The following is a 72089-nucleotide window of genomic DNA, read 5'->3' on the forward strand; positions in this document are numbered from 1 at the left end:
AAATATGCTAGGGTTGCTGAGATTCCATTCACATAACGTTTATTACAGCATGTTGTTATAATTGTTCTATTTTATTATTAGTTATTGTTGATCTCTTACTGCGCTTAATTTATAAATTAAACTTTATCATAGGGATGTAAAAAAACATATTATATATAGGGTTCGGTATATCGGCGGGTTTCTTGGAACGTATCCCCCCCCAGCGGATAAGGGAGGATCCTCTATTTATTGCAGGCTATTTTGTTCCCATTTGTTCATTACCTAAATGTGCAAAAGAAAATACGTCTGTTACAAATTCGATCGCTATTCGTTTTATGAACGTTCTTGAATGCTTGAGCCATTTTTAAAAAGAAAAAAAAACGGAAATTTTTAACACAATGGAGACGCAGAGATGAAATGTAAACTGATGTCTAAGAAAATTCCATTTTCTCTCTCTCCTATGGGAAAACTCCCAGTTCTTGTGAAATAACATTTCTTCTTTAAGCGAGTTTGGGAAATGTAATAAATCTTTCTCCGGATATCGAGCAGATGCTTTCATTACATTCGTGGTACACGAACATTAATAATGACATTAAAAGAAATCTTTCTTAGAAAACTTATTTAGGAGTTATTTCGAGTTTTTTATTATTAATCATTTCAAACACAACACAAACTTCGCATCACAGGATTTTTAAACGAGAAAAGGCTGAATTCAGCAAAAGCGAAAAGGTTTCGGAATTTTTCCCTGTCATGATGCGGGCCTTCATATAACTAAACAGCACTCGATGAGAATAAAGGAAATTCCACTTCATAAATTGTTCAATTTAGAGTAACGTCTGATGTGTTTATACTTGAATAGTTCTTGAAAATAAGTTGAAGCCTATTAAAGGAAAGAATAATAAATCTTCGTTCTTATTTGTAGCCAAAAGAAAACAGCTCACGGCTTTAAAAGTTCTGATATTCATGAGAAAATCCACTTTTGAACATGGCTTGGACTTACTTTGGTACTTTAATAAATAAAAAGCACAAACTTTTCTCGAGAACAAGCATATCCACCTTTTATGCTTTCGACTGAAGTTTTACCGACTGGGTTTGATGGGCAAACTGTTGCTTACTTGGATAAAATAGCGATGGATGTTTATTTATCCTTCCTTTCACGATGTGGAATGATGAAGCCTTTTAAGCAGGCTTTAAGTAATTGTAATTTATGCACGAATCGAGATTTTCCTTAAAGGAAATGGATATTATTTGAATCCCTGGGATAATCGGAAAGTTCTGCGATGAGGGCCAACGATCCCAAGTAGATGTTAAGCTCCCCTCCACAAGTTTTAATGCACACAGTTCTTCGCTTTCTATAAAACAATAATTTCAAGATTTCTGAGTTTCACACAGGTCAAAAACAGAAGGCAATTACTTCTTAGTAGCTGTGTAACTTAGGACGAAAATTAAACGCAATTAATATTTTGCACTTCCCTCTACAACATTATTTACAAAAAAAAAATTCTTGGGCACGCTGTTCGGGAATAGGTAGGTATAGTACGGGGAATAAATGCAGATAACAGTGGAAATGCTGTCTTGCTACCGAATATTAAATTAATATGGAATTTGAAAGTCCTTGCTTTTATTATTTTATGTAAGATTTTTCTTAAATTATGAAGCCGATGCTGATCTGAAATTGGTATGACTGATTGCGATGTACGCAATGTTTGACACCTCTGTTCAACTTTTCTCCAAGTCCTCCCGAGAACAAGGCTTTTCAAGTACGATTGAAAACAGACTGCCAGAAAAGTGATCGTTTTTCAACCTGCTCTCTTTCATCAAATGAAAAAAAATCTCAATATAAGTCAGGAACAGCAAGAAGAGTTCAGAAAAGTGTTATTAGATAGAGTACCCCTAGGGTTCAAATATAGCTTCCTTTCTTATAGATAGCCAAATGGTAGATCGAAGGAAATTCTCTTTTGGAGGATTCAGCTGTGCAAACCTGAATACAAAACAGATGTCCTATCAGAAATAACTTTCTTGATTCCAGTGTGGAGTGAATACATTAAAGAATTAAATGCGTATTGAATTAATTATATAATAATGATTCACATAATATATTACATGCATTAATGTGCCTATTAATATTTATTCGCAATATGTATTGATACATGAATGGATCTTTGACACTATTCTACTTGCATGAATTCTTTTAACCTTTTTTTTATAAATTTATTCGAAGAATAAGATTTTCGTTGACAGTCGCACCCCTTCATACCGAACGTGAATGAAATTAGGTTTATTGTAAAGATGATTTAATGCTGTGATCATCTCTGAAAATCCATCCTGCTTTTATTTATTTTTGCTTCCGTATCCCAGAAGTTTAGTAAAACGAGAAAACGAAACGCAGTCCTCTTCTATAGATAACCACATCCAAGTCAATACGGATGAAATATTGTATATCATTCCCTATGCTCTTTGTATCCATGGCAACTTTTACGCGTATACACGTGAAGACCGGTTCAGTGTGGTTTACAAGAAACCGTCAACTCTGTTACGCAAAAATGAAGCACGCAACTGATATCAATATTCATGTCTGTAACAGAATCAATTTCATCGACTGACCCCACAAAATTAAAGCCGAATATTCGGTTAAAAGCAGCGTCACACGAGCTGTTGTTTTCGAAGAGTTTAAAATGCTTTTAAAGTGGAACTCATTAACCACAGCGAAATACTGCATTCGTATTACAAGATATTTCCTTAATACATTTGACTGCAATTCCTACGATAAGATTTTTCATTTTCCTTTGAAAAAATTGCCTTAGAAAGTCAATCGCCTACGATAATTAAGCAAAGTAAATAAACAAAAATTAACATTGTGAATCTCAGGGCGTTTTTGTGAGATTGGACCAATCATATGAACAATAAAAAAATGAAACATTCGTAGAAATAAAAGCTAACATTAGCCTTTCTTTCTTTCTAATATATCAGGGGAATGAAACTTTCTTTAATCAGATCTTTTTTTTTTTTAATCGAAACCACTACGGATTCATAAATATTAATTATTATGACTTCAGATTTGAGTTCCATTCCAGGTAGAATGAAATTATTTCTTCGTTGGGCGCTAGTGTTTCTTTTGTCAAATTCAAACGAACCTTTCATTCGGTTCCCTTTGTTCGCTTCCAATTTCTTCTTTAAAACTTACTTCGAGAACTCGAATTTTTTCTCTTGAAGATTAACACATCGGAATGAAGAATGACTTCGCTCTTGAATTTTTTTTTCATCCTGCTTAGAATAATATTTGATATTGTTCATTTTTGGCGTGGTAAAAAGTGGCTAATTTTTCGTGTTTCTTTATGCAAATAAAGAAAAATAAAGAATTGGAGTGCGGGGATCCGAGTACAATATTGAAGAGAACTCTGCAAATGATAATATTGTCGGGTGATGAAGAATAATAAACGCCAGAAATCAAGTCGTTGAAGAAATAACAAACCACACGGAGTTTAATTAAAGCAGTTCACATTCTCTTAATAAATAAACTTTTTAAATCAGTGTTAAGGATGTATAATGATGTATAATAGGTTCTGCATTTAAATGTCAAGCAGAATACTGCACGCTATAATTATATTAAATTATTAATTAGTATTATGTAAATTTCTTAATGGTGTATCCTACAATTTTAAATTTAAAGCGAAAGTTTTAAATAAAAACATACTTTTTTCTTTCTAATTAAGAAAAATTATGTTCCCTTATAATTTCTAAAGAAATCATGAATCGTTCTACCAATTCATTATGAAAACGGCGAAGGAAAGATATCAGTTGAAATTTGATCATACACTGAAATGATTTACTAAAACTGTTTACTAAAAGAAGTTTAGAAATTACAAGACGAGTCAGCAGAACTGTTGATAAATTATGCGGACTAGTCTTGTAAATTTATAAACGTCAATTAAATATCTCGTTGATAACTGCACAATTGTTCCTCGAGCGTTTAGTTTTCGTCCGCAAAACTTTTATGAAAATGTCGCACTTCATCACCTGGAAGTTTGGAGCTACGAAAAGTAAACAGCACTTCTTAGTTGATAGTGACCATAATTTTAACTCCGACAAAAATTGGTCGAAGATCACTCACTGAGAGAAAGTTCCGTTTTTAGAAGTGTGCGTAGCAAATTTCCGAGTTGGAAGATAGGAGGGGGGGGGGGGATAATTTCTGAAATTCCAGGACTGAGAAGGGAAAACCGTTTAACAACATATAAGATGAATCCCCATATACGAGCAAATACTGAGTGGGAGTTGCGAAATAAATGGTCTGTAAAATACTGAGATTATTCGCGTAATTCACCCAAAAAAATCGTTTCCGTTCCATGCATCGATGTCCACATATTTTTCAAGAATGGATTCATTAATTCATCGATGAACATTGCCTGGAGAAAGAGTGCTGCTGTGTCGCGGAAAACATAAGATTTAACGAAACTCTTGCAGTATCGATGGAATTACTTTCCCTTCATTCGGAATCACAGCTGGAATGAAAGCATTTATCTGATTCCGGTGATGTCGTCAGCAGCTCTTCTACGTGGCAATAAAGCAGTTTGATACATCTCATGGTATAGTAAAGAAGTAAGTTTCTCATTGGAAAATAATTCCAGCCGAAGCACTCCTTCATTTGAACGCATGTAGCCTCTCTTTCGACTTTCTGGATGACATTCGATGAAGAGAGTGTTAAATTACAGAAAACTGTATAATAAGATATCCGACTTTGTTTTCCCTGCTGCAACTCGACGAATTTTTGTAACCGTTTTCTTCCAGATAATTTGTAAAGAAGCCTATATTATCAAATCTTATATTTCTCTTTTTTTAAGAGAATCGTTACTATTTCAATCCATGTAGTAACAAAAATAAAAAACAGCGTTTTCGGTTTTTTTTGTTTTGAATGTATGTTTTTCTAAAATTTCACCCTTTTTTTTTTAGTCTTCTTTCGTAGTTTTGTGTGTGTTCATTTATTTGTGCATTTTGATAAGTAAAAAGAATCGTGCTTTGTTTCCAGAAAATTCGATATTTCTGAGTAGTAAGTTACTATTACGTAACACCTCCAGGGAGTCCAAAGACTCATCGAGGGAGGGCACCTACTCTACAACTCTGTCTCCACCAACTTCAACGAACCGCAACTATCATCATCTACACCAATGCCACCTACCGCCCATCATCACCACCACCAATATTTTTCACAAACAAATATCCACGCTCATGGCGGATTCGAGTCCGCAGCCTTTCGGCTGGAGAGCGGATACGCTAACCGGGCCAACCAGGCCGGTCAAGTTAATACATAATGTATGGAATTTTATTTCCCTGAAAACATTCCCACGTAACTACTTTACTTATGTTTCGGAACATAGAAATAAAATTAACTACGTATTTTTAACGCATTCAAGTTTTAGACATCTAGTTTGTTTTCTGAATGGAGATTCTGAATAAAATATTTCACTTATTTTTCAAACTCAGAATCTAAAATTTACGAGAGACATCAATGAATGTTTTCATCCAGTGATCTTCAGTTAATGTATCCTGGTGCCGTTTGGTCATTTGAAAGTAAACACGACAATTTTTACTTTTCAAATTTGACAGCATACGAAAATCCGAGTTTCACTTCGTAAAAAAATTACAGGTAGGGTTGTTTTTACAACTACGAATACCTTATTGCGTTTATTACAAATAGAATCAGTGTGTATCTGAAATAGTTTTCACTACTCGTGTGAATTTTGTCCTCTCATTACCGTTTTTACTTTTCAAGAACACCTCGAAGTTTTAAGTAACATTAAAAGAAATGACGGATACCTTTGCAGTTTAGATAATTATATATTCTTGTTTTAACATTTACATAATAGTCTTATTTCCTGAGTAAAGTGTTTTAAACATTCAATCATTCGTAGAATTATTCACGGTAACAAGAAAGAAGTTCACTGCATGCAGATTATTATGTAAATGTTAAAACAAGAATATATAATTATCTGAACTGCAAAGATATCCGTCATTTCTTTTAATGTTCACTTATTTATTGCTCTGTGATAAGAAAGGATTATAAGTGTTTTAAGAATCAGAAAGACGTGAATAGAAAGTTGATATTTCATCCTCAAAAGTCTTAACAAAACAATTTTTCCTTTAAGGTGATCATGTTTTTGATGGAGAGGACGGAGGTGTGCTGTCCAGATGTCTCATTATCCATTTTGTGGTTACTGCTTGTTTTCACAGTATCACCTGTATTCAGGAAAAGAGTACAGGTGATACTACTGTGTTTTACACTTCTCCCTAAGTAGTTTTTTGCAGGTTTCAACCGCGCAGTCTCATACAAAATAAATGACACATCTTTGCAGTTTAATAAAATCAGTCAGTCTTATTTTCTGACCCGAGTTTGTTATATATCGAATTATATTAATTATGCACGCAAAAAGAAGTTTATTTTATGCAGATTATTTTGTAAAAGATATCCTAGATTGAATATTTAAGAAACCGCAATTAGAAAACAATACTCACTGGTGATTACTGATTTCCTAATCTTCAAGAATGTGTTGGGAAAGTAAAAATGGTGACGGGATGAATAAACGGCACAAGAAATGAAACTATTTCAGTCACACACTGAATCCAGTTGTGTGAAACAAAATAAGGCATTTGTAATTTGCAAAACAACCCTGCTTGTAAAATAAAATAATAAATTTTCTATTAATTTTACCCTTACTGACAGGTTATTATTGATTGTTTGAAGATGCCTGAAATACGGTAAAGGATATTAAATGGAGATGTAACAAAGAAATTAAACTATGCCTCAAAACCTTTTTTAAAGAAGAAACACGATTTAGAAAACGAGGAAAATGCGTTTACTGAAGCAAATAGTTACGCGACTCTTATGCAAAAACACATGCCTGTAATTAAACCACAAAACAGCGTCGCAGTTTAGGGATTCCCTTTGATGAGAATGGCTGAAACATGTAAAAAACTACTTAGGGAGAAGCGTGCCTTCGTTTTTGAATACAAGCGATACTTGAAAAAAAAGTAGTAAACACAGAATGGATAATTAAAGATGAGGAGAGCACATCTCTCTCCTGTCCATCAAAAACATGCTCATACTCAGACTGTAAAGCATTTTGATTTATTTCTCTTTCTTGAAGTAAACACCACTAGAAACTAGAAAAATGGATCCTAAACACGGGACGGATCGGAGGGATTTCATTAATCTATTGGGATTCAAAGTGGTAATTTGCTTTGTTGTTCACATTCAAGAAACAGAAAAGAGGACTTGCAGGTTGGCGTTATTTTCCAATTGATTTAACTTAAAATAAGCTGGAATTCAAGAACTTTGGTTAAAATTAAATTTAAGCAAATGACGTCGGCATGTGTATTTCATTGATGTAACCGTCATTTTTCATTTACCCCCTTCTTTACCAGATACATTTATCGAAAAATCAATTTGAGTGTCTTTACTGGCAAAAAACATTGCCAAGTTTCTCATAGCGAAACTTGACAAGTTTCGCTATGAGAGGACTTATCCAGTGCATCAGAATAAGATGAAAAAAATACGTAAAACGCTCACGAGCCATTTGCTACTAACTAATCCACTCTCAAAGATGACCGTTTTATTGTGCGGTATTCACTTTCCGAATAAATTGCCAGTTTAAGCTTGGTTAGCTTTATCAGTTCAGCTTCTACTGTTTATAACTACTCCCGATTTTACCTTTCAAAGATAACCAGGATTTGTAGAATACCAATGCGGATTGTCTTCGTACTGTTAAAAACACAGGAATTTCAATACCAGATGAAGCTGTGCATGTTAAAAAAAGCGCGTTTATTTATAAAGGCTAAAGCCAACGAAACTTAGCGCTATCTATAAACAATAACGCGAAACAGATCTAACTATGTATATACAAACACACAACTAAAATATCTATATAAGAAATAAGAAAAAAATGAAGAAAAACGCGTGTGTGAACAGTGGCAAAGAAGGAAGGCATATTTACAAAATACGCAAGTGTTTTACAGTACATTCATGTTTAGTCACGACATACTCGTTTTTTATTACTTTTTTGTGCGTTGTATTAAAATGAATCTTATCACTAAGCCTTCAGAAATCATAGAAGACCCCTGTGCATGATCTATATCCTAACACCATTCCGTTTTACTTATACGGATCATCTACTTAAAGAACTCTGTTTGCATAAGGTAGTTGATCTCCACGTGACCAATCTAACAGCACAAGACGGCAGCAGTTTCTTCAATGCATTCGGCAAACTGCTGAGATGGAATCTGATTCACGAGCACGCCATCCACATGCATATAGTGGATTCATTCCGCAGTTTTATGGCCTTCATTCAATCCACTTCTGTTTCCATTAAGCTAATAGATTAATCCGGATTACCACTGTCTTTAAACATTGCGTAACTAACTTAAACGTGGTTACGCAATGCAGTTCAAATTACCTAATCCAACGCTAGTTGGAAGAAAAGTGTGCTCTGGCTGAAAATAGCATCGCAACTTTTTCTTGTATTGCTGATGAATAAACAGGATTTGTGCGAAATGCGGTTGTCACGTGCTCAAAGAAACACGAAATATATTAAAATTAAAAAAAATCTCACTCATTTGGAAAAGACCTTCCTTTTCGCAAATGGCCCTTTGGCAATGGAAAACCTGCAACAAAAATATTTGCATACATCAGTCGCGTGTACTGACAAGCAATTCCATTTCACATAGTCAAATTATTGCCTTTTACTCCGTATTAGGAGACTAATAACGCCCATTACAGTTACGGCTAGGTTTAAATAGTCGGGTCAAGGAGGAGAGTGCATTTCAACACAAAATTAGTGTAACACTTCGAAAACTTATTACAAATTCAAATATAGAAGCCCCTGTCTTTTTTTTAACCAGTCCAAGTCGCCGACTTTTGGGGAGTCTTGTTTTCTTTCAAGCTTCAGTTACTGCCACAAACTGGATAACGCTCTATGGTTTAATCGTACTATTTTTGTTAGCAATGCGCTTTCCTTCGTGATAAGAACACAGGATCAACACGAGCAAGTAGTTTCAATTAGTGCGAGCTCAGGACGACAATTGCGTCATTCCGTGTTGAGTGGGACGGTTGACACCGAGCAGACCTCAGCAACAATCTCCTCTAATTAACTAGATTGAGAATGTGTGTTCGCTGATATCCTAACGGTGTTGCCAACAGATTAGTTGATTGGTGCTAATTGCCGATTTAATTTACATTGTGTTTGTTCAATGAGAAACGGCATTCACACTCCACTAAACGTGTTTATGTTTGCTTTCGGCCGCCGGGTGAAGAACACCTGGAAAGCGGGTGGTTGTTACATCCTAAGCTTTAACCACAGAATAATTAGTGGGACTTGCTGAATAAGGTTTGCCTCTTCAGACTTCCAGGAAGGAATAGTTCGGAGTTCATATAATAAACATGTGGTGCAACACTCCTTTTTCAGCAAATTCTTTTATCCTAGCCAAACGTTATTCCGTGATAAAAGCCAAATACACGCTTAGATGGATAGTTAAACTTAAATCTCAGTGAAACTCTTGTCAACAGTTTTTAAATGCATTTTAAAATGTTAACTGTGTTTCACAGTACCATCACAATTTTTCTAAAAATGTGATCATTTAGGCTGTATTCCCTTTTTTTTGGGGGGGGGGGAGGAGAGAGAGAGACTCGTGTATGCTCATATATTCCCAGATGAGTGCAGATCCTTAAATCGTTCCTTACTCCTATTTTAGCCGTAATTCAGCACAGCACCCACTGTCAGAGAGATTCGCGACGAATACGAGAGAATGAAGAAACACCACCTCTGGAGGAATTTTCAGCTTTCGCTTAACTCCAATTTTGAAATAATTTTATTTTTTCTTGACTTTTACAGGAAATTTTGTTGAAGTTATTTGCTGCGAAACATAATAAAACAATTTTTTGGGGGTGGGGGATGGAGAGGCTCAAGTTATGAAATCATTTCACTACAGCGTCAGTTGTCAACTGTGGTCAGTTAATTTCAACTTAACGGTTGTGTTGCTTCCGACACCTCTTCGCTGGAATTGTCACCGCAATGGAAATTCTGGTCATTTAAAACCGAGAGAAGAAAAAAATGCAATTTCAAAATTAAGTGAAGGCTCCACAAGTTCGCGTGATGAAAATACTCATTTTCGGAGAAAGATGAGCCGCGATCAATTCTTCTCATCTGTGTCTCCTTTAAGAAACATGGTGGTCTCGAATAAATATGCAATATTTTCCAAATTGTTTCAACTGAAAAAGAAAACTAGGACGTGAATCATTCATGAAGTAAACAAAGCACATTCTGAGAATAATCTCACCCGTGTGCAGAATAAAAAACTCATTTGCGTGTGGTGCATAAAGGTAATGCATATCAGCGAATAGAAAAACACATTGCCAAATGGTCATTTTTGTAAACCCTTTTTGTCCCATTAACCTCAACACGAACTACAATTTGAAAGTCTTTGATGAGCTTACGTTCAAACTACCTTGAATGCTAATCTCAAGTTCGTTTTTCTTCCTGTTTTTTGATTGGTTAGAATTCCCGCTGAAACAAGAACGGCATTAAGGTCACTTGCAGTTCATTCTGGCTGATTGCCCGTTTACGGGGGTCTAAATATTCCGTGTTTTCTGAACAGGAGGAAACTTACCATCTCCATGTGTCAGCTGAAGTTAGCGCACAAGTGAATGCTTTATTTATAACGTGACAGTATTTACTAGCTCTTATTACATCGGCAAAAACGACAGATGAACCAAGGGAGGGGTCCCATTTGAGGCATTCGTAGCATGTTATACGAGAAAGGCTGCTCTACTAGCACCCAGTTTTCACAGTGGGCTGCAGCACGGATGACATAAATCCTTGAAAAATCCACAAACGTTTTATAAACAGGGAACTTTTTCAAGCCACTTCAGGACACGAATTGTAAGAGAATTACGGTTTTGAAATTGGCTGAAGAAAATTATCATCGTATGGCTTTCACCAAAATATCCACGTAGGGATTCACACTCCATGCCTGTGAATCAAGGAGGGGAATAACAGTACAGCCATTAACACTTGATGCCTCATCTCAAAATTATTTCTTTCGTTATCTGTTTCTCACTAGAAAACAAGCAGAAACGCACTTTTAACGGACTAATAGGAAATCATCTTCTGGTAAAGAAACAGCTGCTGCTCTGCCAAGTATGTTCAGACAAAGTTAAGGTTTTTTTATATATAATTACGGCAAAAGCAAAATGCCATAATAGATATGTTAACTGCGTATAGTCTCCTAGTTCGTTTGTCTATTCAGAGGTTAAAAAATGCCTAATTAAAGTGAATGACCTGCCGTCTCCATATGAGCCATGCAAGAGGGATTTGTGTGTTGGAAAATTATTGATGACTACCGACGTGTTCGGGACGATTTATAATTTTTGTGCTTGTGTTATTATTAGAAAGGAATTGATCTAATTGCAACTTATTTCAAACAATTCGGCATTTTAAAACGAAAGAACTTGCATGCAGAAAAAAAAAACCCCAAAAATATCTTAAACTTTCCGCACCTACTTACGAATATACGTGGATTGACAAATATAACTTAATTGAAAACAAAATAGAAATAATTAAATAGGGGCATGTTCTGGATTATGCGTCTATGTGGCAATGGGGGTATTTGTGCGCCGTTGTAACACGAAGCCTATGTAGAAATTGTAGTTCTCGTCTTCCCCCCTCCCCCCAATCCATGACTACCCAAGATGTTTCTTAAAATGATCAAAATGCTAAGTAATAACCTGTAGGAGCCAAATACTCGCAGCAGAAGGGTGCTGGTGAGCTCATAAAAATCACATTTAGGTACCAGCCGTTGCTGAAGTAAACTTACCCTCCCTACTATGGAAGGCATTCTTTCGCAGGTATTGCTATTAAAATACAACAAATAGATATTCTAATCTGATGTTAACACTTCCTCGCCACTATTCTAATCCTGTGATTCATTATTTTTTGAAGACACTTAAAAGAAATACAATTAGGGAAAATAAGATGTCGATACGGTAACACTGCCACAATATCGCTTAGTACAGACGTCAAATAAATTGATTTTTTTTTTAAATGTGGCTCCCGCACATGAAAGGTTTTTGTAAACCTATATTGTGGGCTAAATATTTCACTTTCTCCTATTTTTATTGATTTTTTATTATTTTCCTTTCCTATTTTCTTTTGAATAGTTTGGAAGCCCTACTCTAGAGCCCAAATATGGAACTTTCGAAGCTACTTCAGACCCTCAATAAGCGGGGCGGTGGTCTCTCACCGGGGTAATGAAATTCATCTCCCACTTAGGGAAAATCACAATCCGATGTCCACGGGGGAGGAGGATTTCGAAGAGAGCCTCTTGGTAGGAGAGCAGGTACGCCAACCACTCGGTCAACAATGCGGTAGAAATTTTTATACCTCATAGGAAAGCAATTATAAAACCATTAACTTAATAAACTACAGCTTACCTTACATGCAAGATATTTTTTGCAGTTTTGAAAGTGCCTCCCTTATAATAATGACAATGAAGCTCTAGAATGCTAAAATATTTGAAGTGTTTAAAACAATGAAATACTGTTTACGAACAATAATGGAAATAACAATCCTACAATTGGTTGAAACAGTTAGATATTTTAGTACATTATGAAATAAGTGGTAAATGTCAACTACTTATCTAATGGAAAGCATTCGAAAATTGGATCTCTCTAACGAGAACTGAAACTATCCTTATCCCCGCCCCACACTTGCATACATACCATTTGTAGAACTAACCACATATTATTCAAATTACTGTAATTCAGACAGTGTAGTTACATTTTGAAAACATCAATTAGCATTCAAATGAAAACTTTAAGAAGCAGCCCCACTTCACTTTTCGATATTGCAACGCTACTAAACGGTTTGATACTTGGAAGGAATATTTGCTAAAACATGATAACAAAATGAAACTTTAAATGCAGTTGTTTGTGAAATGCCCCTAAATGAAAACTTCGCCTGCTTGTCTGGATATCTGCCAATGACTTGAGCTGCACAACCGCCAACTTGGTGTCCTAACACGCTAAAGTAATTAGGCATTGAATCGGACATGCCAGGTGAACTAAATCGCGGCATTATTTAAGGATTCGCTCTCTGATTCCATATTTAGAGTTTATAAGAATTAAAGAAAGCTGTGAAGCCTATAATATACTAATATTAGTACCAAGAGTGAACGAAACGAGGGCCTATATAATCCATAAGCTATCTGCTCTACACACATCTCTCCTGGAAGTTTTTTTATTTTCAAGCGACATGAAACATACAACCAGCAGGGCAGAGATCTCTCACCGAGTTATGAATTTCACACCCTAAAATGAATATTTGCTGCCTATACCGAGAGAAAAGTAATGAATTCGTCGACTTAGTCACACTCCACTGTTGGTCCAAGTTACTTCTGTATTGAACTAATATTACAACCCCGATTTTCCTGCAACCATAGAATCCTTCAGGACAATAAATCTCTATAAATGCAATAAATTGAGTACGGCGTCCGTTAGGAATTGGATCTGTCGAATATAGCACAATACTGAGATACGAACTCTCTAACGAACACAGTTATATGGATTTGCAAAGAACTTATTCCAACTATAGAATAGCAACCGTTAACTTCATGCATGAGCAGCCAGTGAAAGTGTCTCCAGTTCACGAGTCATTGCGGTGCAGAATGCATACTTCAAGTGGTGCTATTGCACAATAATTAACAACAGGACGAGAAATTATAAACCAAGTAATCCCTTCTATAAAAGTACAGTGCAGAGGATGCAAACCTAATATTTTAAATTGAAATTTCATTAATTCGATGGATGAGGGGATGGAAGATGTGCACGATTTTCACCCAGCCAAAGGGCGAAAATACTTCGCACATGCACCGTTAAATATATTTAACGCGTCAATCATTAAAACTTTTGGGAGTATGCCTTTGGATGAGTGTTCGAATATGAAGCACATTTGTTGAATTTTTTTAACTTATAACCCTGGCACGTGTATGTTACTACTTGAGTAGCGCTCCTTTATCAATATTAACAACACGAATTAGTTAAAAATAGACCTCACGTAGTCTGCATAACTTAAAACGCGGACAAAGTAAGTAAAAAATCCCCATCATGCTCATTATCTAATGTAAAAGTGTAATCGGATAAAGCGAAATATGTGCATCATTTATATAAAGAACAGCACCCACATAAACGTATCACACTTTGAAACGTGCTATTCAAGTTGGGGTTATTTTTTGCCCGAAATGAACAACGCTAATGGAAGTCTATAGAATGTGTCATTCCGATAATTATAACTACTGCTGTTATTCGTTGAATTCAAGTAAACTATTAATCTCTTTTGCAGAGTGCCTTTTATAGTAATGTTTTAAATATTCGAAGTGAAAGAAGATAGTTTAGAATTTATTATTACATTCACAGCAGAAACAATAAAAGAAGTAATTCACGATAAAAACAAAGCACTTCGTTTGTTTATTATACATTAAACCAACTTTTATGAATTTAAGCTTCAATTAAATGCATTTCTTCTGAAAAACAATCACCAAGACAATAAATGGTTTGGAGTTTGCTCATAGCGAGCTCATCTGTGAAAATTCGAAAAGAAGAGAAAAGAGAAGCGAATTAAGTTATTTATTAATTCAAATATTCGCTTTACCTAATCAGTCAATAAAAGTAATTGCTCCACCTCAATCTTAATCTGGATTTTATTCAGTAACATTAACAATAAAGAACAAATTATGGCTTAAAAAACAGATTTTCCAAACAGCATTTAAAGTATCAAAAATCACATTAAACAAAAAAAAAAAAAGAAAAATTATGTAAAAAAGAAAGGAATTAAAATCACATTAAAGATTATCATGGTGATAATCTTTAATGTGATTTTTGATGAATGTTTGCTGAAAAACACCAAAATCATCATCTGCAGTTAATTTTATGCATTATTCTGTAAGCAAGAAAACGCTCCGCTCATGCGTTCACTATGTGTGATCTGTTAGAGCTTGGCGATCAAGTATTCTCCTGGAATTGCTGCTTCATTTTCTCACAGAAAATCCCCTAAATTCCTTTAATTTCAATTCTTTGTCTGGAAGCTCTTATTTTATTTTCCGATCTCCGTATAGAACTATACAAATGAAAGGCATCACTGAAACGAACCTTCGGGCAGTTATGATCACCTGGTGTTTCCATTGAAACAATGTGGAACTGAAAGAAAAAGTTACCCATCTGGACAGATGCTGAAATAAGAGGTTAACTCACTCTTTTTCTAGTGTAATGGCGTAATATACAACAGCGAATTTAACCGAATTCCTACTCTTGGGTTTATGTTTACTGTCACCGTCTAGTTACTTAAAATCGGACCGGTCGAAAAGTATGAGTCCCTACGGGCATCTCCAAAGAAATACGATATTTTTGATTGAGTAAAATGGTCTCACAAGTCTTTTAATATAACTTATTTCGACAAACAAAAATCAATCCTATCACCGAGAAGAGAGAACCACATCAATTTTATGTACGAATTCTTTACCGAAAGTCGTACTAGCTTTTATTTATATTTATTTCATTATATGTTTGATTGGGTGTTTCTTTATCTTTAATAAATAAGATCATAAAACATTTAAATTTTCCAGTATTCTTTATTACTTGTAATAATTTTATTCTTGCTATGTGGTTATATAGAAGAATTTTAAATTAATTAGTCATAAATAAAATAAGGTGAAAATTCTTCAGTTATTTTCATATATTTGCAAAAGAAATTGAAAGTTTGAAAGGGGTTTTTCTGTAAACAAATGACCAAAACTTAGTGCACAAAGTGAAAAATTATGGAGAGCTCTCGCGTTCATTCTATTAAAAGCCCGAAATCATTCGTGCGTTTTTTCATTAAACTATTTAGATTGAACTTCGCAAAATAGTATGCATTCCCATAAGTATAAGGAAATTGATGACGTGTTCATGAGGTTTACACTTTGGGCTCGTTGATTTTTAATGCTTCTCTCGTGTAAGTGCGAGTGAGAGGATTTGGTGCATGCTAGGCAGTAACTGTATATCCCAGTCCGAATCTAAACTATTTTCAACCAATGAGCATCATCAAATACAGGCTGAATGAGGCAGCTAACAGGAAAACGTCGTGCAACTTCTGGTAGTGAGCAGCCTGGACGTTTATGCCTATATCCGGATCACCAATTGAGAGGATAGTAACTTAGGGCCTTGTAAAGACTATTAAGGTGGTTCCTTTTATAAGTAAGTGTTTTTCAGTGCATGCTTCTGGAAGGTTATCTGCTTTGTTTCTTATTATTGCCGCATTTCATACAGGGAACAGACTATTTTATTAGTTCAAGGACTACTTATTTTTTCCATTTGCGAAAAGTTGCTCTGGAAAGGTACATGAAAGACGGATATTTGTTTGACGTTTGTAAGAGAAGTTGAATTGTTAGCATCACCTGTAAGACTTTGATAAGATGAGCATCCAAGAAGGTTATTTTGGATTTAAGTAAAACTGAGCATCGACCTCCCTTGTAGATTGATTTACAAGTAGATTAGCAAGGAAATTGAAGAAAGCAACATTACGGGTAGAACAAGAGATCTGTTTAGAAAAATAAATAATGTTACAGGAAAGTTTATTCCTAAATTAGGAGTCGTACAAATAATTGGGGAAAATGTCTGATGGATGAAGAAGCAGTGAAAAAAAAAGACGGAAAGAGTATACAGAATGAATACTGATGATGTCTCCAAATTTCTAAGCCAATATATTTTCTTCCAAACCTGTTGAAAATTTTCAGTCTTTATATTCAGTAATTCATCTCCAGCTACTTACATGCTGCTGATTTAAATAAATGATGCAAATCTTTTTTAAGTTTAAGTGTGACGTAAGCTGTATGACACGCGTACGGTTCTATGGCAGTGGAAAGTTTACAAGAAAGATAATGTTGATGTAAAATTTGAAAAGAGAGAATTTGCTGAGGAACCCATTGTAATGAAAGGCGAAGTGATATCAGCAATGAATCAGCTACCAAAACGAAAAGCTTCTGGAACTGGTGGAGTGGCAGCGGAATTACTGAGAGCAGCTGGAGATGGAATTACTGAATATAAAAACTGAAATTTGTCAATAGGTTTGGAAGAAAATATACTGGCCTAAAGATTGGAAGACATCAGTATTCATTCCAATTACAAAATAAATAAAATCCTAGAGACTGTGGAAATTACAGAACTATCGCTTTAATTTCAGATGCAAGTCTGGCATCTTTGCGAATGCAAAGATGCCAGATGAAGAAGCAGGCTTTAGAGATTAAATAGCAAACATGAGATGGATTATAGAAAGAAGAGAATTTCAGAAGGATATATTTATCTGTTAGATTGATTATAAAAAGCCTTTTGTTTGCGTGGATCACCGATTGTGGATTGTAATGAGATCAATGGGAATACTTGAACATCTAATTCTCCTAATAAGGGAGCTCTATGACAACCATGAAGCTTCAATAAAATCAGTTTTGGAGAAACAGGCAGTGTTTGAATGTGAAAAGGAGTGCGTCAGGGTTGTAGACTGTCGCCACATCTTTTTAATATTTATAGTGAATATATTATGAGAATGATTGTTTTAGATGAAGATCCAGCTGGAATTAAGATTAGTGGCAGACAAATAAGTAATTTAAGACATGCCGATGACACAACCCTCATAACAGAAAGTAAAGAAGATTTGGTGTAGCTGATTCTATTGGTTAAGACATCAGCAAAACAGAAGTGATGGCTTCTGGTAATTTAAATGAATTTATAATAGAGGAAGAGGATAAAAAGAAACCATTGAAAGTTAAGATTTACTGGGGTCCAGAATCAGAAATGATGGTAAATATGAAGATGAAACAAACTAAAAGAATGATAGTCGTGGGGGAAAAAAACTATTACAGCTGACAAAAATTATGAAAGATAGAGGTGCGATAAAGTTAGAATTGTCAAAGCAATGGTATTTCCAATCACAGTTTCTACATTCTAAAGAAATATGCCCGTTGATTTGTTTTTTCCCCTCATACTCAAAATAGGCTAAATATTTACTTGTTCTCTGTGAGCGGTAAAATTCGTGCAGCAGTTTGCTACTCAATTTCCGATGTACGCTTAACACGATGTGTTGCACTTATTGACTGAGGGATGTCGATTTTCTTTCGTATGTTGTGGATAAAAACTATAAATGACAGTTGGCACAAATGAAGGGATGCACCGCATTTTAATTGTGTGGTTCATGAGTAGGTGCCTTTGAGTATTTTGGGATTAAACCACTGTGACTTTGTAGATTTAAGTGGTTGAAAAACTTCAAATGGCACGTTAAAATGTTTGTGGGCTGAGAACAATTTCGATTTGTTTCTCTGGACATTTCTTTATGCTTGATTTCACCCCTAATATTGTTTTCTTTCTGGGTTTCGGCTGAATGCATCTAAAGGTTTTCTTTCACATTTTGAATTTTGTATTAGGAGTCCAATATTGTTCTTATTCTTGGTTAGCTTCATATAGGGAGCACATATCGGCCAAATGTAGGAACTTATGTTTCAGAAACATTCTTTTCGGATGAAACCACACTTTGCTAAGATGGTCAGTGCAAGTCCGCTTATAAAAATCCATTCCTGAAATAAAAGACAAGTTGAGTGATATATAGAGAGCCTTTGTTCATAGGGTCACCAACTGCTGAAAACGACTGGATGTCATATAATTATCCAATGATTATTATAGATTAGCGCTAACTATAATCCTTGGGATGCTCAGAGAATTCTATCCATGAATCCATTCTGGAGTGGATGTCATATATCCAGTCTAGAAGTTATATCTGAAGAGATATGAGGGAAGAAGATTCTGAAATGCGAGTTTCTTTTTCAAGAAACAGTAGGTGTCGAGGCCTCCCTTATTGAGTATCTTAAAGAGGACTTAACTTCATTTGAAACCACAATAAACGTGATGAAGATTCTTTTATGTCATTCCAGCCACGACGGTTATGGATATTAGATAATAAGGAAACCGTGCCCTTGTGATCAAACGTGAACCTTTCTTTTTTCAATCACTTTCGGATCACCATTAAGTAAGGTGATGGTTCCACTGGGTATTGAAACATCCAGTAGAAGAATCGTGAATGTTTCAGGTGATAAATGAAATTCATCCACTCTATGGATTCTTAATGCATCCACGGGAGCAGGTGGATTTGATCCTACAACCTATTGAATGGAAACAGAAACGCTATCCATCAGATCAGGCAGACCACTCTTATTGTCCAGGTGGTTTCGTTCGTTCTGAATAAAAACAGACGTGCACGTATGTGAGAATTGAAGGGCTCTTCTCTCCCTCTAACATAGACGGGGTTAACACTTCGTCTCTCTTTCGGGATCCATTTGCCATACAATTTCTTGATTCCCTGCAGCCTTGAAGACGTGAAGTTACACATTCAGTGCAACCAAACTATCCCCTGAGAAACGCTACACTTCGGATAAGCATGCTTACAAGAATTCTCCAGAACTGCAATAGTGGCATGTATTATAATGGAAAAATCATTTCGATCACGTCAAAATACCTCGTTCTGATTGTAGTTAAGTATTGGAGCTATACATTAATTACAAATAATTTTTTTTCCCGAGCATGTTAAATAGTTTAAAATAATTAAGGAGAAAAGAGAATACACAAAGAGGCGAATCTCACACCAAGGAGGTTGATTCAGATTAGGTGTAAACTTTGTGGATAATTTTTACTTTGAGGTTTAATTCATAGATTTTGTGTGTTTAATAATAAACCGAAAATTAAGTCCTACAAGTCTTGTGGACAGAAACACGGAGTTCTTTGAATTTGGCTAATCAACTGAGCTCACTAATCACGATGTTGTACAGGTTAAACGGAAATGAAAACAGGGCCTGTCGTCGTCCATTCGAAACGAAGTGAATAAATTGAATCCGTGCTGTATGAATTTATCCAAATTTGCATACTGTACTGCAATACAAAACCAATGCAATTATACGTTGTTGAATCAGAAGACACCAAAACTTGATTGAATTCCAGCTCTCGACTTGAAAAAATATATCTCAGTCAGGGGACGTTACGCTTCAGTAGGACAGCTTTCGTTTTCTTTATAAGGGTAGAGACAAAAACACGTGGGAGTATAAGTGGATGAGCTTTTTTATAGCAGAAAAGAAAGGGAAGTCACCTTAGTAAACTGGGAAGTGCTGATGCAGGCGTTCTAAAATATCAGTATTATGTAGGAGGAATATAGTCTGATATATAAAACGATGACAGTTTTTATCCAAGGAAATCTATGAGTATGCAACCTGCAACAAGACAGGGTCTAGTACAGTGATGGCGAACCTACGACATGCGTGTCAGCACTGACACACACACACACCTTGGATGTTGAAAGATATTGGTATTCTGATGAAAAAACCTGCGATAAATCGTGTAAGATCGCTCTCAGTTAAGGCGAAGGTAGGTTTCGGTTCATGGAAAGAAATATATTTTATAGTTAGCCTATTTCTATTTTGTAACTAGCGTTTTGAGTTTACGTTTTCATTCTTAATCATTATAATTTCTGCATAGTCATATGATATTATAAAAACTTATAAAAATTATTATATATTATACGATACAAACTTATAAATACGTGCTTTATATATTATAACTTAAAGTTATCATTTGACGTCTGTGTAAAATTCTTTCATGCATGCATTCCAAGTCTTTCGAGTGAGAAATACCAGTTCTAAACATTTAAAACCGCTTTAACAGAGCATATAATTTGCAACATTAAATATTGAATTTATCTGAGTGAATAATGAACACATTTTTATAGTTGCAATAAATTCAGTAAATTTTGTTAAATAATGCAAATAGTAACAACTTACGATGACGTCGCAACAAAACTACTAAATAGCTGCTATTTAGTAGCATCATAGAGAGTAAAACGTAACAAGGTTGCTACGAAATCTTTGCTAAAATCTAATCAAATCTTTGCCAAAGCTCTTCTAACAATTTTCTCTTCTACATACTCTTGTGAAACCCTATTTTCTGCCTTAAATAATATCAAATCGAAAGGGAGAAACAGAATGAGCAATGATTTGAGCGCTGCCTGTGTAGCATTAAAACGTACGCACTAAAGCCCTTCTATAAAGCAACTTTCTACCAGTACTCAGCAACAGAAAAGTCTTGAAATGTCATGTAAGTTTATAATTTCAGTTTATTAAATTAATTGTATAATATGAATTCATAGATTTTATATCAATGTCCTATTAAATAAATAGCCTAATATGATATGTATAAGTCACCATCTATGATTATGTAGTTAAATTTACAATGCATGTATGCAAGTGGCACATCAACAACGCCAATATTTTAAAAAAAATGAAGTTTGACACACCTGGGTAAAAAGGTTCGCCATCACTGGTGTAGTACAATTGTGAAAACAGATTTGCCGGATTTTACAAAGTGGCCCATAAGTCATGAACGGTTTTAAAATAAGCGGATTTTTATTAATAATAAACATATCTGCAGGTTCTGTACATCATTAGAATTGAAATGAAAAAAGAACAAAAATAATAAATAAGTGTTACTAAGTATTTTTATCCTTTCTTCACTTATGGGTTGGTCATCGTGTGAAAATCATGCAATAAGAACAATCCAAGAACTGCTATGGTGTTCTCGGGAAAAAAAATAACAATATATTAAAACTAAGAGACCCAAACAGCGCTGTATTCTACTGTAGTACATGTATGAACGATAACTTGAGAGATAATATGGAGTATTATAGCGTTTTTTCACATTATTTCTGAAGTGACAAGACAAAGCTATTTGCTTCTTAGGTGCATATGACTTGACATCAGGTTGCTATTTGACATCACGTAACGCACAGCACGCTCTCTTTATGATGTCATATGATTATGGTAAACTATTGCTCATAGTAATTTCGAGGGGCTTCAATTAGTCATAGCTATAAACCTGGGATTACTGATAACTATCGTGGATGTAGAGGTCACATTTATGCATACGCCAGATTAAAATACGGGTGAAACGAGTAAACAGACTCATCAGCTTTGATCGCGTTTTCTAAAATACACCCTTGTCCACTATACACTTGTCTTTATTAATGCTGACAATCTCGATTGCAACATCCCGGCAATGTGGTAATCACCGAGGAAAATCCTAAGCAAACATATCACAACGCCGCAGCCAACGTTGATTGTAACCGAACTACACACGATAATGCGCAGCGTTATGTTTTCTACACAAAAGGGAACTCATTTCTTTTACAATGATGGTTTCCTTTATAAATTACGAAACATCAGATTTCCCCTTTAATCTCCGTAATATGCACTTTCCGAGATGAATATGCGAGCAGAGAGGTCACAAAGATAATCATGAGCGAGCCCTTACACGGAAACACTGATTTGCTAATATTTACGAAGATGGATTCCTTCCCATTGATGTTGCTCAAAATAACGCAGGAGATTAAAATATTTGAAATTCTTACGAATGTTCTCTTCAGACATTCATTACAGATACGAAGTGTAATAAACCCAACTGCAAGGAATCAAAACGCTTGACCCATTCGGTTGCTGAGATGATTTCTGTGCCTACATTCTCAGATGTTCGTCCTTAGCAGATTTACTTTCTTTAATGTGTGCGCGCGTGTCTGTGTGTGTGTGTTGGGGGAGGGGGTAGTATATCAATTAGTCTCTCACCACTCGACAAAGTAAGGCTGTAAAAGACTTCTGCCGACCGTGGGTGTCGGCAATTAAAGGAAAAATTCCAATCATTCTTTAAGAGATTCTGATTTGACTTATTTATATAAAATTACATTTTTCTTGCCTATCTAAGAAAAATGCATATCTGCATTGCATATCTGTGTAATTATATTACACAGATATGCAAATGTGGGTAAATCACAACACAAAATGTTATTTGCAGGCGTGTGTAGTTGCTATACGAGTACTCTTGCGAAATAGCAATTCAAAGTTTTAACATTAAACGCCATCAATTTTTCTCGAACGAACGGCGGGAACTCTTCCCTTTGCGAATCAAGGCAAAACGTATCAATTACGAGTGATTCAAGAATCAAGTCTTGGCTGTCTGAGTTATTTTTAAATTCAGCATTCTTTGAAATGCAACAATTGTATAAAATGTATTTGTTTTGCAGCTTGATGTGTTTTTCTCCAGTTGGGCAGTACTCCTGTTAATTAGCATAAAGTCAGTAACGAACTTCCTTGCTTTATTTACATGAAATAATGCATGTATGGTGGGAAAGTATGTCTTAAGTAAAAAAACAAAGGATAAATTTAACGAAGATGCACAACATCTCTCTTTCTCTCTGAAAAAGGCTGCTATAAATGCACACACACGACAATACAATCATAAGCGATCACACATTTTTCTGAAATGTTTGAAATACCGGGATAAAAATGACTTTTGCCCAGTTTATTTTCAAATCTAGGGTATTTTACAAGGTCATTCCTGAAGACTTAAGTTACTGCGCACCACGCCTGAAATGAAGTTAGAGCAATCCCTCGATTAGTAATCCTTTCGATTAAAACAGGCGCATTAATCGAAAACGCACTAATCGCATATAATAACCTATGGGGAAAAAGTATAATTCGTTCTTCAAATTTCTTTTTTGAACCTTAATTTTTTTTATAAAAGAATGAAGGTATGTCTCAGGGCCTAGTTAAAGGAAAATCATGAAGCTGAAAGACAATAAAACATATTCAGAATATAAATTTTATTATTCTACTTCTTAACAAAGAATTGAGCTAACGCAGTCTGACGGCTATTTTGTTTCTTTTTTTCATACAACCGACGGTATGGTCCTATTCCTTCTTCTACAAATTTTACCGCTTCTCTCTCTTCATCAGAGTCAGCCTCTAAGCATTGCTGCTTAAAAACTTCTTCATATTCTTCGGAATCTTCCCGCTGTGCATCTAAAATTAGCAGGTAGGAATCACTCAATTCTTCAGAATGGGATTTAATTAATTCTTGGGCGTTATCATTGAAGGGGAGAAAGAAATGAAGGTCGTACGAATGCGTCGCCAACACGCAAAATCACGTGCTTTATAGATAAAATTTCCCAACTGTTAACAAGCAAAATAGTTACCACTTTAAAAACTACAATGATCAGAAAAGAGAAGTTAATTTTCTGACGTGTAATAATAAACAACTCGTCCCACAATACGGATTGATTACCCTATTATCGAAATGGATTCTCATTTTTGTGACATGCGCAGGTCGAAGAGTCTCGAATCTGTGGGCGTACTATAGCAGATGACAAATTTCGGCGGTAAAAATCTGGAACATTGTATACACAGTGTATTATGCCATTAAAAATAACTTTGTAAAATGTTTTAAATCGGTAACTAAATTATTTCATTCCGGTGAGTGATTTTTTAAAATAGTTAGCCATAAAAATGAAGAGATAGAAAAGTTTTAAAATCTGTAGCATTTATTTTTAAGATTTATATAGGTGCACTAATCGAATTTTAGAGGCGCACTAATCGAATTTGGGTATCGAAAAAAAATTACGCACTAATTGGGATTACTGAATTCAAGATCGTTTAGCTTACGAAACCTTGTGAAATTCCGTATTCAGATGGAAGCGGTAAAAAGCCGCTAACTTGGCGTCTCATTTTCTGCGATAATCTTTCAACGAATAAACACTGAATTAATTTCCTTCCCTTTTTATTCATACAGGATCGAAACGGAATCAACTGCATTAGCACAGGTCATATCAGCAGATGGCTCTTTGTATTAAGAAACACAATGGAAAACATACGAAAATGTGGAAATTTTGCAAATTTGCAGCTTTCGCCATGAAAACTTGGATCCATTTTACACGAGAAGGCGCTCTGGCCAAATGGGATAATGTTCGGAGATCTTTAGTTGCCACCGAATTCAGAACTGTGGAAAAATGTTGGTTACATCAACGCTTATACAAAGCTTCCTCCGTTTCATTGTATATCAAGTTGATTTGGCTCTCTGATTCACCCCCCCCCTTCAGATGTGGTTTGTATAATACCAAAATAGGGGAATAGGAATGAGGAAAGAAAGGACGAATACAGTCCTCAGTCTGTGTTGTCGTAAAACCCCTTTTCTAGGGCATTGGGTATGAAAAGCACAAAGCTTCTTTGTGCGTTTCATATGAACAATGCTCTGCATAAACAGGAACGCTAAAAATCACTACAATAAGAGAAACATCGCAATAATTTTGATATTAGTAGTTGGCAATGCATTCGTTTGTTATATGTTTAATTATTTTATTTGTACTTTTATTTAATACAGTATTTCTATAAACGGAATCCCAAATATGGAACTTTTTTAAAGCCACAGGCTTCACATAACCCGGGTGGTGGTCTCACACTGGAAGATGAAGTTTATTTCCCTAAAATACATTCTCAATCATTCTAGTTCATGGTGGGATTCTAATAGACCATCTTGGCTATGACATTTTAAAGGCTATCAGAAAAGCAGATTAATTACTCACTGGTAGAAACTGAAGCTTATTTAAGATCATTTACGTGAGGAGTCATAGAATTTGCAAATTTGTTTTTCTTTGTAGGATAAAAAACAGTCCTTCGGTAAGAAGTGGAAGAAAATATAGGAATGCTTAGTGTTGTCTGAAAAGCATTTTTATTTGTGCTGCTGCTGAAACAAACATCGCATTACATCCATCTTGTATGTTTGTTTGTTAAGCAGCGAAGGTAAACGGAGATACGAGGAAAGACATCGCAGAATAATTGAAAGATTGGTTTCGGATATAAAGCAGATTGTACCAAGCTGTCGGCGCTAACGTGGAGGACGAAACTTTATTGATTGGTATGTTGCGATTAGCTAAAAACAACCAGTGTATAACATGTGTTTAACATTGCGTCCAGTTTTCATTGGACTAAACCACGACCAAAATGTACTCCTAACTAAATGGGTCTAATGCATATCGGACCAAATACACACGGTCCTTGGCCTATATTGGTGTGCATCACCCCTTAACGTTCAGTAGTCAACTCCTGACAATAGCAACACAACTTACAAAATGTAAACCATTTTTGGACAAAAAATCTGCATTACCACTTCAGAAATCCTCAGTTAAATGGAACCATTAACGTAGGATGAATACGGTGATAGATTACCACTAAAGAGACCAAACATTTTATGAAACACGCAAGATTAGGAAATAAACTGAACAACATAACAATTTTGGCTTCTCAAAAGGAAAATAAGTTTTTTTTCCCTCGAAATTAAATAATTTATTAAATCGTAACAGAACGGTGACCCACTCACTAAACGAAATTAATTTGTGGAACTCCATTAGTGAATGTGTTTAACATTGCGTCCAGTTTTCATTGGACTAAACCACGACCAAAATTTACTCCTAACTAAATAGGTCTAATGCATATCGGACCTAATTCCTTGATATAAAAACAAAAATCCAGCGTAGATTATTCTGATAAATTAAGAAGCTTGCACATCAGACACTCGACCCTTAGCTTTAGTTCTTTATTGCGGGATTATTTCTTCGTTGTAGAATAAGTGCATAGACATAAAAAAGAATGAATTGTTTCGTTTCAAGATCAACGGCTGGCAAAGAATCCAACTTGAGCAAGAAGCTTAAGTGTGGTTGAATTATTTTAAACATGCAGCTACCGACTTTTGAAGATTTAATCTATTTAGATCTCCTCTGCGGGTGGTATACGTGATTCATCAATATAGCTTAATCTCTAGGATTAAGCTATATTCATGACTGGCACGAATGAGACACACGGCGTCGTATAAGTTTTTAAAAAAATGTTTGCATCATTTCGTTTGTTGCTAATCTGGAAAACTCCTTCGAGTATGGTTCAAACCATCCACATCTTTTCAAGTTCGGCCTTGCTCTGATTATCACCTAATTTATGGCTGTAGCACTTCGCACAGCCAAATAGGGAGGAGGGACAGTAGGCAGGAAGGAGGTCCTTCTGATGTGAATGGTGCGCCTGGGATTGGAGTTGAAACGAGACCCATTCTGTTGGACTGTGGTAGCAACAACTCACTTGAGCATCTGTTACACTTCAAGTACTCCCAAGTGTTAGATCCGTTTCCTTTTCAAACAGAACAGTTGTTTACTTGCATGTCTAGAAGAGAAATGAAAACTCTCGTACACTGTCGCCTAGAAAATTTCGGTACAGGCCGAGATACCAATTAAAACCTTTCGGAGCAGTTCTCTTGATCCTGTTAAACTAGAGTAAATAAAAAACGGATGTGATTAAGCTAGTCAGAGTAGGATAATCTCAGTGATATATTAACGGAGGTCGGGATCGTGTTATTTCCCACGACAGACGACGTTGTTTTGTGTATGGAAGTTGTGAAGAAGTGCACAATTGTACGCTTTTTTATTTCTTAATAGAACCTTTTTTTGCTATTATTTTAAAATCTTCTTCTCTTTAGTTATAACAACGTAATCCATCTCTGTTCACTTAACGTGAGTCTAAAATCCAAGTTCGCGAAAGTCCGGATGATCTCATTTGACGCAATCACAGGGCGAAGGAAGAATCTTCTGAAACTGGTTGGAATTTAAATGTGGATGAAGAAACTGGAAAGAACTCCTCTCTTAACGCTATTCGGTTTCACCTTCCAGTCACATCAAACTGCAAAGAGAACTGCGCGTGAAACTTTTCCTCTGCACACGCTCACACAAAGAATATTCTTCACTTCTACTTCAATCTCGTGCCATCTCCGTTTTCCGCACAGATTGCACCTACTTGCCGAACGAAAGCGCAAAAAGTTTAATCTGCAGTCTGAATGATCGCGCCATCTATCGGATAGCCTTCGAACCATCATAATGGCGGCAGTTGCAGCTCTGTAGATGGTTAGTGTTCTGTGAGTTAGTGTTATTTTTCAATAAGATATTTCGTAAATGACGTAGCCGATGCTTATTTCAGCTGTTAATAACCAATTGCGATGTAGACAACTTTGATGCCTTCACATTTGACTTTTCTTAAGGTCCTCCTCACCGTACGGGTTTCTAAGTACCATTAAAAACAGACACTGCCAAAACAGAGTTCGTTTTCAACTTGCTCTATTTCATTATTTAAAAAAAAAATAAATTTAAGGAAAACAATAAGACGTTTCAATGTAACCCGAAAACAGCATGAGGGCATTTAGTCATGGTTTGTTAGATGGCGTAATCTGGGGTTCAAAATGTATCTTGCAGTCTTTTAAATGGTCAAATGGAAAGATACAAATTTTCTTTCGGTGGATTCAAATGCTACAAATCTGCATACTAAACAGTATCAATCTTTACATATAAGGTGGAAGTGATACGAAATTCAGGTGATTGTCCAATTAGATCCGAGGAACAACTAACTTGAAAAAGTTCACGTTTGGTTTCTAACACAGTACGGTTTCTAGATTAGCCCATCTATGGTACTAGCAGTAACGTAGTTTAAGTTCATATCCTTTCTTGGGATGATTCAAAAAACGCTAGCGAATTTCCTAATTACATCTCTTCGTGTACCTAGAATAGAACGCTACAATTAGCTGTCTCTCTAAAGAAAATAAAACGAAAGAACATCCACCGTAACTTGAGAAGGAGGCAGCCTTTATTTTCTGGTTTGGTTCCCCTTTGTCAAAACAGGGGAAATCCTAAGTGAATATACTAAATGTTATATCTCCCTCAGTAGGTGTTTGTGATGATTGCGAATAATTCAAAATATACTACTGTTACGTTAATTCAATTAAAGTATTAACTACAACAAAATAATTGTAATTAATACACAGCACTGTTGGCTTTTCCTTGAAATTTTTTGCATACCGAAATTTGCAAAAATCCAGAAATGGCAACATTAAAAATGCCGGAGATTGTTTGGCCTGCGAATGCGGTACATCAATTCCAACAAACACCGTGAGTATTCTCCGGTTTATAGTAGGTAGTCCGCGCGGTTAGTCTAGTGGCTATGCGCTGCGCAACGATATGCCTGGGGAAGAAGTGTCCTAGGTTCCATTCCCGTCAACGACGTACGTGAGGAGTTCAAGGATCTTCCTCAGCCATAGCCAAGTTAGCCGTGGACAGCAGGGTTTTCCCCCAGTTTAACAGGGGTTTTTCATCTGGCAAGCAGGCAAACCGGCCCGTGAACACACACACACGAATTACAGTAATGAATATTGCCCTTAGGGGTTGAAGCAGAGGAGTGGCGAACCGGCTGCATTAATACGCCAGTAACCCTCATTAGGACGGATGAAAGGGATAGGATACGATATAGTACGTATCCAGAAAGCTACGTTGCACTACTTTACATTATATCATCATCAAATTCCTGCCATTTACCCTCAAGGGTGTACAGCATATAATAGTACTACATGAAAAAAATTACATCATTACTAATTTCCTATCTACAATTTTCCTCCAAATCAGTCTGTTACTTGTCAAGACTCCAATATTATCAGATCTTATATTTCTATCGTCTAAGGCACTTTGTACCGTATCAATCCACCTATATCTTGGTCTTCCTCTGGGTCGTTTTCCTGCCAACCTGGCAGAGAACACTTGTTTTGCTAATCTTTCCTCGCCCATTCTGTTTAAGTGACCATACCACCAGAGATTAGCTCTGCTAACGCATTCCTGGATGCTGACAATGTTAAGTTCTTTCCTAATATCCTCGTTTTTAATATGATATTGCCATTGATGCCATCTGTTCACGCCTATAATCTTTCTCAGGACTCTCAAATCTACGGTCTCTAGTCTTTGGTCAAGTGTTTTACTTCTGACCCAGCTCTCAGATCCATAAGTTAAAACTGGTGTGAACACTGTCTTGTATACAGCTAATTTAGTGTTCCGACTAATTTCTCTCTTATTCCATATGCATTTATTCAATTTAATTGATGGAATTGAATTTACCATCTTCAGTAAAAATCGTGCCTAAGTAGCTGAAATGTTTTACTTACTCTATAGGTTCTCCCATCACAATGCAGTTGATAATTTCAATAATTCGGCCTATTTTCATTGTCTTTTTAATGCTGACCATCATACCATATCTATTACAACAGTTATTCAATTTAGTCAGAGAATCTTGCAGACTTGTAGCGGATTTATTTAGAAGTATAACATCATCCGCATAAAGCAAAGAGCTGACATTAACATCTCCAATTTTGATATCATGTTTAATACCACTTTCGTTCATAATGTGATCCATATAGATAATGAATAACAGAGGGGATAATGTCCATCCTTGTCTCACACCAGATTTAACATTAAACCATCTTCCTGTACTTCCTTCAATTGTAACTTCTGATTTCCAACTCAAATAAAGACTAAGCATTGCTTGATATAATGCCCCATTGACACCATATAACTGCAGCGTATTGAATAGCTTCTCTCTTGGCACCTTGTCATATGCCCTTTCCAGATCGACAAAACTTAAATACAGATCTTTGTTATATTCCCATGCTTTCTCGACTATTTGTCGTAAAGTGAAGATCTGATCCTGACAGCCTTTGTTTGGCCTGAATCCAGCTTGTATTTCACCAAGCTTTTCTTCCATAATTCTTCTCAACCGTTTCTCAAGTATACTTGCATAGATCTTGCCAGGAACACTCAGTAGGGAAATACCTCTGTAATTCTCACATTCAGTTTTATTTCCCTTTTTATATATGGGTACTATGAGAGCTCTACTGCAATCATTGGGAATTCGTCCCTCTATCCAGGCATTCTGAACTATGCAGTGCAGCAACTGTAAGACTCTTATATCACCATACTTCAGCATTTCTGGTCGAATATCATCTACTCCTGCTGCCTTTCCACATTTCAACCCTTTGATGGCTTTTTCTACTTCAAGTATGGATATGTATTCCTGACTGCATGCCTGGTCAGTGTTTTTTTACCACTGTGCTGTCATCAATGCTTGTTTCATTTAGCTTTACATTCTATGGTGATGTTATTTACTACCGCAGAGGTGGTTGTTGCACTGGAGCTTGCCGTTGTGGGCATCATTAGGAATGTGATCTAAAATCCGGTTAATACTTTATGTTTTCCATCATAAACAGAGTCACGTACAGATCTATGTAATCAGTACGGACCAATTCTCGACTACCGCGAAAAAACTGAAATGTAGTGCACGTTCATAACAACCTGCATATTCATGAACATGGAGGTGTTATTAATTTCGCATTGCGATATACCAACCAATGTATGGAATTATCATAAGTGGCATCCAGGAGGAATCACATTTGGTTCCTTTCCGTTATTTATTTTTTAGCGTATGTCCAACATGATATATGCTTTAATATCAACATTTTTCAGACTATATTAAAATGCTAAGGGTCACCAGTAGTAAAAAAGGGCGCGTCAGGTATGTTTTAAATGGGAATTTAAATTGTCTGGAAAATGTCACTCAAAACAGTTCGAAATGCAAACTCTTCACATCAAGTATCAAAAATAACTTCCTATATGGGTAAGGAAAAAAATCCATTTCCCACTCACATCACTGTAAAAGGATCTGGGAATGTTATTCGATCTAATATGAAAGGTTCTATACAGTAATATAAACAGAACTGTAAATGGGTTACATTAAATGTGCGTAAATTTGTAGCTACACAGAAAGATGTAATCGTCTTTTATCAAATATTCATTTATTAGAAAGACTTCAAAAGGAGACATCTAAGTTCCTTCTAAGAAATAATATTGATATGGCAGAGAATTGAAGAGGAAAGCAAACAGATGTCTAGAGCGAGTAGTAACTCTTTGTGCAAACAAGTTTCGATGTTACGGTTACGAGTATCCGATAAAGTGTTAAAAATAATTTCCAGAATTATGATCCACCATTAGGCATATTTTTAAACTGGAATCGCTGCAGGTTGGACTAGTTGAGCTGCGGACTGCTATCTCAAGGGCATTCTGGATGACGCAAACTATTCTAGTAATGATTGTGTCATACTCACTGCCACAGGCCACCCATGTGTCATGTGATAATTGGGCCAATGTCAAAGACATTGGCCCAATGTTGAAGATGTAACTCCTCCTTGTAGGATTCAAATGTCACTACCTAACAAGGATCTTAAATGACCATTGAATTGATATCGTTTACATTTTAAAAACTCATACAGCAATGATACAGCTTTCAGAGGAAAGAAATCTTAGATATATTTCGATCTCAGCCTCACTCTAAATATGTGGCATCCACTTACACTAAGCCCAATATTACTGTGCTTTATACAATCCAATCAATACGCTGACATCTGAGGTGTATGGGATTTCATAAATACACAACATACTCACATTTCATTTGCATCTAACCTAATCCTGTTATTAAGCATCATCGTCCTGGCTTCATTCTAGGTGCTGTTAACTACCGCTATTCTTATTTCAATCAGGTATTTATAACTGAAGGGCATATGCTGCTTGCTCCTCGCAATTGTGCGCTTCGTACCTCCGCCACAGTGTGATGGAGTTACGTGGATGACATCTTTATCGTATGTAAAAACACAGAAAAAGATCTTTTTGATTTTCTAACCAAGACTAACTCCTTCCATCACAAAATACAGTTCACCTTGGAACTTGCGAAGGGCAAACAATTGTCATTCCTAGATACCTTAATTAAGAAAGAAATGGATGGACATATCAGCATTGAAGTCTATCGCAAACCAACCGACCAACCAACACAGGTCGATACTTGCACTTCACATCCTCGCACCACATTTCTCAAATATTGAGCATCGTACACATGCTAAAAAATAGGGCCACTCGCATCACGACAGAAGAAAAAGATCTCAAAGATGAATTATCCCATATATCAAAAACCCTGATAGAGAATGGCCATCCAAAAAACCTGATCCATAAGATACTTTTCTGCGACCCCCCCCCACAACAACAATCTGAGGAAACACGTTACAAATCCGCCATCGCCATTCCTTATGCTGAGGAAGTTTCTAAAACTACTGCTACACTCCTCAAGCGACATGCAATACGAGTGACTTTTAAACCTTTAATGACTATCCGCCAATTTTTAAGAACTCCGAAAGACAGTCATGCCTTCTTCAAATACGTCGGTGTCTATAACAACCCCTGTTCATATGGATTAAATTACATTGGCGGAAATAAGATAAAGATAGCACGTCGGAGATGTAAACAACAACAGAGAAGACAACTCTGGGTTAGCCCTCATTCCTCGAGGACAAGCCATACCATAGAATGGGAGAAAAGCTCCATACCCTATTTAGAAGATGGTTTCCGCTGCCGAAACAATAAAGAAGCTGTAGCAGTCATCCCTTCTAAACGCAACCTCAATAGAAATCCAGGTTTAATTCTGGCTGATATTTGGAAGACCCTCATAAGATCATTAAGAACGCCAGAGTTTAATTTCGCTGCTAATTACAGAACGTACCTGCATAACAACAGTTGACATCATACACGCTCCTTGCGTTTGATGTACGCGTTCTTCTGTATTTGTTAAAAAAAATACATTTGTATTTGGTTTATTCCTTCACGAACCGTTTAAGTTGTTTTGTATCTCTTTTATACATCCTGACGAAGCTAGATAGCTAAGTTGGCGAAACTTGGTTTTTTGTACTTAGTATCAATTATTAAAATCCTTCAGCCAATATATAGAACCCAGTTTAGTTTATATTAATTTCTTGCATTTACTACATCGTCTATGGTCCTTTTACAACACCTTATCCCTTTGAAACATAGCGACCAACTGGAATCAAAACAGTCTTACTTCTGTACGTCAATGTTCCTGCATCACTCTCATAATCCGCTGTGTTATCTTCACAATTTTAGCAAAATTTCCACGAAGGTTCAAGTTTCTATTCACCACAACCGCCCAATCCTTCTCCTCCAAAATATTCTCACCAATATTATACTCTGCATCCCATCTTTGCTTCCCAAAGTTTAAAACCTTGCACTTGCAACATTAAATTGACATTTCCACACACTCTCAATTAAAATAGTCTATTCGGGGTCTCTTGCAAAGCTACATCTGCTCTATTTCTTATAACTCTTCCCAATACCATCTGTAAACAACTGTGTATCACCATTAAACCCATTTCTAATATAATTTAAATACACATTAAACAGCAATGGCCTCAAAATAGATCAGTGGAGCACACACACTACTCCCCCCATACACAACCGGTTGATACTTATCAAGACAGCCAATCTCCAATCATCGTTATACCCCCCCCCCCAAAAAAAAGCTTTCAAAAATGTGTTTGAAAGCTTTTTTCCAGTGTTTCCCAATTTAACTACTGGTTTTTGTCATGTGGCAATCTGTCAAAAGCCTTTACAAAAGCTAAATATACCACGGTGTGTGCATCTCCCTCGTCCAATGCATTACATGTGAATACGTTTGGTGCTGCAGAACCAAGGATGGTTCACCAACATCCAGATTGCTTATAAATTACACGCGAAAGCCATTATCTCTAATTTACACATTAAGCAATATGTTAATTATTTTCTCTGTTCTCTTTATATTTGGGAAGAATGAAAGGAATACCGAGAGATTTTGCACTTCGACGTTTCCCCACAAAGAATTATTTTATATGTAAGTAACATTAGACGTCAAATTCAGTAGAAGTTATGTCTGCCATCCCTTGAGGTATTCCAGAGAATATACCCCGCCAATAATAGGAGAGTAATCCTAATACCCACTAATCCTTGCTCCAACTGAATTCTTCTGTTTCGCTGCGTACTGTATTATCAGCATTGGCTCTACGTTTCCATCAGAATAGTCAGTGTGTGATTATTTTTTTATAAAATATTTTGGTTCACTATACCAAAAGGTATACAAAAAGACAGAGCACCAAAAGAATGGTGCTCTGTCTTTTTGTATACCTTCACATGCTGCGAAGCATCTCTCAGAAGAGGCCTTCACAGCCCTCGCTATCGAACCACTTCACACATAACGAACTGGTATTATTCTGTCTTAATTTCTTTACTCAGAGGTATTAGGGGTATTGGAGTAAAATCACTAATGAATGCTTGTGCGGTCTCGACTGAAAGAAGTCCAACTTACAATATGAAGTTTTATACGTTTCGTACGAAGTTGCTTTCTTTCAAGTATTCCCTCATATTTACTCCAGTGTGTGAGCTTCAATTTTGGAGTGATGGATGAATGTGCTAGTGAAATAGTAACCGGACTTGATTCATTCGCCGACTTCTCCAAATCTCTTCAGAAAAATGACTTATTCATGAAAACGCAGACTTGTAATTAAAATACATTTTTAAAATTAGCTATACAAGTAAATATTTTCAGTTCTGATTATTCGACTCAATTCTGCAACTTAAATGTTATTACTATAAAATCATCAATAGGAACTCATCTATCTTAAGTACAGATATAATTACAACATATCTGTTAAGATAATTTTCTTTGCGTTTGATTTAGCGAAAGCCTCATTTAAGTTGTTTTCAACATTGTCCTGTACAGACTGTATGATTAACGCAAAGATGACTGACCAGGCAAAGAGAATTTCTGCTTTCAATTTGCCTAGCGGTTAGTTAGCATATGTGTAGGGCAATAGCTTGCTTCAAGGTTTTATAATTCACTGCACGTTTTTTTTTTATGCCAAAGAATTCTTGGTTAGTGGAGAGCCAAAACTGTATTTGTATTGTAGCTTGTCAGTTTGAGTGTCTAAGGCGTTGCATCTTGAAAAGATCACCAGGCAGCTAAACTGGTTCTTCAATGGACGGAATGAATTTACTAGAATCTTTTCTATTAAGATAATCTCAATATCATTGGATCGGCATTTGAGTAATCTTCTGATCATTCACCGTTTTGAAAAAAAAAATGTTTTCCCGATTTTAGTAATTACTAGTTGCTTTTATGTCAAATAGAGGCTCAAAATTTCACTCATCTGTTGACAGTAGGATATAACGTTGATAAGGATCGTAACAGCTGGTTATTCAGTTTCCCTAACCTATCCACCCACGCATCCATATCAAGTCCAGAAAGAAATTGTTTGAAGCAGGAATACCCTGCCTGCTGTAACACAACTGGTGATATAAATTATTGAAAAAAATTGAGACAATTTCATTTGACAACATTTCAAATTGTTTTTGTGGCCATTGGTGCAAAGAATTTTAATTAGTTCCATGACGCATAAATGAATAAATATCGTTGTTTGTGTTTTCGCTTTATAATTGCAAATATGCCGCCAATTTCGTTTATTACATTTTTAACAGGATGCTTCGGAGTTTACATTTATTATACTTTTGCCTTTATCGGATTCCGTTTCTAAAAGTACTGCATAAATGTTTGAGCAATACAACGCATAGCAGCAGATCCGAACATAAAGAAGAACAGTCCCATAATTCTTCTTGTTTAGCAGATATCTTCAACACACGAATAGGTTTAATTTTTTAAAATGAAGAAAAATCGTCGATGTTTTTCAGAATTTCGAATAAACTCCTTATCTGAGAAAAGCTACTTGCACAACATCATCCTTCACTGAGAAGTAGTCACCTAAGATGCACCACTTTTTTTTTTTTTTTGCAGATAACTCCTCGAGAAAGGAAAAATAGAAATACTTTTCCCCGAAGCCGGATTCTTATTATCATTCACGAGATTCTCTCGGAATGTTTTCCTCTGTTCATCTGGTTGCCTAGCAAGTCACACATTCTCTCTTCATATATTTAGTAGCAATGCGGTCGATATTGACTGGCTTGTTCTGAAAGCAACACAAGAATTTCGTGTATTCTAAGTTATGCACTTCAAGAGAAAACTGCCTTTTGCTGAAGAAAGTTCTGATGAATGATATTTGTTTCATCTCTCTTTTGTTAAGGTAAGATCCGTGGCGCATTTTAATCAGTTTTTATGTGGAATGCTATCAATGGTTACTCTATAATTTAAAGAATCACATGACTGCCACTTTTTATTTCCATCGAATCCATTAAATTAACCATATTTTTCCTAACTCGTCTCCACACTAAACAATTCCATGTTATTCTTTACAGCAGATCCCTATTCAACAATATTTTGGATTTCTATTTAAGTTTTCGGCTACTTTCGTTCTACATTCATTTTTGTCTGGTTTCCTATAAAATACTTAGCGTTTGTTTATAAGGAAAGCACGCAATAAGTCTCATGGGATATAATTTTCCGCTTTACGTGTTGGACCAGCCACTATTTTCAACAAGAATCATTCTTCGAAATTTTCCATTAGAATGACCCGTTCTCAGCGATTCACTTTAAAATTATCTTAAATGGTTTTATCTGACATCATTTATTACTACCCAGTGAGAGCTACTGCCTCTACTTGCAACCTTATCACACAAGCAACATTTTCTTTGATTGTGTAACTCGTGGTGTCTGCTGTTCAATGCCCGATCAGATTAGGTAATGGCTTTACTAGCACAACACGTACAAGACCATGTTCACCAATGTCGAAGTTAATGGAATACCAAACTCTAGATTATGACGAGGATTATGACCAAGATTAATTCCTTCCATCACAAAATTAAATTCACCTTAGAACTTAAAGAATAAACAATTGTCATTTCTAGATACCCTAATTTAAAAACAAATGGATGTACATAACAGCCTTGCGGTTTATCGCAAACCAACCCACACTGGTCGATATTTGCACTTCTCATCTTCGCACCACATTCCTCAAAAACTAAGCATCGTACATATGCTAAAAAAATAGGGCCACTCGCATCACAACAGAAGAAAAATATCTCAAAGATTAATTATTCCATATATCAAAAACCCCGATAGACAATGGCTATCTAAAAAAACCGATCCATAAGATACTTTTCTGCGACCCCCCCCATACAACAACAATATGAGTAAATACGTTATAAATCCACCATCGCCATTCTTTATGCTGGGGACGTTTCTAAAAAGATCGCTACCCTCCTCAAGCCACATGAAATAGGAATGACGTTTAAACCTTTAAAGACTATCCGTCAGTTTTTAAGATCTCCGAAAGACAGTATTTGCCTTCTTCAAATACGCGGTGTCTATAACATCCCCTGTTCATGTAGATTCAATTACATTGGTCAGACCTCAAGAAGTTTGGAAATTAGAAAAAAAGAACACGTGGGAGATGTAAACAACAACAGAGAAGACAACTCTGGGTTAGCCCTTATGGGACAAGAGCTCCATGCCCTATTTAGATTTTCGCTCCCGAAACATAAACGAAGCTATGGTAGTCATCCCTTCTAAATGCAACCTCAAAAGAAATCCGGGTCTAATTCCGGCTGATATTTGGAAGACCCTCATAAGATCATTAAGAACGCCAGGGTTAAATTTCGCTGCTAATTACAGAACGTACCTGCATAACAACAGTTGATATTATACACGCTCCATGCGTTCTTCTGGATTTGTAAAAAATACAATTGTATTCGGTTCATTCCTTCATGAACAGTTTAAGCTGTTTTGTATCTCTTTTATACACCCTGACGAAGCCAGACAGCTAAGTTGGCGAAATGTGTTGGTGTTTTTTTTACTTAGCATCACTTATTAAAATATTTCGACCGATATACAATCCAGTTCATGTTAATTTCTTGCATTCATTAGATGGTCGAAAATAATATAGATCGTTATGGTCTTCATTTGTTTCCGCATAAGCATTTTTCCCCTCAGGATGAGAAATAACAGCAATTTTATTTTCGAATAATTGTTTCAGCCTTTGAGTAATGTGTGAAACTCGAAATCTGGCAATAGAATCACGTGAAAGCAATTGCAAAGGTAGAGATTCTGATTGAAATTTGTAGTTTTGGATTTCCATTTAAAGTTCATCCTGAGAACAAAGTAATTTGTCCTTTCAAGTGATGGTCCCAATAAAAATTCTGAAACACCACATTTAAATGATGTAAACCGATGGAAAGTAACGTTTCGGTGATGAACCTTAAGCGGATGAAACTGAAGAGTAAAAGCAGTAAGCACAGAACGAGAAACGCTTGCATTGCGTTTATTAATGCACGTTTTTCAGAAAGGAAAAAAAAAACGATTACGGGAAGGAAAAGTTAAACGCCATCGTATATCGCTGATTAGTTAATTCACTAAGATAATGTCCTTAACCCCCCCCCCCCCCCCATCTTATGAGTGAACAGAAGTCTAAACCAAAGAGTATGTCTCAATCGATTGCACTGGAATGAAGAATCTACAATTTGTAATGATTACAAATACAAAGAGCCAGCAATTTTCACTAGCCACTGTCTAGCATTTTCAAGGCTGAACTGGTGTGAAAACAAATGCATCAAGTTACATGAAAACATACACTTTAGTAACCGGCCTAGCAGTTACTAAAGTGTATGTTTTCATGTAACTTTATGCATTTGCTTTCACACCAGTTCGGCCTTGAAAATGCTAGACAGTGGCTAGTGAAAATTGCTGGCTCTTTGTAATCATTAAATCTTATGGTCTTTTAACAATAAAAGTTCTTAATCTACAATTTCATTAATCTTGTTCTTGCCTGGATAACTAAGACACAACTATGATATGAGTTACTTTCCGTTCTCGTCCTCTGTTCCAAAGATCAAGAGTTGCTTAAGAGCCTCCCCATAGGGATTCGAACCAGTTCCCTCCAGTAAACGAAGGCAATGTCAAAGAACTACCTCAAGTTATCTTAAAACAGTTGACCAACAGAGTGCATTCAAAAATAATTCTTCATTGAGAGTACCGCATTGGTTTTTAACTTCGATTATTAAAGAAAATTCTGCTGAATTATTTACACGGTTTTACTTCCTCACCGAGAAAGTAAAAGTTACCTGAAGGCGGAGCTCACAGGTAACGCTCGTTACCTGTGAGCTCCGCCTTCATTCGTATTTTCTATTCTACCATTAGATTGCCCTTTCAAAATCGCGATGCAGTATTTTCACCTAGCAGATGCCGGATGTTGAAATCGTGCAATCCGCTAAGATCTTAGAGCGAAGATAGTATACGAATGTAAGTATATGAATAAAATATAAATCGTACTTGTTGAAGTGCATATGCGTCAGTTCACCGTAAGTAAACAACACTGGCCCCACTTCATTAAGGTTAAAAATATTTTGTGATTTTTTGCTTTTTTTTTCGCTCTGGAGCCTAGAATAGGCCATACTTAAAGGGGTTATTGAAGTAAATAGCTCACTTGGTTTGTTTACACTGAGGGTAAGTAATATGTAAAGTAGGAGTTTCCAACGTATTAAATGAAATGTAACCAGAAGACAGCATTTAAAATTCCTGTCTGAGTTTCCGCACCTCCTTGGCTGCAACCGAGACATATAAGAGGATCTTCCCTGTTTGTTCTAAATCGAGATAACGAAGTTCCTTCGAAATTAACATTTTACTCAATTCCATAAATCAAAGAATTTGAAAAATAATAATAAACACACACACTTTAAGCAATATTCTTAGAATAGGAGGGGGAAGTTGCACAGTTGCAGCAGGGATATCAGAATGCTTTCAAACTATCGGCATGACCAAGTTCATCGGTAACTCAGTTGTGTCTTTATTGTGTGTAAATCTTTTTCGAAAGATGGTTCCGCTTTGATCAAGTTCGAAATCGTAAACGGAGGTGGTCAATCAGTAGAAAGCATTCGCCTCATCAAACTGTTCGAGGTTTTCCTTAGAATGCTGATGATTATAAATTTCGATTTCAAGGCGCGACTTTTATCCTGCTACATTTCTTTCATTTAACAAGCCTGTCTCACTTCTATTGATTACATAAAAAGGATCGCGTGATCAGTGGCTGCTCGTGGCTTGAAATCATCAGTGTGTGCTGCAACTTTCCACTGGAATACCACAGTCGAGAGATTTCCTGCAATTTTAATGCCATTGTTCATAAATATTTAATCGCCTGAATTAATAAAAGCGCGTAGTGTCCATTGCCATGTTTCGCCCTTAAAGTAGGATTTCCGAATTTTGTCACCTTCCGTTCTTCGAATGTAAAGTGCGGATGGAGTTGTTCAACGCCCTCCACACCGTATTTATATAAGCAGCAGCCAGTACTTCATTTCACAGAACTCGTTAGGAGCTAGTACAGTTCATTTCACAGACCCGTTGGTTATTACCAACAGGTTCTCTCCCGTATATTACAATATTTTCGGCAAAGTATTGTCCAAAACAGCATTTAGATTGATGAGTGGGTACTTGGTGTGTGTGTGTGTGAGTACTGAGAGTTAAGTCCTTCATTTTTCCAATATTTCACACATGATAAACAAACTGTAGTTTGATATATATCATCGTTCACATCACTGAAGGGCACTTTCTCCTTAATCCTCTCCCTCAAATTGAAGAAATAGTAAAATTTGAAAGAAAGAAAATGCATTTTTCGTGTTCCTTATTTTCTCTAAGATACTTTTGTGAATAGTCGATTAGTTCTGGTCACTAGGGTATTCAACATTCGTCAACTATATTTTCCTATCAAATCATGAGACCTTGAAAAGATCCTTCAGAAATCCGTCAAGATCCAACAGAGCTCATTTTAAGGCCAGTAGCTAACCAAGTTATTTCTGCAGAAAGTCTAAGACATGACCTCCTCGTTGTGAAGTTCTGCAGTGCCAAACATGACGGAAATACGACGACTGCTGGATATCAGAGGTGCTTCGGCGGAAATTCATGTCGAGATTCTGATTGACGAACCAGTAAACGAAGTAAATCGTGTTGAAGCTCTTTCGTCAAAGTTAAGAAATGTCTATGGATACGACTGGCAGCTAAGTTTAATAACAGTTAAAATTAGTCATTTTAATTATGAATATTTATCTAAAGTCTTTTTGGAGAATTTAACAAAATATCGTAGAATGACTAAACCAGTTTTATTTTTTAATTAGTTCCTGCCACCAATTCAGCATCGAAACTGAGTTACCCCAACCTTCAGTACAAGACCGTGGGGTTTCAGTGATGGTAATTACGAACCGTGCAACGTATTGCAAATGCGTTAAGTTAAGGACTTCACTCTCTGTTCATGCGTTATAAATCTGTTAATCGGGTGGTTTCTCCAGTGAGTGTGTTTACCAAAAAGAAAACTTCTCCTCTCTTCCTCAAAGTGAGTACTTCACAGATGGTTGTAAGCATTACGTTAAATAAAGAAGGATCACATTCCAGCATATATTTGGCACAACATATATGTGGAAATTTCAATCGCTGAAAGAGGAGATTCATTCAGATCACGATAAGTGAACTTTGGTGTCATTTTGATTAACACGTAAAAAAGCAGCTCCGATTCGCTTTTCACGATAACGCTAAGCCAAAAACTAAAGAATGGCAATCATTAAATTAATTTTTTCATATCGTTTATTTAAATCAGGCGACTCGTTATTACGAGAATCCTGCACGTTTGGGATTGGTCATGCGCAGTTTCATCCTAATTGGTGACAAAATCAAAGGATACGAAATATGTGAGGTTGCGATGGCTTTGACATTTTAGGAAGATTCTGTTAGAGATGGTCGGATCACAGTACTTGACTTTTGCAAACTTATTCAGCACATTAGTAACGGAAATCTTTTTCTTATCTCCCCAGAAATATTCTCTACTCATCGATATCATCCATTTTCCGACATTAATGATGAGATCGTATCACCCTGATTACAGAGTCGAATGCCTCATCAAACAAATGACTGCCGGCGATTTGATCTAAAAATTACTTCTGATGCACGAGAAGTTTGTCACAGATTTTGTTGTGAATCCATTAGCGCAGCAAATAAACGTCTCGGGAGTCGAATATGAAAGCATTCGACTGGGGAGGGAGGAACACACGTGTTCCTAAATCCTGAAACAAACTCATAACAAAGACACGCGATTTAATTGTCAGCAGTACTGTTGTTGATGAGAAGGTTCATGAGAAGAGATAAAAAATAAATTGAAATGTGTGTCTATCAAGGGGGGACAAATAGTACCAACCAGACTGCAAGCTAAGCTACTACAAAATGACGATTTCCAGGCTAAAGCTGTAATTGTCCATCAGACCATTAAAAGAAAGGAGACACCGAAGTAGCGCATTTCTGGTCCATAATGGAGAGCTCTTTGATTGGCTGTTAGAAGGGGTTGTAAATTTCACATGGGCTTCCTTTCGATATTTAAATCAGTCAACGTGGAAATAACAGAGGCGTCTTTAATTTCCGGTTAAGATGAACGAGTTATGATTTAGGGTATCTCACAAGAAATTAGAAAAAAATGTCTTACCAGGAAAGGACGAATTTGATGGTTCAACACAAGAAAATAATAAGGGAAGTCTTATTTAAATCAAATTCGAATATAAAGAAAACGTGCTAGACAGATTTTCTGTTGTGAAAGTGGATGATAATGGCGTGTGGGCTAATATGGCAGCTGAAGATGCCCGAAATGAAATGCAAGAAAACATGCATTTAATCTAACGAAAGAAATAATTTTAAAGCGAGAAATACGGAATTTAATAAAATTTAAAAAAATTATATAAACTACAGGGTACGAGGGCGATCCTAGCATCCTAAAAAAGAAAAACGAAGCGGTAACTGTATAAGCATTGTGAAGTCTGGAGATTGCGAGTTTATATTATTTTTTAACGATAATCACCTACAATAATGAATACACTTTCTTAGTGGACATCAAATGTACAGTTCCAAATCACAAAAGAGGTATACATGATTCTTAAGTTGATCCATACATATTCAATACTCTTCCCTTTATTAAGAAAAGAAAAAAACCGAAACAAATGCGAAAATCTGATCAACAATAATTAAGGTTTTAGACAAATGTGGAAAAGGTTTTTGAAAAACGAGTTTAAATTATTAGTTATGTAAAAATGTAGTACTGTTTAATAATCTTTATCTTTTTCACAAAACCGAATTAATATCCTCCTGAGTAGTATGGGTGCTATTCCATTGGAAAATGAAAATGGTTGTCCACAAAACACGGTATGGACGCAAATTTAAGGAAGCTTGTGAGATCATTATCAACCACCCCAATCTAAACAATAACGATGGTCTAAAAATCCCATACATATGGAAGGCATACATTCGTCCCACGAATCCTTCCTCTCTAAGAACAACTATAAACAGGCCTCTAGAAAATCCAGGATCCTAAATCCATAATAACAACTTTAATATTGAAAAAAAGGACATCACTGTTAAGGAAAAGAAATAAAAGGAATATAAAATCTATAAGAAAGTTCATTCATGTTGTAATTTATAAATACTTTTTTTTCAAATAAAAAATAACAATTGTAATAATAGAAATAGGACATCACTGTTACTGGAAGGAAAACCATCTGTAAGCAAGAATATTTATTCGTGTAATCAAAAAATTAAACTAGCTTGATGTAATTTTTTTTTTGCACTAGAGGTCATGCCATTGAGTAGCATGTGATCAAATCATTGTTTCTCTAGCTTACAGTTTGAAATGTCACGCAGCTTGTCTTGTATATTTATGTGTGCTCCAGATGATGATGATGATGATCTTGATATGAAGATCGAAACGTCGGGATAATAAAAAGTTATTCTAACACGGTTGTAGAATCCATAATTTCAAAAATGAATGCTGATCACCTTGTAACACTAAAAGAAAGGATTTTCTATTCTTTGTAGTCGCCATTTGAAGGATACTTAAAAGTTTAATAACTATCCAATGTGTGTTGCCACTGATGCGATTATTTTGCTTTGATCGCTATCCTGATCCTGCATCTTGGATTTGGAACATATCCAATGTTCGTACCATCGACTCTTGAGGTCCTCTTGTGGGCTGACATGGCAGCCAATACACATCTGTCCTGTCATGTACTTATATGTCACCCGTCTATCTCGTAATGGATGTTTCTTGTTGTCCCTCAAAATTTACATCATTATCATGATTCGCTTAATATAAATTTATGTTGCAATGTTTTTTTCATAGCAAAGGTGCTATGAAAAAAGCTCCTAGATTTATTGAATTTCGAGTCCCAACTGCGGTTGCCTTGGCAGGGCCAGAACAAATAATTTTCCGGGCCTTATATGGTCTGCAGGCTGGACGTTCCGCACCCCTGGTTTAGAGCTATGTGGAGTGTTTTGTGCTATTTACCTTAAAAAATAAAATTTCAAAGGCTTTTGGGGTCTGACCCGTTATTTTATATTACCAGACACACAAACACACCACAATACAAGACGATTTCCGTGCTGAATGAACGAATTTTGCAGTAACTGTAAAAACACACTCGAGTCCTGTTCGTTACAGGATTGTATATCCTGACCGTTTCCTTCGAAATGTAACATTCCCGCAGATGACTCACAGGCATGTTTTCGCATACTTGTGGAAGTGACATTGAACTGTTGTTACCCTAATTCGTCAAGTCACCATGGGAGAGCAAAGCATATTCATATCTGGGTCACGCACTGGAAATGTTTTCTGTAGTCAATTGATGCATACATTTCTATTTTTAAAAACAAATACACGTATTTTTGAGCATCGATATTAGCACAAAGTCTTTCTTTATGATTCCAGTAACCTGAGCAAGTGCAAACTATATCTTCACGTTTGGTCAAAGAGAAAGGGAACCAATGTCCCATTTCATTTGGTGGGTTTCTTTAATTAATCAAGAATTCTATTTATTAACTTTTCAGGTAATTTATTCCACCTACAAACTGATTTTGTCATGTTATCTCTGACAATAATGCCATTTCAAATGCAAATTTCTTTAGGAAATAAATTCGAGTCTTCATCATAAAGAAATTGTGCATCTACAATGCTAGTCTTTTCTGAAATTTCGTTTTTTTCTCATGCATAATTGAATGGTGTCCTATTTTCCACCACAAATACATAATTATTTATTACTACTTCAATTGAATGTTAGGCCTAGTATTTTATTTTTAAAATTAATTCTCTGTTGCAACTTCAAAGATTATACTTTAGACTCCCGTATTTTACTTTTCCTTTAGTAAGTGTTGACTGAAAGGAAATGAGACAAACAAGGGATTGGAAGTGAAGTAAAGTCACCATTATCCTGTTCTGTTAATTTCACACTGCAGTGTGATCAGATGGCACTACCACTTGGTAATTAGCACTACTAAATATTTTTCTCATGCATAATTAAACAAATGTTTAGGTTTTCAATAAGCTTTTACTATGTATTAACATACCATTGCCAGTATGATATTATAAGTGTAATAATGGTTTAAGATTTTAAACTTAACTGTCTGAAAGTATAGTTACCATATTTCTTGAACAATATAGGACATCTTTGTTCACCATAAAAAAAATGTAAAGAAAAATGAAATGTTTACCTTCAAATAAATATTTATTCATGATTTTTCAGAGGAATGAACTTTCTTTAAGAAAAAAGTGTGTCATTTTTGTCAATTCATACAACTCCGAGCGATTCACAACTGAATTCACTTATTTGATTTTCAGGTAAATAGTTCTATCCGAAATACAAATTTCTTTAGGAAATAAAGTGAAGTCTTTATTGTAAAGAAATGGTATATCTATAATGTTAAATCATTTTCATATTTTTTCTGAAACTTCGTTTTTTTTCCATCTGTATTCGAATGCTTTTCTATATTCTTCATCCTTATTATGTTCCGCATTTTTTCCAACACAAAGTAATTAATTATTATTATTATTGTTTCAATTGAACATTAGGTCTGGTACTATACTTTTCATGTTAAATCCTCTGCTACAAGTTCCAAATAATATACTGCAGATTTTATCTGAGGGGGCAACAGTCAATTGAGTCTAAAAGGGATGAGTCAAACATGGGAGTGAACTCCTATGTTTGCGTATTCTTGTTGGTAAACTGCTGTCTCTCCTGTAAAATCATAGTTAAACCTATTTGCAAGGTCCTGTTAATTTCACACTTTAGTGTGAGAGTGGTAATTTGCAATCGTAAAAAAATTGCATGCACAATTAAACAGGAATTTTTATGTTTCCAATACTCTTTTATTATGTATTAAGAGACTATTGCCAGTATGATATTGTAAGCATAATTCTAATAATGGGTTATTTTGTCAGAATTAATATTCTGACACGAGGACTAACAAGTCGACATTTTTGCAACAGTTTAATGAGTAGGATTCTCACAGAGTGCCTTACGTTTGCAACTTAAAACTTAGAAAATGTCTGAAAGTAGGGTTACGATATTTCGTAAGGCAAAATATGACATCAATGTCGACCAAAAAAATTGTAAAGAAAAATGAAATGTTTATCTTCAACTAAATATTTATTCACTTTAAATGTACCATTCGTATTTTTCAGAGAAACGAACTTCCTTTTTAAAAATAATATTGTCATTTTTTTATCAGTTCATAGAAATCTGAGCAACTCACATCTGAATTCACTTTTATTTGAAGCAGACGTTTAGTGTTTTCAGTCAAGTCAGTTTTGGAGATATGAAATTAACAAATTCTGCAGATGCACAAACGTCTGGCCACTGAAGCTCAAATTCCCGAGTTCATTGTATTCATGAAAACTGATCTGCAGCTTTGAGAATGTTTTCTCACATTTCTTAATGAGAGATACGTTTCTCATAAAAATTCAAAATAGGATTTTTAAAATCTACTTTTCATGTCTCCTTCACTTTCATACAGAAACTGCTTTTGCTTGCAAAACTATGGGGATGAAGTTGTCATCCCTTCTGGCTATTAATTTTAGCTTTGATTCCTTGTGCTTCAAAGCTACTTCTGTAGCTGAAATTTTAATTTTTTTTTCAAAAAGTTTCTTGAAATATTTGAAGGTTGGCATGAAGAATTAAGACTAATAATTCACTGAGTGGATTTTCAAAAAAGTCTGATTAGTTTGCGGCAAGAAGTTTCACACTGCGAAAGGAAATATTACTTCAATTCTACCCAAATCAAATAAGATTTAACCACCCAAGAAACAGATTACCACGTACAGATTGCCATGGATTGCTTAAGTGCATATTACAATTGTAATACCATTGATATTACATTGAAATATGTGATGGATACGAAGTGTAAAGGAGTGGTCTTTCATCCGTATTGACAGCGACGTGGTTAAACATCTCACAGTACTGTGGGACAAAACCTTTTGTACTCAATGCCTGCAAACCTAAATTTCTTTTGGTTTTCTATTCTTACTGTAAAAATGTAAGAAGCATTTCTTGTGTTCACTTTGTACGCGCATTAGTTTCCTTCTCTTCTCATTCCACAAAATTTGTATTTGTGTTATCTGCAGATACATTTTTTTTATATTCAATACGAAACGTTTTAAGACTTTTAGTCATGTTTTGGGTTAAAATATCTGCTGTAAAATCACCACCTTCTTACAGTCTACTTTAATTCCAAACTGTTGAGCAAATATTCTAGTCTGTTGGAGACATGTACAGATATAGTAACAAAATTGTCACTATTTAAATTCATTTTGTATTTTATCCATTAAAAAGCCAAATTATGTTATTAGCTATCACCTCTTTCTTTTTTGTTCTGCCTGTGGAATAGTAGCGGTCGTAAAGTTTTGAAATAAGTTTTGACTGGCAGTCATATGATTTTAAACTTTTATCATGTACAACTGTGTGAAAAGAAAAGAAAATGTGTCTTCTCTTTATTTTTGAAAGCCGCATCGAGAGTTCCTAATATTACTTGCTATTATAGCCTTTTGATGTTTCGAATGTCTAGCTCTATGATACATATATCAGAAATTGTTCGGATGGAAAAAAAAGTTAATAGGAAATGGGACTTAGTTAATCTATTTCTACGTCTTTTTTACATTTTGCAACTGTTTGGTTTGATCAAGTCATAGCGTCTGCTGTATGGTACATTTATGTGACAAATTGTCATAGATATATAATTAATTAACAACTTCATATGATTGCTCACCTCTTCTGTTCCATTTCTACACTTATCACCGGCTTGTAATGAGAACAGGAACCAAACAAGGTTAGGTGGAGGAAGGTGAGGGGGTGGTCGACAGGATGATATCACTCTTCCCTGCAATGACCCTCCCCCAATCCTGCCTTAAAGAAGATGTCCGCTCAGTAAAGGGGAGATGAGTGGCATCATGAGGGACATTCTTCTTTGCGGATATCATTTACAAAATCTGTTGCAAAAATTTCTTTTTAGCACTCTTGTCAACGCTTGTTAGCACTCGTGTCAGAATATTAATTTTGACAAAATAACCCATTATTAGAATTACACTTACAATATCATACTGACAATGGCCTCTTAATACACAATAAAAGATTATTGGAAACAAATATTTCTGTTTAATTGTGCATCGAAAAAAAAATTTTTTACAATTGCAAATTACCAAATCATAGCGCCACCTGTCACAGTACAGCGTGAAATTAACAGAACCTTGTAAACAAGTTTAACTATGATTTTACAGGAGAGACAGTAGTTTACCAACAGAATACACAAACGCACACAAGGAAAGCAGTCCAATCCATCCAGTGTTTGACTCATTTCCTTTAGACACAATCGACTGTTGCCCCCCCCCCCCCCTCAGATAAGATAGTCTGGAGTATCTTGTTTGGACCTTATACTGAGGATTTAACATGAAAGTATAGTACCAGACCTAACGTTCAGTTGAAACGATAAATAAATAATTGCTTTGTGTTGGAAAAAATATGAAACACAATAAGGATGAATAATACAGAAAAGCATTCGAATGCAGATGAAAAAAATATGAAGTTCCAGAAAAAATACCAAAATGATTTGACATTATAGATACACAATTTCTTTACAATAAAGATTTCACTTTATTTCCTAAAGAAATGTGTATTTCGGATAGAACTATTGTAATATTTACCTGAAAATCATATAAGTGAATTCAGTTGTGAATCGCTCGGAGTTGTATGAATTGACAAAAATGACACAATATTTTTAAAAGAAAGTTCATTCCTCTGAAAAATATGCATGGTACAATTAAAGTGAATACATATTTATTTGAAGGTAAACATTTCATTTTTCTTTACATTTTTTTAATGGTTGACATGGTTTTTTTATTTTGTTTATTTATTATTCATAGTTATCCTACTTTCAGACAGTTGTTAAAGTCTTAACCCATTATTAGAATTTCGCTTATAATATCAAGCTGGAAATGGTCTGTTAATACATAGTAAAAGCTTATTGGAAACAAAGATTTCTGTTTTATTATGCATGCTAAAAATATTTACGAGTGCAAATACCAAGTCGTAGTGCCATCTGTTCACACTACAGTGTGAAATTAACAGAACAGGATAATGGTGACTTTACTTCATTTCAATCCTTATTTGTCTCATTTCCTTTTAGTCAACACTTACTAATGAAAAACTAAAATATGGGAGTCTAAAGTATAATCTTTGCATGCTGTAACAGAAGAATTAAGTTGAACATTTTAGTACCAGACCTAATATTCAATCGAAATAATAAACTATTTGTTTGTGGTGAAAAATAGAAAACCATTCAAATGTAGATGGGAAAAAACGAAATATCAGAAAAGACTAGCATTGTAGATGCACAATTTCTATGATGAAGACTCGAATTTATTTCCTAAAGAAATTTGTATTTGAAATGGCATTACTGTCAGAGATAACATGACAAAATAATTTTGTAGGTGGGATGAATTACCTGAAAAGTTCATAAACAGAATTCTTGGTTAATTAAAGAAAACCACCAACTGAATTAAGACAGTGGTCCCCTTTGTCTTTGACCAAACATGAAGATAGAGTTTGCACTTACTCAGGTCACTGGAATCATAAAGAAAGACTTTTTTGCTAATATCAATGCTCAAAAATATGCATTTGTTTTTAAAAATAAAAATGTGTGCATCAGTTTTACTAGAAAAAGTTTCCTATTCATGACCCCAGAAAAGAATAGCTTCGCTCCCCCCCCCCCCTCCCCCCAGTGACTTAACAAATTAGGATAACATCAGTTCAGTATCACTTCCACAAGCATGCGAAAATATGTCCGTGAATCATCTGCAAGAATATTACATTTTGAAGGAAACGGTCAGGGTAAACAATCCTATAAGGGACAGGACTCGGGTGCATTTTTTTGGTTACTGCAATTCGTTCATTCAGTGCAGAAATCGTGTGTATTTTGGTGTGTTGTGTGTCTGGTAACGTAAAATAATGGCTCAGCCCCAGAAGCCTTTTAACTATTTTTTCTTGAGGAAAATAGCATGAGACAAAACCCTCCACATTGCTCTAAAAGGATGGAAACTGATTATTATTACATATGTTGTGATGTGGTTATCGAGAAGCACATGGGAGATGTTACACCGCCAGTGGAGTGATATCCTAGGATCATGCAAAGAAGAGTAGAGTACGAATTGGATATTGGCGACTGTAATATTCTCAAATGCCAAGATGGTGAACTAATCATCGAGGAAACAGGAGATGGTGTAAGTAAAATGTTCTCTATTAACTGCCAAGAGGAGGAGCTAATTTCACCAAAATTCTACAACATTGATAATCATTTACTATTTTTGGAAACTTAATTACCAGCTATCAGTATCATTGAAAGAATTGTCGCAACCCATTTAAATTCATCGATGGTTAAATTAGACTTTCAAGATTTTATCCAATTCAATAAAGATTCTTTATTTTGGGACATTTACGAACATTTTACAAAAACTGTTTGTGTATATTTGCTGACAAAAGAATATACAGAATGTTTAACGAGGCATGGTGTCATTTCCAGACTGACACAATATCAGATGTGTGGAGCTGTGCTTTCTGTGTTGTACACACTAAAGACACTTTTATGTGACCAGCTATTTTGATATAATGTAACCAAGGAGTGAGCAACGAACATTTTCTTTATTAAACTCATTGGAAAATGTTAAGAGTGTAAACGAAATTTTGTGAAATATTTGTATTTAGTTGTATGTATCGAATTATATTTCAGCAAAATAAAATATGCATTTGTAAACTTATATGAACAAAGTGTGTGTGTCATTGGAGTGTTTTCCATATTTAAGTTACATCACAATGAATGTTTTTTTAATCAGTTATTGGGCTTAAAAGTTGATATTTAAATCGATAATTTTATATCTTAATGGAATTCTGTTTAATTATGGTAAAAAAGTTAACATTTAATTAGGAGAAGTAATGAACTTTTATGATGTATAAAATGACAGCTATACGAACCGTTTGGGTATATTTGGTGCAAATAAATCTTTAACACGGATCAAAAGTATTGGTTGAGTTATATATGTAAAACGATTATTGGAAAAACAGATTTCTGTTTAATTATGCATGCAAAAAATATTTAAGATTTTTATACAGTTATTCTGCTTAGAAGCTTATGTATCAATTCATAATTTTATCTCTTAATAAACGTCTGGCAGTAAGAACCAAATAGGAGTAAGGGAAAAGCAGTGGGAATGGAATGTTGCTGTCATCACTGTCTGTTCTTATCAAATGAAGATATGAAATATCACACACACTAAAATCACCAAATCCAACTGCTATGTGTTATCACTGCTGTGAAATTAATGCAGGGAACGAAAGGGAAAAAGTGGGGAAAACTGATATCTAGTAATAAATTATTGTGGAAAAACATCTGCTACTACCTATTGAAAAAAAAACGTAAATGCAAAAAAATTGTTATGACATCTCTTGACACTAACTAAACATTCCTATAGTCTAAAATCGGGATGAAATATCACATACAGTTAAAACACCAAGTCCTACTATAGGAAATGAAAAACAAAACTCAATAGGAAATGAAAACAAAGGTGTGTGCGCTTATGCGGGGCGTGAGGAGGGGACACACCACTGATATCCAGTAGTTAATTATTTTGGAAAATGTCAAATTGCTACTTAACGACAAACCCAGAATTCCAATCTCTAATCATTACCCATAATTCCATACTCGAACCAAAGGGTAACCTTGCATCACTGACAGATGGCGACACATCGCAGAATTCCACACTTGAACTAAAAGACACTTGACATCAAAGAGTGTTACGTCTGCCAGGGAAATTCCAGTGATTCCATACTCTAGCCATCATCATTGAATGATGTCACTTATCCTAATCTCTAACATCACCCAGAATTCCACACTCAAACCAAAAGACACAAGATGACGTCAATGAGTGATATGTCCCCCAGGATATTCCAAGCATTCCATACTCTAACCATCATTAGCTCAATGATGTCACTTAACATATTCTCTAACATCACTTAGAATTCCACACTAAAAAAAAGACAACGTGATATAAAAGAGAGATATGTCCCCTAGGGAAATTCCAAGGATTCCATACTCTAACCATCATAAGCCCAATGATGTCATTTATCCTATTCTCTAACATCACCCAGAATTCCACACTCGAAAAAAAAGATGACGTCAAAGAGTGATATGCCCCCCAGCGAAATTCCAAGGATTCCATACTCTAACCATCATCAGCTCAATGATGTCACTTACCCTAATCTCTAATATGACTCAGAATTCCACACTCAAAAAAAAAACATGACATCAAAGTGTGATATGTCACCCAGGGAAATTCCAAGAATTCTATACTCTAACCATCATCAGCTCAATGACGTCATTTGTAATAATCTCTAATATCACCCAGAATTCCACACTCGAACAAAAAGATATGTGACATCAAATAGGGATATGTCCCCCAGGAAAATTACAAGGATTCCATACTCTAACCATCATCAGCTAAATGATGTCACTTATCCTAATCTCTAACATCACCCAGAATTCCACACTTGAACTCAGAATTCCAGACTTGAACAAAAATACACAATGTGACATCAAATATTGTGCCTACCAGGAAATTCTAAGGATTCCATACTCTAACCTTCATCAGTTCAATGATGTCACTTATCCTAATTTCTAACATTACTCAGAATTCCACAACGAACAGAAAGACACAATGTGACATCAAAGAGTGATATGTTCTCCAGGGAAATTCCAAGGATTCCATACTCTATCCATCATCATCTCAGTGATGTCACTTGTCCTAATCTCTAACATCACCCAGAATTCCACACAGGAAGAAAAATATACGTGTCTTCAAAGAGTGATATGTCCTCCAGGGAAATTCCAAGGATTCCATACTCTAACCATTATCAGCTCAATGATGTTACTTATCCTAATCTCTATCATCACCCAGAATTCCACACTCAAAAAAAACATGATGTCAAAGATTATATGTTCTCAGGGAAATTCCCAGTATTTCATACTGTAACCATCATCACCTCAATGATGTCTCTTATCCTAATCTCTAATATCACTCAGAATTGGATACTCGAAAAAAAAGCACAACGTGACCTCAAAGAGTGGCATGTCACCCAGGGAAATTCCAAGGATTCCATACTCTAACCATCATCAGCTCAATGACGTCATTTGTCATAATCTCTAACATCACCCAGAATTCCACACTCGACCAAAAAGATACGTGACGTCAAAGAGGGATATGTCCCCCAGAAAAATTACAAGGATACCATACTCTAACCATCATCAGCTCAATGATGTCACTTATCCTAATCTCTAATATCACGCAGAATTCCACACTCGAACAAAAAGACACAACGAGACGTCAAATAGTGATATGTCGGGAAATTCTAAGGATTCCATACTCTATCCAACATCAGCTCAATAATATCTCTTATCTGAATCTCTAACATCACGCAGAATTTCCCACTCGAAAAAAAAAACACAACGTAATGTAAAAGAGTGATATGTCCCCCAGGGATATTCCAAGGATTCCATGCTCTAACCATCATCAGCCCAATGATATCACTTATCCTAATCTGTAACATCACTCAAAATTCCACAGTTGAACAAAAAGACACAATGTGACATCAAGTGTAATAATCCTGCCAGGAAATTCCAAGGATTCCATACTCTAACCATCATCAGCTGAATGATGTCACTTATCCTAATATCACACAGAATTCCACACTGCAACAAAAAGACACAACATGACATCAAAGAGTGGTATGTCCACTAGGGAAATTCGAAGGATTCCATACTCTAACCATCATCACTCAATCATGTCACTTATTCTAATCTCTAAAATCACTCAAAATTCCACACTCGAACAAAAAGACACTACGTGATGTGAAAGAATGATATGTCCCAATTGATGTTCCAAGGATTCCATATTCTAAGCCTCAATATCCCAATGATGTCACTTATCCTGATCTCTACCATCACCCAGAATTCCACAATCGAACAAAAAGACATAATATGACATCAAAGAGTGATATGTAGGAAATTCCAAGGATTCCGTACTCTAACCATCATCTGCTCAATCATGTCACTTATCCTAATCTCTAACATCACTCAGAATTCCACACTTGAACAAAAAGACACAACATGACATCAAAGAGTGGTATGTCCACTAGGGAAATTCGAAGGATTCCATACTCTAACAATCATCAACTCAATGATGTGACTTATCATAATCTCTACCATCACCCAGAATTCCACAATCGGACAAAAAGACACAATATGACATCAAAGAGTGATATTCCCACCCACCCAGATGTTCAAAGGATTCCATAATTTAACATCATCAGCTCAATGACCTCACTTATTCTAATCTCTAATATCACTCAGAATTCCACACTCGAACAAAAGGACACAAGGTGACATCAAAGAGTGTTATGTCTGCCAGGGAAATTCCAATGGCTCCATACTCTAAATATCATCAGCTGAATGATGTCACTTATCCTAATCTCTAACATCACCCAGAATTCCACACTGCAACAAAAAGACACAAAGTGACATCAAAGAGTGATATTTCCCCCATGGAAATTCAATGGATTCCATACTCTAACCATCATCAGCTCAATGATGTCACTTATCCTACTCTCTATCATCACTTAAAATTCCACACTCGAACAAAAAGACACAACGTGATGTAAAAGATTGATATGTCCCCAGGGATATTCCAAGGATTCCATACTCTAACCATCATCAGCATAATCATGTCACTTATCCTAATCTCTAACATCACTCAGAATTCCACATTGCAACAACAAGACACAATGTGACGTCAAAGAGTGATATGTCCAATAGGGAAATTCGAAGGATTCCATACTCTAACCATCATCACTCAATCATGTCACTCATGCTAATCTCTAACATCAGGCAGAATTCAACACTTGAACAAAAAGACACAATGTGACGTCAAAGAGTGATATGTAGGGAAATTCCAAGGATTCCATACTCTAACCATCGTCAGCTCAATAATGTCACTTATCTTAATGTCTAACATCACTCAGAATTCCACACTTGAACAAAAATACACAATGTGACATCAAATAGTAATATGCCTGCCAGGAAATTCTAAGGATTCCATACTCTAACCTGCATCAGTTCAATGATGTCACTTATCCTAATTTCTAACATCACTCAGAATTCCACAACGAACAGAAAGACACAATGTGACATCAAAGAGTGATATGTCCTTAGGGAAATTCCAAGGATTCCATACTCTATCCATCATCATCTCAGTGATGTCACTTATCCTAATCTCTAACATCACCCAGAATTCCACACCGGAAGAAAAAGATACAACGTGTCGTCAAAGAGTGATATGTGCCCAAGGAAAATTCCAAGGATTCCATACTCTAACCATCATCAGCTGAATGATGTCACTTACCCTAATCTCTAATATGACTCAGAATTCCACACTCGAAAAAAACACACAACGTGACGAGAAAGAGTGATATGTTCCCAGGGAAATTCCAAGGATTCCATACTCTAACCATCATCAGCTCAATGATGTTACTTATCCTAATATCTAACATCACCCAGAATTCCACACTCAAAAAAAAGACACAACGTGACATCAAAGAGTGATATGTGCACTAGGGAAACTCGAAGGATTTCATACTCTAATCATCATCACTCAATCATGTCACTTATCCTAATCTCTAACATCACGCCGAATTCCCCACTCGACAAAAAAGACACAACGTGACGTCACAGAGTGGTATGTCCCCCAGTGAAATTCCAAGGGTTCAATGCTCTACCCATCATCAGCTCAATGATGTCACTTATTCTAATCTCTACCATCACCCAGAATTGCACACTCGAAAAAATTAACATGACACAAAGATTGATATGTCCTCCAGGGAAATTCCAAGGATTCCGTACTCTAACCATCATCAGCTCAATGATGTCACTTATTCTAATCTCTAGCATGACTCAGAATTCCACACTCGAACAAAAACACACAACGTGACGTCAAAGAGTGATATGTCCACTAGGAAAATTCGAAGGATTCCGTACTCTAACCATCATCACTTATCATAATCTCTAACATCACGTAGAATTCCCCACTCGGACAAAAAGTCACAACGTGACGTCAAAGAGTGATATGTAGGAAATTCCAAGGATTCCATACTCTAACCATCATCTGCTCAATAATGTCACTTATCCTATTCTCTAACTTTCCCCAGAATTCCATACTCGAACCAAACGGCACAATGTAATATCACAGCGAAATGTGTCCCCAAGGGAAATTTGAAGAACTCCAGACATCGCCTATCTAATCACCCAATGATATGACTTCATATGTATATCTTGATCTGGTTTTAAGTGATACCCATACTACTATCCTCTAGTTGATCTTCATGTATCTTCCGTAGCATAGTATGTTGCACTTTTCAATGTATATACACCCCTAATCTAATATATAACTCTCTTCATCTTTGTGCATTCTGTATCTGGATGAGCTGTTGCTGTTATGTTAGACCACTTCCAAAATGTATACGGGATATGAATTTTATAATTAAAAATGACTAAAATTAATATTCAGGGTGTTTCAAAAAGAATATACCGATTTGAAAATTGTAAATCTCTGCAACCACAAATGAATGCGACTTATACAATGTGAACGGCCTTGGTCCAGAGTGTGATGTGACGTGCGCTAGATACCATTACTAGCACCCAAATAGCCGCTATGCTTAGTTAATGAGAAGGTGGCGTCTAGTCAACAATTTTAATTTTCATTATTAAATATAATTATTTGAAATCGGATCATTCTTTTTGAAACACCCCCGTACCATGTGTCTTCGGGTTAAAAGGCAATTTATGCAACTTAATCACACGTACTTACCTGACTTCTTGAAATCTGAAATAGATGTCTTCGAAGTCAAGTACACGCCTAATCGAGGTCCATTTCCAATAGTACTTTGTTTTCTTGCTAATGAAGCTTGGAAACTCTAGAACCTGCAAAATAATTTATTCACATCAACTGCGATTTCTGAAAAGCATTTATAATTTCATTTCGTATTTTCAAAATGTTTTAGTCCCCATTGAAACATGCTAACAGTTATAGGAGGCTGATTGTTTTTATCGAGAGGTATTAGAATGAAAAATTTAGACAGAAACGTGTGTGTTTTACGGCACAAATTAATACAGTAGTAGTCAAGTAAAAGAACACAAAAATACACTGATTTATTACAAAGGTAATATTAAGGCGTTTTCGTGTAATTTATTAATCATCGCTCGAATGTTTATTACAATAAACGAAAATATGAAAAACGTTTCGTTAAGATTTGAATTTTGTCTTCTTCGTGAGTTCACGCGCATGATGAACAGAAAAAAGGAACTTCGTGCTACGTTAATCACATGCAAATACACGAGATCCCAAAATGGAATCACGATCTGTAACACGGAGCGACTCGAGAAAGTGGCACGTTACACTGTTCATGAAACAGGATGGGCATAACGCGAACTCAGCTGCATGAATTTCGACTGGCAAAGGAAGATGTTTTTTAATCACAGATGCAGAAAGTAAATCAAAGTTGTTCGTAATAAAAGAAGGAGGGATGTTTAGAAACATGTCACAAGATCCGGAATGTTGATGTCCCTAAATCCTTGAACGAAATAGAACAACGGAAGTCCACTGAAATACCGACAGAACCCAAGAAAAGAACAGGCTCATGCATGCGCCTATCAAGTTTTTGCTTGACCAGTGTTCAAGAACATCGTTTTCGACGTTATTTCCCGCTGTGCATTGAGGTTGGAAAGAAAATGCATTCGTCTGAACGATGAGGACGGAAAATAAGCAAAGAAATAACCAATGAACAGAAAATTGCCCAAAGTACAGATTTTGTTAATCTGTTTTTAAGCCTCTATAAAACTGTCGGGTAAATAAAATACGACTTCAGTTTTGTACACCGACGTTTCACTTCGCGATGTTTTCTTCCTTACCCTTCTGATTAAAAATATGATCGTTGAGAAGTCTGAAGAACAACGTAATTCTCAGCAGTTACTTATTTCCATTGGTTTCTTGACAAGGAGAGCACACCGATATCCGGCGGTGGGGGAATTTATGGGAACTTATACAATGGAAAGAAACTGAATACTTTTGTTTTTATAAAAAATTTTAAATAAAGTTCCTTCACAGAGTGCCATAACTTGAGAGCTCAAGAAGACTATCTAGGCGGGATTTATAATTGAAAATAAGAAAACTACAAGAACGAATTATTTACTGGGATTTTCTGAGATGAGGAATTCGAGAAACTAACATGACATTCCAGGAATAGTAAAAAGTGACGGGAAAGAATTAAGACTAATAACAGATTTACCTAAGGAGTATAAGAAAAAGTAGGTTTAAGAAGAGGAAAGAGAACCTGCAGAAAGAGAAGGGGGTTCGATCGCTCATATTGTAATAGTAAAAAAAAACTCTCAAAAAATATATTCAAGATTTAATCGATGGCGAAATTAAAAACAAAATCGTAGAAATGCCCCTTCTCAGTTGCCGTAAAGGCAGAACAGAGAATTGGGGTTATTTCACTTCATATAGATTTAACAAGACCACAAAAACACAACTTTTAAATTCCTTAGTGTAAATAAAGAAATAAAAAAGCCTTAAATATTATTAAACCTCATTAGAGTAGAATAATTCACAAAATCTTCAAAGAAATTTCGATTGCAAATCAAGTGGAAGCGAATGCAGGTTCCCTTTCGTCCAACTTATACAACACGTTTTTGGTTTACTTTAGGACTAAATTGAACTCCTCTTAGTGAAATTCACGCTTTAATTCATGATTTGATGAGAGCACAGGATCAGTAAGAGCAGGAGGCTATTCTTTTCGGATAATTAATTAGTGGGAACGCAATGGGACAACAGCTGGGCGCATTCGTGTTGGCTGTTGGGACATTTAAGAGTGGCGTGGATCAGCAGCAGTCACTTCTCCTTTAACACGAATGTTAAAGGAGAAGCGACTGCTTACTCGTGTGTTCGCATGATGTGTTGATCTAACGACATTGTAAATGGGCGGAGTTGATAACTGGGTTTTATTTACCTAAAGCGATAGCAGTCACGCAAAAGACAAACAGAATATTCACTAAATATGTTAATTTCACGTTACGCCCCCAGACGAAAAAACGCCTGAAAAGTGGTGGTTACGCCTCATTAGATTTTTCGATGGAGTAGTGGGCGAAATTCGACGTTAAGGATTTGCCCATTCAATCTCTGAAGCAATGGTCCAATACTACTTGAAAGGTGTTGTGTTAAATGTTCAACCGACTCTTTTTCCAGCTGAAGTTTTTATGACAGTAATTGTGATAAAAGACTGACATTTTCTTAGATATACAGTCAAGCTGAAGGCTCAATAAAACGAATGTTAAAATAATTTGGTTTTACAGCATTCTCAATTGCATCTGAGAATAGCGTTATCTCCATTTAACAGAGACCTCTGCGAGCAAATAAAATTGCAAATGGCTAAATTTTCAAAGTATAGTCCGCCTTCCCTCGGGTGGAAGACTAGCGCTAGAAAATATTCTTCTGCAAATTCTGAATACTTGTGTGAAACAAACATACTTCCACTACACCTGTAATGAATAGCTGCTTTTAGCACAACAAGGTTATGACATCTTACGGAGAAAATCACGTGAACTTAATGCATGGCCGCCCACCAATTCGCACCAGCTGGAAGGCTGTCTTCCCCTCTCAGTATTAGACCATCTTCTGTCTACCGAACGTCATGTTATCAGCCACGTGTATTTACTGCATGAATACTCGAAAACAGAATTTGTGAAGAGATTTTTTAAAAATATTCTTGTAGCATTTCTCTTTCTTCTGATTGATTCAAAGCTGCAGTGCAACTGAAAACTTAGCTGGCTCTACCTTTCACAGGATTGCGTGAACGATGAAACGCACTGTTAATTAACAACCTTAGCACACGAAATTCATCTGCTGAAAATTCTTTGAACGTTCAGCAGATTTCGGTGAAAAGCAAAACTACAAATAAACGGAAGCTAATGCAGATTGCCAGAACCAATCTCGAAATAAATACGCCACCAATGAATGCTTGGCTATTAAGTAGGATGACTTCCGTGGTATTCAGAACTCGTATTCAGAAAGGCGATTTTATAATCCAAAATGGGAATAACCCAAATTCCATTCGACTTCAGTTAACGGCGATACCTTCTGTCTTAATGATAATGGCATTTCACAGTTGTTTTTAAGGGCTACGGCGGTTTTCGTTACAACCTTGCGATTCAAATTATTACATGTGGGAATATCGTACAAATTATCGTGGAGGACTAAGCTGTTGGTGTTTTTTTTTATCTAAATGTTTTTAAGTTGGTTTCAATCAAATTTGCGTTTCAATGCGAATCTAGTTTTGTTAGTTAAGACACAACGTTCCTCATCATTAAGCTAACGATTTGCGCAGATGTGCAAAGCAATCAGTACAGCGGCAGAAGCAGAAAAGGGGTTACATAAAATGTTTGTGTGTTCACACCCATTAAACACTGTAAACCTATGGCATGAAAGCAGTGGGTATGATCAAGGTCAGGAAACTTTAAAGTCGGTAATGGTCTCACACTGAGTGGGAAATTAATCGCATCGCCTTAAGACAGTCACTCGTACAATCCATACTGAATATGACTTGCAATGATGTACCCGCATTCCAGCCCAGCTGGTTAGTTAGGGAGCGAGTACGTTAACAATAAGACTGATCTCCTCCAATTATTGCATTAATGTTTTATTTTTGGGTCCAATGAACAAAAATGTTCTGTAAAATTTCAGAGGCAGTGCGAAATACTGCCTCAGAACCTTAATCAAGTGTTCCAACATTTGCTTTTGTGTGCGATATTAAGGCATTGAGAAAATATGATTATTATAGGGTGAAGGCGGGGAGCAACCAATCACTACGGGGCATGTGCCTGATTAGCAATATGGCTTTAAACTGTTTTCGAGCAACGGCAGCTCTCAGGTCACTGAAGATTGACTATCGCTGTATCCCTGACCTCTTCGTTAACTTGACATCGCTATTTTGTGACATTAAATGAAAACCTAAAACAGGATTGATGAGTGGCATGAACGGCATATCCGGAAGCCATATTTTCTGCATAAAAGAAAAAGAAGAAATTCTTATGCTCAGTGGAAATGTCGCAGAGCTGTGTGTAGAAGAGTTATTCTGTTTGTTTTGAACACATCATAAAAGCAAACATACTCGAAGTGACACACAAAAAGTATCTAATATTTCGTCGTCTTTCCAATTTTCTCAAAAATAGCAACGATATCTGAGAAATGTTTGTTCTCTGATGTTGTCATAGCAAATAGGAAACAATTGAACAAGCGACTGCATTGGGAAACTCTCAAAGAAAAACATTTATTTCCGGTCACTACTTTTATCATGTGAAGGCAGCACTTCCCAAAGGAGAACACGAATTGTTTCCGGAAATCTTATTGAAGCGACTTCTTTTCTCCAAGTATTGCTGGCAGTGAAAAACAATAACGTGGTCCACAGATATTCAAATCTGATGTTAACATCTTTCTCACCAGATCCTATTCTGGTCCATTCTCTTTTGATATCACAAAATAAATTCGATTAAGGCGACTATTATTACGACACGCTGTCACCAACAGATATCAGGTAATATGCAGACACCAGAAAATACAATTTGCTCCAGAATGAAGTAGCAAATGGAAGGCATGCAATGCAGTAACGAAATCAAGAAATTTACAAAATTAAAAATAAAAGTAGCAACTCACCACCTTACACGTACAGGCTTTCTTCCGTTTTAAAGCCCCCCCCCCCCTTATAGCAATGACATTTACGCTGCTACAATATTTGAAGGAACGAAACAACGAAGTGTTATTTCCAAACAATGATAAAAACAACACTGCGCAATTCAACCTTTGCACGAGGCCTGAAACAATCGAATATTCGCTTGGTAAATTATGAAATGAGAATGAATTTATGAAATGAATATGAAGTGTCTCTTCAGTTTATTATTTTGTTAATGAGATAATTCAAACCATTTTATTCACAACTTAGTTATCATAACATTACAAATGTTATGTGCGATAACACATTTTTCAGTTACTTTAATGTAAGCAGAGAATTCCATTTTGAAAAGATTAATTCGAATTATTAAAGTGGTGCTTTTTATAGGAACACGATGTGATTTATCTCTTACCGATCCCGCAAAACTGAGTGATAAATGGAACAAAATTAAAATCAAGGTTGGGAAAATAAAACGAACTAGTGGAATATATATTTAGGAGCCATGGAAATAAATGTAAGCATCTGCTTTAAATGCAGTTGTCTTCCGGGAAACTTCAATCCTCTAAATGAAAACCTCCAGTTCACCTGGATGCCTGCCAAACACTAAATGCTTAGAAAATCTGGAGAACCCTCAGCTTAATGTTCTAACACGCAGGCACCTGCAGCCAGTAATTAAAGTGTCATTTATTGGGACATGCTTGCTGGATTAAATGACTGCAGTACTTAAGGATTCTCGGTGTACTGCATGGGCAACCCTCTCGTTCCATGTTAGCAGCTTATGTGAATTAAACAACGAAAGGTTGATGACTTACAGCACATTAATATTTAACCGTTGTTAAATCACCCGGAAACCGACGTCTAGAGAGGAAATAGAAGTTTCTTTAAGCCCCCAATATATTAGCAGAGGAATGGTTGGCAATTCATTTCACTGCCCACTTAAACGAAACATTAATACCCACACTAGGAGAAACGTAATGCAAGTACTCGTATAAATCACTCCAAGTAATTGTAAGCCCACAAGCTCCATCTAACGGAAATTAGTGTTAACTACGGTGATGGGTTCACGGGTTGTTAACGCGCAGTTCAAATAATAGATTTGTTGCAAAATATTTAATTGAGGACGAGAAATTATAAAGAAAGCAACCCTTGCTAAAAATAAGGAGTGGAGCATAAAATTATTTGCGCAATTAGCATTGTGAAAGGAGCTTTTAAACAATAAGGCTACTTACTAGGACCAATAAAAAGCAGTTAATGCTTTCAGTGTAAATAAGTGTGGCGCATTCGATATCTGAATTGAATGGGGGAGGATTTAACGTCGATTATTTATAACGGATTAATAACACTTTGCAGAAAAATATTAGATTCATAATTAAAATAATATTTCACCTGTAAAGCGTGCATTTTTGGGCTTTTCGTATTGGTTCACATTTGGAATGGAATTTACAAAATTTGTAACATTGATTCTACGACAGGAGAGGTCAATGTCACTTGCGTTAGCATGAAATAATGCGAAGTAATCTTTCTCTCCGTCACTCTCGCAAGACGACGAACACTCGACATTATCCACATAGTAGTGCTCGGGGTTCATTGCAATAATTAAAATTGGGTCAAATGTAATGAAAGAATAAATCTGCATCATGCTCATTGTCTGTTTAAAAAGTAAATAAGGATAACGCGAGACATGCGGATCACTTCCACCAAGAATGTTGGTCTTGTGAAATGGGACTATTAAAGTTTTGGTAAAGCGTTAGTTGGCTTTTTTTTTTGGCTTCAAAACATACACTAAGGGACTTTTTAGTTATGTATAAAATGTAACATTAAGATATCTACCGCTACTATATGCTTTCATTCCTTCAATTAATGGAGACATCATCTGCATGGCATTTTTACAGTGCAGAAAAATAACTCAGTGGTAAAATAAATATTTAATTGATAAAAAGAAAACAGTTCGTTTGTTTTATTATATACAAGGAAAACACTTTTTATTAAACTAAAATTTTAATCAATACATTTCTACCGAAAAACAAAAATACCAAGCGAATAGGGTTCGATGTTGTTCAACGTTTTTTCAATATTAACATTGTTTATCTTCGTTCTGAACGACGCCTTTAGTGAAAAATCGAAGAGTGAAGTGTTTAAAAATACACTCGATCCGCTTCACGCAAATGGAATTTCAGTGTATTTGTTTGAATTCATTTAGCATAGCTGCTAACAAGGAACGTTTCAAAAACACCTTCCCAATAGTATTTGTGCGCCACAAAACAACTGAAACCAAACGAGAAAGAAAGAAATAAAAAACAAATTTATCAGTAGAAACTTAGCACGGATCTCCACATAATTTTTTGTGGAACCATGAAATAACCTTTCGTTGTTAGTCTGAGTAGCATTCGTCGCTGAAAGGTCGGTGGCAACAAGAACGCAGTGAGAGATCTGTTCGATTCACTTGACTCAAGTGCCCTCTGGATCCACTAACCGAATAATTTTCCCAGAGAAAACCCCTCACTTCTTTTCATTGCCATTCTTTATTTCTTGGAAGGGTTTCGGCACTTTCGTTTGACTCTCGAGTGAACCTCCGAAACGCAAGTAATCAGTGAAACTTGCCTCGGGGCAGGAGTGACCAAGTTGAAGAGTCAGAGATCCAGTCATTAAAAGAATCGAGAAGGAAAAAAGAATATCCACTGGGATAGATATTAAATTGGAGATCTCCATGAGTGGTGAAGTTACGTGATATCCATAAAGCAAGTTTCCAAAGGACAGAATTTTTTCTCCAGGGTTTATGTTCACCATCCACTAAGTCGCTTAAAATGGAACAGTCGAAGCCCAGAATACGGAAACAAAGGTTGCTCAAGGCCTTGCCAACCAATGCGATTTTTTGTAACCGAGTGAAATGGTTGGTAGTCACAAACGATGCATTTCAACTTGTTTTTGTTGGCAAACCGAAATGAACGCAGACTATCCATAAACTCATTCCGTAAATAATATTACTTCAAAACATCATACATCTCCTAGGAGATGGGTTTTGCATTATGGAAAATATTAAGAATAGCGATCAGAACTTTCTCCACCTTTGCTACGAGTTTTCCTAGTTTGTACTAGGTATGCGGACTACGTGCTTTAGCTTAAGCTAGTAGTCGCCGATACTTCTATAGTTACTATATTCGGCATGAAACTCTTTGATTCCGATCTTTGAGTTTCTTATTCGGTTTTGAAACAATGTGGGATTTAATATCCTCTTAATTTAAATAGTGTTTTGATTTATTTCCCTATATGTCGTTTTGACTTTTTTGTAGTATTTTTGGTGTGTATGGAGAGGGGGAGGGGCAAACTCAGGGATCGCCCCGGGCGGAAAAAGCTCTAGCTACACCACTGGTCGGAGGTCAACTATTATCGCATCGCACCAGATGTCATTCCGGTTCTTGAATTGATTCCCACTACTTGCACTCACAACAACCAAATGGCAATCTAATCCGCACCCTCTCCTTGATATTCATTCTCCTCTTCAAAGGATTCCATCTCGTATTATTTTTTAAACTGCTTACAGAAGTTGGTGTTTCAGCCATATCACCCCATTTCATTCTCCCGTTTGCTGGTGTCTGCAATCATAATCTTAATTCTCAATCCTGATAGCAATTGAACACACTCTCTCTACTGTATCCGAATCACCCGGGAAACCAGACATGCGCACCATATACCCGGCTTATCAAGAGGCAAAAATGACTTCATTATCGTTGCATTTTATGGTTGGTCTGTATTCCAATTATATTCGTAAAATGACCCTTTAATTTCAACTTCCTGTCTACTAACAGTTCACGATCCCTAGTCTGATCAGTTTCTTTCTTCATAATCGAATAACCAATATAATGGGCTATTGGTTATCTAATCACGTCGAAGTACACGACTTTACATCGACTTACGTTAAACAGACAGCCATTTCAACATGCGCCCAATTCCAGCCTATTCAAATCATTACGCATGTACTGCATATCAGCCGCGCGTTGATGATTATCATACCTATCTTTGCACAACATGAGCAAATAGCTTCCCCTGCCAAACCCCCAAGATATCACTTTTTCTACTAATAGTATTCTAAGCAATTAAATTTTTAAATTTATAATTAAATAATTATGCTACCATAATATTGCTTAAAGACGTCCTTTTTGAAATAACTAAATTATCTATTCTATTGAGCATTTAGTGGTAGCATATAATTATTTGAAAAAAATTAAAAAATATTTACATGCTTAGAATAATTATTAATGCTAATTAACTATTAACACGAATAAACAGATTCGAAGAAAAAATAAAAATAAAACCAAAATTTCCTATTTATACTTATTTGTATTAATACTATTCTCAGTATGTAGCATATATTTTTCAATTTTCAATATCTGGCACAATAATATTGATTAAAGACGTTTTTTTTTAAATAACTAAAAATTGCTGCCTTTTTACGACCTGTTTACATACGATGTTTATTATTTAGTATTTTACATATTATTACGGCATCTCCATGGAGTCTGGAGACTCATCACGGGAGACCCAAATGAATCATCATACCTCTCCTTGAATACATTCACCATCAGGGAACTCGCAACCAATTCAGGCAATCCATTTCACTTACTCATCACACAAAAAATCCTTTTCAACACCACACCCGCACTAATCACATTACACAACTTCCATGCGCGCCTAATTCTCTGACTATTGTCATATATTGAAAATTTTCACTTAACACCAATTTTATAAAACCTTTTTAATATCTTCAAAGTTTGTCTCATGTCCTCTCTTTTCCGCCTATCAACAATCCACAACCCTTCAACTATCCTTCTAGGGAATATTTCCACAGACCTTTCACCATCTTGGTCAGTCGTATCTGAATCGTTTCGACCACCTCATGGTCGCCGGGAAACCCAATTGACCAAATGTGTGTTCAGTTGTCTGGATGTGGCCGAATCATGGTCTTAAAAAGCGGGATAATAACTTCCTTATCTTTGTTAGCATGTGTTTCAACATCCAAGTAATTCGTTGAGCTGTTTTACCAACGTTTAAAATATCCCCTCTAAACTCAACTCTGTCCACGATTATCCTCAAATACCTAGTCTCATAAATTTCTTGCAATCCAATACCATCAATATGATACGCCATATGCAACCTTTTCAACTAGAAGTGCACACTCTTACAGTTTGCAACATTAAATTGGCAATCTTTATCCTTTGCCCACAATGCCAATTTATTCAAATCATCCTACACGATATCTACATCACCTTTATCAACTATTGCTCTCTCCAGTTTTGTATCGTCAGCAAACAATTGAATATCCCTTCTTAAATCTTTCCCTATGCCATTGATAAATTAATTAAAGAGTAGTGGCCCATTAATTAAAGAGTGACCCTAGTACGGAACCATGAGGTACTCCACTAGTCACCATCATTCTCCTAGACTCCACTCTACCATATACTGCTCCCTGGTGTCCGTCTGCCATCCCCTTATCCATACTACTAGTCTCATATTCATTCCCATTTGCTCCACTTTTTGTAATAGTTTTCCGTGTGGTATTCTGTCAAATCCTTGGCAAAGTCGAGTAGTATTAATTCGTCTGTAGTTTGCTACATCTGTCTTGGAGCAACCTTTATGCAATAGTATTATATTACCTTCTTTCCACTCCCTTGGAACTTATCCAGGGCTGAGACTTAGATTGGACAACTTTGTCAGAGGCAATGCCATTTCTCTTGCACATCCATGTAGTACACGAGCTGATATGCCATCCAGTAACACTGCTGTGTTCACATTCACATTTTTACCTCAATATTTATATGCATCTCTGTAACAGCAGCAACTGTAAACTCTCCACCTGGATGATACGCCTTTGAAAAACTCAGCAACCCAACTATTTTTCTTTTGGTCCAGTCACCTTCCTGCCACGAGCACTGTTTAAAGTCATCACCTATCATAGTCATTTCCCCTCTTACTTGTGGCATAACGATAAACTCTTTTGGGTGATTCACGGACAATTCATCGAGGGGAAAATTCATCGAAAGGCAAATTTATCGCAGAGAAAAACTTAAAGCGTTATTCGCTAGAAAATTTAAGTCAGTGTGGTTTAACAGGTGTTATGTAGAGGTGTGTGATATTTGATAGTAAATTGTATCTGAGAGATACTTCGAACTCCGATGTCACTATAGTATTGGTTTAGTTTTTATTTATTTGTTTATTTTTTTCAATAATTTCTAGATTGTAACTGAAAACAAATAAACCATCATGTATTATATTTGTAGGTTTTTTTTTAAAGTTTTATCGCATTTCAGCACATACTAGTAATGAATGTATCTATCTCTCGGATGCACAAGACCTAAGCTGCAATTTTTCGACCGCGACCTCCGCAGAGTCAACCTCCCAACGTCAGGACTTTTATACGTCCAGCAAATCCTGGATACGAGTCAGACCACCTGATGAAAAATCATGGATATCGAGCGCATTTGACTGTCATATCCATTAGAAGGTGCGATAATTATCGCACCTTCTAATGGGTATGACAGTCTTTGTCAGGGTGAAAGATTATAATCTTTCACCCTGACAAAGAACACTTAATCAGATTACCTCGCGTGCGTAGCTACGTTCGGTTACCTATTGCCAGAAACGCAGCTGATTGCCGTTTTCTCGGTAACTGGAATCTAAATTATATTACCTACAAGTTACATTTATTTTTGCTACTTGTTTTACCGTATAATTATAGTTTTTAATGCCAGTGCGAATAAGAGATCCTTTCATATTTCTTCACTTAAGATTGTATCACTCAGGAGAACAATGCCACTATCATTTTTTTTTTTTGCTAATGATCTTAGTCACCAATACATTTTATTCTCCCAGAACTCGATTTTAAAATCTTCAGTATATATAATAAATACAGTCTCCATCTGTTACAAATTGTTTTCTTTATTTTTTATTCATAATCTCAGTTATGTTCATTAATTCGATACTCACATGCAAATCTTTAATCACATCACATAATGTATAATATTAATAACGTAATCTGTAGTTCTTCAACTTTCTTGCTTGCCTGGAATCGCTCATTTCATATTGAAATGAACGGCTATTATAAAGTAAACTGTTATGTACATATTTGCTACTAATTTCGATATTATGCGGCAGTTTTGAAGTAGCGATACTTTGACTGCAGTTTATCTTTTGAAACCTGTGTAGGTGCATGCGTCAGAATGAAATTTTATTTCCAAAATTTTCATAATAGAATTAAAATTGTATTGTCTTTGATGACTCACCTCCCCCCTCTCCAAACTATCACACACACAAATACTGCCAGTTAACGTGTGCACCTTCTTTTTATTTGAATACGTTATTTTTCCAAAGTAATTGTACAGATAACTTTTAATATTCCGATACTGAAATTAAATTGTGATTATTACAAATGAGCAAATTTTGTATATTTTCTCATTTATATTATTTCCTGATAAATATAAATCATAAAATCATGTGCTACTGGGGAAATTAATGTTCAAAAACAGTGTCATCAAACAAAAGCAATATCAGAATAAAATTTAAAAAAAATATTTTTTAAAAGAAATATTTTTAAAAACTTTCTTATATGGGAATTTTTTTTTTCACATATATCCGCGATGAATTTTCGTGCGATTAATTATCCTCACGATTAAATTTCCAGCGAATAGTCACCGCGATGAACTGTCCGGACAGCTTTTGGGTTTACTTTGACCTGGATCCATAATATTCTCCATTTGCCACGTGGCCACGGACCCACCCCAAAACTCTTGTTGGGTTTCAGCTGCATATACAAATGCGCCAAACTCGTTAATTGAATCAGAATTTGTAACAAGCAGTGACTCCAGACGGTGGGATGACTCCCGTGCCCACGAAAATGGACAAACTTATCATCGAACGCGTCTGCGAGACTGTTGATTCGCAGAGAAGATTTCTAAATTAGGGATGGAGAAAATATGCACAGAAGTTCTTAATATAAAAAAAATGTGAAGAAATATTTTTCGTAACCGTAGCGGAGTTATGTTGCAAAACACGTACCGAAATTCTGCAACTTCGAATGGCACAGTAACCGCCTTGAACGTTCAATTCTCTCTTTACTCATTCGTTTAATCTTTATAAATATCTTCACTTTTTATTCTACGAAATCTTTGTTTTCTTATATATTTCTTGTAATATTTCATTTCACATGTACTTTTGGTGTTTCTGTTTTGAATCGCATAACTTAATATTTCTGGAAGTATGGATTTACGCATTGTTATATTTAGCATGTGGTTGAAATTCAAACATTCTGATATTTATTGGCCTTGAGGGACTGTTTGTTTATTAATTTTCTTTACTTGACAGTTAAATTTTCACAATGAAGCTATTTCTGGATATTTAAATTTCATAACTCGTTCCGATATTTTTCCCATTTATTTCCAACTTTTCTCTTATTGGTTCTTTGGCAATTCCATGTTAAAACTACTTCATAACTTCTGGAATTTAAATCACTACCTATGGAGGTCATCTTCATTTCCTAAAAGTGATATCCAACAAAATTCAAATTGTAAATATATTTTTTTATTTCATTAAATGAGTTGAGTCGTTGAAAAATCTTACATTTGTTGGAAGTTTTTTCCCACTTGGTTAGACTATAATAATTTTAGTTTAATCCTTTATCCAAGTGTAAGCAAACAAAGTTTGCATCTTAAGTATCTTTATGACAGAGGCAACTCGTGGTAAAGGTGGACAAAGCTAACATCACTCCTATCTCAGTATCTCCCATAATGCAAAGCACATCTCCTTGCGGACATGTATAATGCTATGCATTAAGGGAAGGCCCACTACCCAGACCGGTTTTGACCTTTATTGAGGTCTTGTCAGTGGGAGATACTAAGACAAGGAGTGATGAGAGCTTGCTCCACCTTTACCACAAATTGCCTCAGTCATGGAGATACTTCAGGCGCAAACTTTGTTTGCTTACACTTGGATAAAGGATTAAACTAAATTTATTATAATCTTAAATTTGTCATGTATCCTTACAGAACTCTTGTTCCCAGTCATAATTTAGTCTTGAATCTAATCCTTCGATAATTCTTGTACATCTTTTAAGAAAGTGCACAATAAGTTTGTTCCTCTGTAGTTTTTGAGAGTTAAGATTTTTACTCCTCTTCATATGGTACGATATTCAAATCCTATTTGTTGGAGAGATGTCTTTTCTTAAAAATAAAATTCATGTTTTCAGTCAGATCTTTTCTTTCATGTTTCAGCATATTTTTATTAACTCCATCAGTTTCAATTAATTAAATATTTCTC

The sequence above is a fragment of the Typopeltis vanoorti genome, chromosome 15 (assembly GCF_054136105.1).
Source record: "Typopeltis vanoorti isolate ZY-2024b chromosome 15, IOZ_Tvanoo_1.0, whole genome shotgun sequence".
Classification (NCBI taxonomy): domain Eukaryota; kingdom Metazoa; phylum Arthropoda; class Arachnida; order Uropygi; family Thelyphonidae; genus Typopeltis; species Typopeltis vanoorti.